This window comes from Apaloderma vittatum, unplaced genomic scaffold (genome assembly GCF_000703405.1).
Source record: "Apaloderma vittatum isolate BGI_N311 unplaced genomic scaffold, ASM70340v1 scaffold1612, whole genome shotgun sequence".
Lineage (NCBI taxonomy): Eukaryota > Metazoa > Chordata > Aves > Trogoniformes > Trogonidae > Apaloderma > Apaloderma vittatum.
Genome location: NW_009701672.1, coordinates 22,367 through 94,455, shown reverse-complemented (window position 1 = coordinate 94,455; position 72,089 = coordinate 22,367). Strand labels below are relative to the sequence as shown.

Here is a 72,089-nt window from a genome sequence, read left to right as displayed (position 1 = left end):
GTGAAACAAGAGTAGACATGGGCCTTACATAGGGAAAATAAGAAGTGCCTTTTTTAAGCAGGAAGGAAAAATTGCACATGTTCAATAAATACACACACACTCCCCAGTTCAAACTCTTGATGTAGAGATGTTATAGATTAAATTTAGAGCACTTTCAGCCAGCAGACCAATAAGGCAATGAAATATTTGGTCTTTTTTGTTTTTCTCTGCTCTTAGTGATATGAGTTCCAACCAAAAACACTTCCATCTAACTGCTGCTGTCTAACAGGAATTGCTGGAGAGGATCAATGAACTTTGCATTTGGAAAGCCAGCTCATTCTAGAGCTGGAATTAGCCAACACTTCATGGTTTCCTATTCACAGATATGACATATAGAAAACTGCAACTTCATGTACAAAATATATATTTATATATGTATATATTTGTTTATATATATAAAGGCCACAGACAAGCTATTGATAGATACAATGGATCTACAAAAATTACCCCGTGAAGCTGTGCATTAGCACAGGATGCAAAACTTTCTATGTGAATACATGGGTAGGTAACGAAACTTGACGCTGAACCTTTATTTACAAAATTCTGTTAGCTTTGCAAATTAAAATTGTTTCATAGAAAATTTACCTCAGAGAATTAACATTTATTCTCAAAAGCTAACATATCCTTAAAACAAGTGTTTCACACTTCACTACAATGGAACTATCAACTAACTGAAGTGAATTCCGTATTTTATTCATGGGGAGATGAGAGCAGAGTTTGCTTGGAGGGTTAATATAAACAGATAAGGAGTCTCTGTGGCTCTACTTGTTTGTGCAGCATTCCACACTTTCCTAAGAAAGGCAATGAATATTGCAAAAGGTGCATAACTTCTTCCTGAACTGATCCCTTCAGGGCTAAATAAAAATTAGCATTCAGACTGAGTGAATCAAGAAAGACATGTTTAATTATATTGCCAAGCAATATTAACTTCAAAATATATTAAAAGCCTACAGCCCATCAGTCTAAATGAAAACAATTTGAAAGTCTCAGTTGTCTTTTTCGCTTTGGACTTTACCAATTATGGCTAACTTATTTGCCAGAAATTGTATTTTTCACATGCAAGGAAACAAAGTGAGTCTTACATGTTTGAGCTGTATTGGGCATTACATATTCACCAGTATTGATTTGGCATCCTCAGGAATCTGAATTTCTCAACAGGAAAATTCTTAAGACTTTTGCAATAGTAAAAAAATGAGAAGAAAGATAAAAAAATGCAGTCAATCTTGTTTATTCCTGATGTGTTTTCCAGACACAATACAGAACACAAGATTTCAAACTATCACAGCTACAGTCAGTTTAAGTTACAGAATCACACAGAATCACAGAATATTAGGGACTGAAAGGGACCTCTGGAGATCACCTGGTCCAAGCCCCCTGCAGAGCAGATTTGCGTAGAGCAGGTTGCACAAGATGGCATCCAGGCAGGTTTTGAATGTCTCCAGAGAAGGAGACTCCACCGCTTCTCTGGGCAGCCTGTGCCAGTACTCTGTCATCCTCACAGTGAAAATATTCCTTCTCATGTTTAGATGGAACTTCCTATGTTCAGATTTGTGCCTGTTACCTCTTGTCCTGTCACTGGGCACCACTGAAAAAAGACTGGCCCCATCCTCCTGAGACCCACTCTTTCAGTATTTATAAGCATTGATAAGATTCCCCCTCAGTCTTCTCCAGACTAAGAAGACCCAAGCCCCTCAGCCTTTCCTCATAAGAGGAATTTTCTAGTCCTCTAATCATCTTCATAGCCCTTTTCTGTACTCTCTCCAGTAGTTCCCTGTCCTTCTTGAATTGGGGAGTCCAGAACTGGACACTCAAAATGAGGCCTCACTAGGGCAGAGTAGAGAGGCAGGAAGACCTCCCTTGACCTGCTTGACACACTCTTCTTGATGGACTCCAGGATGCCATTGGCCTTCTTGGCTAAAGAGGCACATTACTGTCTCATTGTCACCCTGTTGTCCACCAGGACTCCCAGGTCTTTTTCCTCAGAGCTGCTTTCCAGCAGGTCAGCCTCCAACCTGTACTGATACATGGGGTTATTCCTCCCTAGGTACAGGACCCTACACTTGCCCCTTTCGAATTTCATGAGGTTTGTCTCTGCCCAAGTCTTCAGCCTGTCCAGGTCATGCTGGATGGCAGTGCATCCTTCTGGTATGTCAGCCACTTCTCTCAGTTTTGTGTCATCAGCAAACTTGCTGAGGGTACCTTCTGTCGCTTCATTCAGGCTGTTGATGGATTAATTGAAAAGGGATCCAGTGCCAAACCCTGGAGAACACCACTTGTTATGATCTCCATCTAGACTCTGCGCCACAGCTTATGGGTAAAGAGACAACAGATACAATAGTTGAATTTATTTTTTTTTGGTCATTTACTGTTCAACAGTTTCACTCCAACTGGTATAATGCCAGGAAGCTAAGCTATTCTAATCACTAACCTGACTCTATTTCTGAAATTTCAGTAGACCATGCTCGAGTCTCTTCAGCAGGGAAAACATTAGCCATTCACAGCTGCACAGTAGGGAATTTTTTTAAGAGTTTGGGAGAGTGTTAACAGAAAAGGGCCTACTATTAAAAAACAGTTTAATATGAACAATCACTTTTTGATATTCTTAGATGAGACTAAGTAGGAGCAATGTCCAAGATGTGCTGTTTTGAGAATGCTAGTGTATTTAGTTCTGATTTGGTTCAAGAACTGTATAGTTGTAGGCACTGTTTCTACCCGTTCTCCTGTAGATGTAGTGTCTTCTGGTCCTGTTAAGGTGGCATCTGTCATGAACGGTATTCAATATTCTTGATTTAAGTCTGGCTGTTCATACTATGATGAGTAGAGTAATTTGACCCAACAAATACATAAATGTCCTTCAAAAATAAGCAGCAAAAGAACACGTAATAAGATAAACATTTGTTAATAGTGATTTGGCAATAATTAGATGCTGTTAAAAAAAAAAAAAGTGAAAAATTTGTTCATGTGGACCAAAATCAGAATATTGTTTTAGACACTGTTTTTCCTTTAGCAATTTTCAACATGCTTTCCAAATCAAAGGATTAAAATCTCTATTTCAGAGATTGGGAAAGCAAGGCACATAGAAGTACAGGAGAATCATAGAATCATAGAATCATAGAATTGTCGGGGTTGGAAGGGACCTTAAAGATCATCTAGTTCCAACTCCCCTGCCATGGGCAGGCATAGAATCATAGAATTGTAGAATCGTAGAATCATAGAATCATGGAATCATAGAATCACAGAATGTTAAGGGTTGGAAGGGACCTTGAAAGATCATCTAGTCCAGCCCTCCTGCCAGAGCAGGATCCCCTAGGGCAGCCACACAGGAACACATCCAGGCAGGTTTTGAAAGTCTCCAGAGAAGGAGACTCCACAACCTATCTGGGCAGCCTGTGCCAGTGCTCTGTCACCCTCACAGTAAAGAAATTTCTCCTCATGTTGAGGTGGAACTTCCTATGTTCTTGGTTATAAGGTGGAAACTGTCGCAAATAATAGAGTTAGGGAAGATGAATATCAACCATCACAAAATGGAGCACTGCTACCTCTAAGGCCAGATCCTGTCTGTTGCAAAGCTTTCATTTCAGTAACACTACAGAAGTTTTACCTCTGGAGGGCCTGAATTCTACTTTTTAAAGTTTGGGAGAGTGGTTTTGGAATACAGTAAACTAGTTTTGTTTCCATCAAGTCAGATCTAATGACTGAAAAAAACCCATCACTTTAACATACATTATACATATGTTTCAGCTGTGATATACGTTCTTCCAAAGTATAAGGACATTTTCTCAGGTAAATAATTCTACTGGAATGTGGGGTCATGAGGCTGGAACTGCCTTCATCTAAGACACACCTAAGATTTCAGTACATATGTGCAATACAGAAAGCCAGAACCTAGTCGAAATGAAGACCTGTGATACATCATGATCATTCAGATCTGAATTATATCTCCCCCTTATAGTGTCTTTGGTACTAAGTAATGCACAGAGGTCAGAATGAAGAATCAATTTCATTGCCTAAATAGGTGACTGTCTGCTACACTCATACTGAAGGCTGCTATGTACTATGGGCAAGCTTACAGCCATTTTTATGAGCTCTATGACAAGAAAGATGTTTTTGTTACAAGAGGCTCTGTATGGGATTTTCTATTATATATGTGGCATTTACTGTACCTTAGATGGGATTATAAATTCACATATATTATACTACTTGAATGGAGAAAAGCAGGTTTAGTTGTTTGCTTTTTCTAGTAAACAGTGAACATTTTCATGTCTAGCTTTTGGGCCAAAGAATGTACCTTTTGTGGGCAGTAAGTACCGTTTTCTTAATGCCTCAATAAAGTTTCACCATAGATTTAAATATATGTATATATATACATACCATTTTACAGTTTATTATGAGAACTTTTGAACAATCACCTTTTTTTTTGTTCCTGAATGTTAAAGTAGTACCCTTTCCTTGTAGGCTGTCTTATGACCAACTTTTGTATGATAGATAAATTCAGGCAGAATGGAGTAGCACCGAGGTTCAGATAGGGCTGAAAACATTCTTATAATTCCAGTAATTTCCACGGTAAATAGGTTTTCAATTTTGATGGGATGAAAACTACAGCAGAACTAGAAAAAAGTACTTAGTTCATTTATAGTTGGAACATAGAGAGAGGGCAACCTGTGCAGTCTCGGCTTGGATATCCTTGTGGTGAACCTTGCAGTGCTGCTTTTTTTATTGTAGAAAAGGTCTAAAGCAAGGTCTAAAGTCCCTCAAGTTTAAAGAACACAATCTCATGGAATAGACTACTTCTTTCTCTAGTTCACAAAACTTCATAGTCTGATCTCCCAGCTACAGGAGGAAGGAAAGAAGGGAGTGAGGGATGGAGGAGGGGGAGGAGAGAGAGAGGAAGGAGAGAGAGGGAGGAAGGAGAGGGAGGAAGGAAGGAGGGGGAGGAAAGAAGGAAGGAGAAGAAGGGATGAAAAGAAAAAAATATACTGCTGTGTTTTCAGTGGTTTGGAAATCAGCTTTACGATAGCAGAAAAAGGGGACGGAAGTGTTCTCCAAGATTGTCTTGGCTGGTGTGCAGGCTGGTTTAAAAGCACACACTGTACAGTAAGGAGCATTCAAACTCCACCAGTGAGAAGAAGAAGCCACTGTATTTAAACATTTGAAGTGTGTGTGGAGTATTCAGGTTCTTCACATAGGAGATGAAGAATAGCAAAGCAAATCTTTTATACTGAAAGCAACTTGTTTTAAGAGCATATCGTGACCACTAGCTGCAGAATGTGCCCACTTGCCTTGCTTGCGTATGCAATTTCAAGAAACGTTGACAGTGAAGAGTGACCATCTGCCCAAAGGAATGACTGTGAAGTGGCTGACAGCCTCAGCTGTAGCCATTTCCCATTTACTTAGCACTATAAACATATCAAAGGATTTCAACTATTTCCTGTGCTTCATGGTATGGCCTCCCACACCCGAACTACTTTACATCATCCTGCTAGAATGTCCTATGGGGAATATCCACTATTCAACGAGGAGCAGTTTTATTTAAGCACAACTGCACGGGGCTTTTTTAGGAAGTGTCTCTCTGCTACATTTTGCATTCAGATGTTCTTTAAAGCTGCTGTGCTTCATTTCTTCCCCATTTATAGTCTGATTTTCAAATGTATAGAAACACCTGAACCTCTTCTCCTAAGTAGCTTGGCTAGCCTAAAATTTCTGATAAGCAACTAATTAATTCACTGCTGTTTCATGGCTGTTTTAATCTCTTCCATTAGTTTGGTACATAGCGTTAAAGCACAATGTTGATTGCCTTGAAGATACAGTTTAATACAGGGCTGTATTTGTGGTGGTACAGAAGCCAACTAGGGAGTAGAAGGAAAGCCAGGCTGGGGTTTGAATGTGCCAGGTCCTATAGCACGTTAAGGTCTGTTTGGAGACTGATTTTAGAACAGCACAGTGCAGAACTTGCTACAGTGCTTATGTTCTGCCTCACAGACAGTCTGTCCCTAGTTAATCTGTAATCAAAAAACAGTTGCAGTCCCCATTCTCCAGCATTTTAGGGAAGTTGAGAAACAAGTCAGTCATGTAAAATGGTTAAAATATTTAGTAAAATAGATTCTCCATAAGTTAAAAAGTAGTTTAGTGCTCTCTTGGAATCAGAAAATATGGGCAACATGTGCCTTCAGAGTAGCGTTATCATGAACGCAGGAAGTAAAATCATCACATTTAAATAGATGTCATATTAAACCATGAGGTTAACAAAAGAAGCCGTAAGAAATCTAGAAGGGATTATAAAAAAATAATAAATGAGAAAAATCAGAGTGACTATAACCGAGATGAAACATCCATAGGTCCAAAATTTCTTTTATACACGCCTGGGTATTGCAACAATAGAATCAAAAAATCTGAGAGGAAATCCCAGGTGGGGCTATCAGGTTTCCACTGTTTTTGTTAACTCTTATATATGGAGTTTGTTTTTATTAGTTTTTAATAGTTCACAGACTAATTCAAAGAGAGTGACTAACATTTGTCATTGCTCTTCCAATCTGTATCCCTGATAGCATCGCTAATAAAAAAACCCATAAAATTATAGAAATGTATTTTGAATATTTATCTGGATGCTGGGTAGGACAGAGCTGGCAGACCCTCCCTCCTCCCGGGCCCTCCCTCTCTGCTCCTGGACCCTCCCCGCTGCTCCTGGGGACCACTCCCTTGCTCCCGGGACCCCCTCGCCCCCCGGCTCCCAGGGCGGGACGCAGCAGGAGTTGCCGCGCTCTCTGCCGACCGTGCGGTGCTCGGCAGGCGGGGGCCCCACGATAGTCTCCCCCGCCTTGCGAGGGCTTTCCTTGGTTTGCGCTGGAGCATTGCTAATCCTCAGGAAGCGAGGGTATTGCCGGCTTGCGGGGTGCGTGAGCGCAGAGGGCAATATCCTTGTACACTCCCTCTCTCGCACTGCGGTGTAGGCTGCGACCCAGCCCAAAGCAGTTCTATGTCTTTCCATTTTCCCATTCTTGATAGCACCATGCTATCAGAAATATTTTTTTTTGTTAGACAGAATCCACTCGGCCTCCACCATGGCCACAATAACTTCATTTGGTGTTAGGAGGGCGGGAGGGGGAGAGGAAAGGGTGAGAAAGAGAGAGAGGAGACCTACGTGCTTGATGTTGAAGAAAAGCCTGTTTGTGCTCAATACATTGGAGAAATTGTTCAAGAACAGTTCATCCATGTGAAAAACATAACCCCTACAAGGCTGCCAAATTCAGTAAGACCTAGTATGATCAGTTATGTAAGTGCCAATCCTAAAACTTGAAGCTGCCTGGAGGCAGTTGCAACATCTACACCCCATTTTTTCTTGGGCTATAGAATGTTTGAGAGTAATGTTACTTGCTTGTTCTGGTGAACTCTTTTCCTTTATTTTCTGGATATCTCAAACTTAAAAAACAAACAAAAAGAGAAATTAAAAAAGAGAAATTATTAAAATAATAAAAAAAAAAGGGGGAGAACATCTGTGCATCTGGCAAGTTCACAAAATCAACACCTAATTCAGGGAGCTGGGATATGGACATCGTAAAGGATCCTGACAGTACTGGAACAGTTACAGGAAAATCATGTGTTTTCATACATTTTATGACACCTTTAGTTACACATTAACCCACGTGTTTTCATACTGTACTAGGATTGGCTGATGACCATTTCTTGACACCATCAGCCACATTGAGGGAGGATGACTTCAAGGGAGCTGAAGTGTGCCAAAAGGTGGTGGAACATGCCCAAGGACTAGGGACCCCTCCTAAGAGACCTACCAATGGGCCCACAGTGCAGACCCTGTTGTGTGCAAGAAAGAGATTGATCTGGACCAAGAACCTTCTGCACCCAAGTTCAGCCCAGCATGTTGTCCACACAGGGCAACTGGGGCAGGCTCAGGGTTTTGCTCGGTTGCTCGGTGCTGCAAGACACAGGCAAAGCTGTCTGCAAAAGTGGAAAAACAGAGCAAAATCCCAGCTTCATAAGAACATGCATGTGGGAGCAGTAGGGAAAAGACCCAAAGGAGGTTCAAAAGAAGACCAAGTAAGCCAGAAGAACTGGCCAATGGGCCTATGAACTGAAAATTTGACTTCAAGGTTACTGTGACACAGAGGGGATGGGAAGTGGTGGAAAGCTCCCTTTCCCTGTGGTTGTGGGGTATCTTACAGCCACCTGGAACACCGTTTTGGGGTGCAGGCTGGTACTCCATGTTGCTGTGTATCCTTAGGCTGATGCTGCAATTAAGAGGTGGAGGACTGAGGGTGCCATCAAGACTGTCCTGTTAGAACATCCTGATAACAGCAGGACTCAGGCTTTGGGACACACTCTGCAGCCCCATGCTCTCAGAGAACATCAGCAGGATGCTGCTGCTAAGAGGGCAGGTGGTGGAGTGGTGACAGAGGCTGAAGAAATCAGGAGGATGGTCACACAGGTGCTAGCTGTGCTGACAGGGCTGTGGCTATAGTTTATAGGGCATCAAAGAAAAGCACAGTGTTACAAACAAGGCCATTAATTAGTACAGCTAAGCCACTTTTGGGGGGAGGAGCGGGGAGTGAGAATAAACAGTGGGGAATGCTTTAGCATTCACAGAGCATGATTATTAATTTTCAAGCACAGAGAAGTAGCAAGCAGTTTCTTGGTGATAAAAGGGATAGTGGAGCTGTTGGTTCTGGTGCCTTGGCTTACAGGCCAGCAAAACAGAAAAAAAATATCTTAGAACAAAGACTGCTAAGTAGGAAAGGCAAATGGATTTTGCATCACTGCGAGAGTCCTATCAGCAAGAGGGAACCGCCAGAGCCCTTAGATGCAAACGGCTTTTCTGGACATGTGGGCCAGTAAGCAAGTCTCTTGCTAAGGTAGAAGATGACTGCCCTGGGAGGGACTTAGAAGTTATTGCAGCAGATGGAGGAGGCACCAGTCTGCCCCATGGCTGTCAGGGAGCAAGGCCAATGCAGAGTTTCAGATCTGGTGGTATGTAGAAGAGCACAGCTTTGTTACTGTAGGCCCAGTATCACTTCTTGAAGTTTATGAAATGTTTTTTTAGGATGTAGAGCAAATTTCTGATCATTTATGTCAGCTCTTTGAACCTGGTGATTATGCTTAACTCCATCTCAAAGCTGTCAGCATGTATGACTGTTGATATTCTCCCACTATTCATTGAAATAGTGTGAATCTAACTGAATTTCTAGATTGGGACAGTACTCTCCTGCAGAGAGAACTGTGTTTTGATCCAACTTTCTGGCTGTTATTATTGTGAAAGACATAGGGGCAGGGTTTGCAGAACCTGCAACCTATCCCCTAATGCGAAATTACAGATGAAAAACAACTATTTAACTACTCTAAGTAACAGTGACAATATCCTGCTGTAAGACTTGCAGCACTCAGAACCAAGAGGGACATGACAGACGCATAACTGTCAAGCAGAGGAAAAGAGCTACATGCCCTTTCATGAGATTCTGCTACATGCTAATATATCTGTCATCTGAGGGATTAAATGGTTGGGAGATTTTTAAGAAAAACAAGAGTCTTGAATACCCCAAGATCTGTTTCCTTCTTGTACATGATGAACATTATCACAGTGTTAAGGGAGGCTGGTGAGATATTTGTGAGCTGTGTCATATGTTGTATAACCATGGCCATAGCCATTATTGCTGGCTCTGCTTGTCTCATGACCGTGCATTTATCCAGAAGAAAATATAGCTTGCCCCAGTGCAACCTGTTTTTCAGTTCTAGGGAATGCTTACAGAGGGGCACAAAGCAATGTTTATTAAAAACCCTAACTGATTGTTTTACTGATTTTTTTTGGTGAAATTTGTAGTGTCCGTGTAGATAAACGGCAAGAAAGTAAAAGCTGTAAGTGCTATACACAGTAACAGGAACGAGCACCAATGCTTCATACCTATGATCAAAAATAGAGAGGAAGGTCAAGGCTGTATTATCAATGATGTGTAATGTATGCAGGAGACCCTAACACATACTCCTAACTAGATTTTTGCCATGTTGTTATCAGTGGGTGCCTCTTGGGATGAAGAAGAAAGGGCAGTAAGGAAATCTGAAGGAGAATGAGAGTTTAAAAAGGCACATGTCTCATGGGCCTGAGTTGTTTATGGACACAAAATTTTGGGGCTACACTTTCTTAGCACATAATGCCAAAGGCTATAATGGCTTCTTGGTTATTAGTCAGCTTCAAAATGAAAAAATGTGCTTGCAATTAATTGCCTGAGGCGGTAGACTCATATGCATAGAAGTACCCAGCCTAAGTATTTAGTTGCAAGAAAAAGTATGTGAACCTTTTGGAATTTAATGGTGTTCTGCATTAATTTGTCATAAAATGTGATCTAACCATCATCCAAGTCAAAAGTGTTGGCAAATACAATGTGCCTAAAATAATAACACAAAACAAATTCTGATCCTCCATGTCTTTGCTGAACACACTCATTCAACATTCAAAATGCCAGAGGAAAAAAATAAGTGAACCCTTGGAATCAATAACTGGTTGGCCTCTCCTTGGCAGCAATAACCTCAACCAGGCTCTTCCTGTAGCTGTGGATCAGAGCTGCACATCATTCAGGAGGGATTTTGGTCCATTCTTCCTGGCAGAACTGCTTTAGCTCTGACATATTCTTTGGGAGTCTCATGTGTATGGCCCTCTTCAAGTCATTTCATGGCACCTCTGTTGGGTTGAGGTCTGGGCCCTGTCATGGCCACTCCAAAAGGTGGATTTTTTTTTTCTGAAGCCGTTCTGTTGTGGACTTGCTCTGATGTGCTGGGTCATTGTCCTGTTGCATCACCCAATATCTACAGAGTTTCAGCTGACATACAGGCATTCTCACATTATCCTGAAGAATTTTGTTATACGCTTGGGAATTCATCTTCCGCCAATGACTGCAAGCTGCCTAGGCACTGATGCAGCAAAACAGCCCCAAATCATGATGCTTCCTCCACAATACTTTATGGCTGGGATGATGTTTCCATGATGATATGCAGTGCCCTTTTTACAACAGATGGAGTGCTGTGTGTTCTTTCCAGATAGTTCAATCTTTGTTTCATTAGTCCACAAAACATTTTGCCAGTATCACTGTGGAGTGTCAGGGTGCTCTTCTGCAATTTCAGGCATGCAGCGATGTTCTTTGTAGTAAGCAGTGGCTTCCTTTGGGGTGTCCTGCCATAGACACTCTGCTTTTTCAATGTTTTATGTACTGTAGACTCATGAACACAGATGTCAGCCAATTCCAATCATGCCTTCAGCTCTTTGGTTGTCACTCGGGATTATTTCTCTACCTCATTGGTGAGTCTTTGTAGTGCTCTTGGGATCATTTTGACTGGGCTCCCACTTCTTGGTAGAGTAGCCACAGTCCCAAAGTATCTCCATTTGTAGATCATTTGCCTCACTGTAGAATGGTGAATTTCTAAGGTCTTTGAAATCACTTTGTAACCCTGTCCAGCTTTATATAAATCAACAATTTTTGATCATAGATCCTCTTTTTGACAAGGCATGGCTCACATAAGCATACATCTTGTGCAGAGCAAACTCAAAAAGTTTGAGTGTTTTTTATCAGTCAATGTAGCTCTAGTCCACACCTCCAAACTCCAGGTTAACCTGACTCTGATTAACTTTTCTGAGGTCAACTCAAGGGTTCACTTACTTTTTCCACTGGCATTTTGAATGTTGAATGAGTTGTGTTCAGTAAAAACATGGAGGATCAGAATTGGTTTTGTGTATTATTTTAGGCACATTCTATTTGTCAATAGTCTTGACTTAGATGTTATATCACATCTTACAACAAATTAATGCAGAACACCATGAAATTCCAAAAGGAATTCACATACTTTTTCTTGCAACTGTAGATGTCATAGACTATTTTTGAGGGTTAGGGCTGCCATTAAATGATGACAGATGCTATCTACCCACGTCTCCCCCTGGAGGCCTGCAGATCATAAAAGAATGAGATTATAGCAATGACCCATCACATATTCTGAGAAAAGGACACTGAAAAGGTGAAGGTTTGTTGTTGTATATATCCCTAGCATCACACTGGCCTCTATTTGCATGTCGATATTCCAGGTATATTTCTCCTTCCCGACGGCTATCATTAGAGTAAAAATAGATAGTCAACCCTTTCTATTCAATGGTTGATATATGTGGCCAAAAATTAAAATAGTCAAATCTGTCTTATGTTACCAGATGGTGAATATCAGGTAGGATCCTGCTTCTTCAATGGCCATGCAGTAATTGATAGCATGTCAAAAATTTTTATATTTAATGAGTGCTTTTTTCCATGGCTATATCAAATACTACCATGAAAAAGACTGGAACCTTCTGGCATGGGCCAGCTTTGGATATGTATATTACACAATACCACAAAAGAAGGACCACCTGAACAGAGAAGATTTCAACATCAGATCTAAATGAGAGCATGGGCAGGTCACTCTGACAAAGTCCAACATGGAGTCTGCAGACAAACTGCTTACACTGCTGGTCCCCAGAGATGTGCTTTTTGGTGGCAGGACAAATGTCATTTGTGAGTACTACAAACCATGACAGAAAAATACATTAGTATGATTTTGCTAGCCTTTATCCCTTCATCAGTAAAACAAACCTTACCCTCTTGAGCACCCTGGAGTTATTTTTGAGAGTTTTGACACCCTGACAGCCTACTTCGGGATGTTCAAAGTAAAGGTCCACCCACCTCATGGGCTCTTTCTCCCTCTGCTTCTCATGAAAGTAAATGCTAAGCTACTGTTTCCTTGTGCTGTGCTTGTGCAGAAGGTTGCCAGGCTCTCTGCTTCCACAGCAATGAAGGAAGAGTCCTAGTGGATACCTGGTATTCCTTAGAACTGAACAAGGCTTGGGAGAAGGGCTACAGGGCCTGTAAATTATGAGGCTTGACTTTTTGAACAGGGATAGGAGTCTTTTCTCAGATTTTACTAAACAGCACCTCTGCCAGAAACAGGACGCTTCAAGCTCTCCAGCCTAGTATACAGATGATGACAAAAAAGCTAATATGTTGAAGATTACAGACAGAAAAAATATGTAATTTTGTGGTCTGAACGTATTAAGAAAAACTCTGCCAAATGCCAAATTGCAAACCCATTTTTAAATTCCCAGTTGGGACAATTTAGACAGAGATCCAATATATCCAATACCACCGTTGTAAGAGAACCAGATGAGTTGTAAGGTTACCTCTTTTCTCTGGCTTATGATGTGTTGTCATTATGTTGTGATTGTATCAGTAGTGATGTGGCCACTGTCTCATGGAAGCATGCCAGAGTATGTAAGACTCTAGAGTGTCGTACTAACATTTTCATAGTGTGCTTCACCTCAGTATACATGGGCTTCAACCCTTACAAACTCATACATGCCCTGCAAGACCATCTTCTGTATCATGACACAGACTCTGTGACATTTGTGAATCATCCGAGGGACTGGATGACACTGCTCAGAAACTGTTTAGGTGAGTTGACATGCAATTTGCCACTTGACAAGCACGTTATGGAGTTTGTGTCATCAGGGCTCTGAATCCTATGGTTTCTTGCAGTCTGAAGGCAGGTGTTGTCTAAAGGTTAAAGGTATCACTCTAAAGGCAACAGAGAAAATACCAAATTTGAGGCATTGAAGGGTCTCATGGTGAGCTGTATTGTAAACTCAGCCAGTGATGACCTTAAGAAGAGTGTGATAGAGCAGTGCTCTCTTATCAGGAGAAAGGAGAAGTCAGCAAAGAAACCAGGACCCTCCAGAAGTTGCAGAAGGTAACCTATGACAAAGAGTACTGTCCAAAATTATAACAGCCTCCCCTACAGTTTTTGATCTTGGCATGTGCTGGAAGCACCCCTCTTCTGCTATTCTGGCACTGCGGGAAAGTTTATCTTGTAAAAAGTCTTTTGGAGAACGCCAACTGCTACCTCTCTGTTAAGCCTGAGAATAATGTGTGGTCTGATTGTTGTTGGCAGGAATTGCTCTGTAAATATTTTTTATCAAATATGTGGAGGACTCGTCTGAAAGTCTTAGTGATAACTACGTACCACCCCCAAATAAAGTAAATATGGTTGTGATCAATGATTTGATGAACTCTACTTGTGAGAGTAATGAAATAGAGAAATCTTTTGCTAAGTATGTGCATCACAGGAATCTCCATGCCCAGAAAGTTTTTTGCCAGAGTAAAAAGAGCTGCATAGTCACTCTGAACAGGATATATATGGTGTTACTTGAGAATTCAAGAGACAGCCCTAGCCAGGCAGATGTATCCTGCCAGACCCTGTTCTTTTTAGAGCATTTGAAGCAGTTACATAGGTACCACATGGGTATCTGGTTGCTGATTTAAATATTTCTACCTCAGAGAATTTTAAGCTAAGAACTGGTCTTTTCTAGCTGGAGTGTCTGGTTCTTTACACGTTGAATAAAATATTCTGGTGTTCAACAGTAAATAGAGAGGACCTAGGCTGACATTTGATGACCTGATAAAGACCATTTCTGAAATTGCCCAGAATACATTAAAGGGGAGTGCTACATTAACAGCCCAAGACATGCACATGCTGCAAAAGTTTGCAGATTCATTAGAAGCTTGAGTAGCAAAAGGGTATTTTTCAAACTTTTCTTCCCTGCATGGCTATCATAGGCATATCTCCATCCAAGTCCACACATCACAACAGTGCCTACTGGAGATAGAACACTGGATGAAGTGTTACCACCCTCATTCAAATTGGAGTAAAACCTAGTCTATCAAACCTCAAGCTGAAATCAGAAAGGAAGCTTTAGTAGGTGGGACAGGTTCTGGATATGTTGAATGTGTGCAAAGTGCTTTGTTACAAAGATTTCAACATTTCCATTTTGGCATAATTGAATCATTTTGACATATAAGGTAGATAGAAAGCACTATGGACTTAAAATTTGTCTTCCTCCTCCACACTCCCTAAAAGCAAAAGTTTTTTGTTAAACCTACTTGGGAGCCAGCAAAACGATTATTCCTGTAATAAATAATTATTAATTTATTAGTCATGTTGAAGTGGCATAGGCATACAATTAGTCATTCAGGGTAAGGATCAGACCAGGTCAACTGGGGTGCTATCTCTGCAGGGCACTTCTGCCTACTTCTGCTGGTGTCAGTGGCAAGATTTCATTTCTTAGATGCAGTGATCCCACCCAGACTGAAAGGAGACAGACAGTCAAGCACATTCAGATTCCAAACCTAGAGTTAAACATATTCTAATACACTTGTAAAAACTGTGTGTCTCCTCGGCCTGCATAATGCAATGAATAACACTTAGCATTTTCCCTTTGGGATTTCAAGTAATGTTTGCCTGGGCCTACTCAACCAAATTCCTGTGGGTGTTGTGTATAGATGGGGGTCACAGTACAACAGGTTTATGCTGGCTTAATTTTTATTTTTAACTAAATCTCATCAGATTTTGTCTACTTGATGACAGCAACTTTCATTTCTGGCTGAAACATTCTCCACTGAATTTGTTAGTAAGTTGTGATAATTCCCTCAAGCCTTGCAAAGGAGCTAGCAAGAAAAACAAATAAATTGTGAATTGCTGTTAGGCATGTGAAACTTGGAGGTCTGAAACTGTGAGGTTAGAGGATCTCCCAGGATACATCTTAAGACCACATTTGAGCCTATTATTTATTGGAATGAAGTTGGTGGAAGCAGACAGAAGAGAGATTTAGCTGTTTAAACTAAGTATAAGTACTAAGGAAGAAGCACCGCAAGAAAAACCCAAAGGGAGTTTAGTAACTTGCATGCAGTTAGAATGCTGGTTCCTTGTTTTTATGCCCTTAGCTGTATTAAGCATACTCATTAAAAAAATTAAAGATTTAGTTCAGTGCAATTCTCTTTGACAGTACCTGATTTGAAAAAAATCACACAGCCTTATGAAACACAGCTAGGAGAAAGACTGCTAGGAGGGTCAGCAAACACCACACATTAGGAGTTAAAGAAAGCATGCCACAGTTTGCTTTTTCTCATTCAGGCTTTTCTCATAATGGGGGGGAAAAAAAAGAAGAAGAAAAAAGGAAGAAAAAAAAAACAAGGTAAAAAAAAAGAAGAAACCCTCCTGGAAAGCCAAGCACTCACACAGGCCTCTGCTTCATAGGGATTAATGATCCCCATTCAAAACTGTTCTACATTCAGAGTAGCAGGGAAGACTATATCCTTTGTTGGCATGAAAGGGTGGGTCTCTTTTGACTTCAGCAGAGTTTGGCTTATTTATGCTAGCAGGGAATCTGGCCCTGGAATTATTAGTTGCATTATAAGTACCTTCCTCTGCCAGAGCAGGATTATTCCCTCATTCAATGCATTTTGCAGTCTAACATTAAACATGAAATGTTAAGCATTCCATATGACAGGGTTTTCCCTATGCCTCTTGGGATGCCAACTCATTAGGAACATTTTCTGATTGCACAGCCTATGCTGATTTCTCTTTATCACCACCTGACTCCAGCACTCCCAGCTCCACTCCATGGTACCACCCAAAGCAATGCTCCATCCTTTCTTTGTGTGCAACTATATCATGTTTCAGGAAGAAGAAGGTCCCTCTTTTGATAGCACTAACTTATGCACATCTGATTGTGTTGCAAAATGTTTAACATTTTTCATTACAAGAGTTAGAAGTTAATTTAAGAAAAAAGGAAAATGTCCCCTTTGATCTTGCTTATGTGCTAAAAGGAGTACAAAACCTCTTATTGAGCAGGTTGCCAAGAAAAAAATACGTGAAGAAGTACAACATGCTTCTGCCCCTACATATAGGTGAATGGAAATTGCCAGATGCACTAGAGGCACTCTTGAAAGGGGAACCATAAAGAAAGCAAATGAGGAGCCTCCTACTCCTCCTCTGGTGCTGGAAGTACACTCTGTACACTCCCTGACAGTGTTGCTAAATGCCAGAGACCAAGCCCTGCTTGTTGAGATGGATTAGATGAGCAGACCTCTAAAAAAAGGCCAGCAATTCCTTGGCCCACGGTAAGGCCTCTTGCTTTGGATTCCCCAAGACTCTAAAGGTAGCTCTGCTTCATGATCTAATTTTGCTTTTCTTATGTATTTTAAATTATTATTTATTCTTATGGGAATTTATCGTCCAAGTATTACCTCAGACATCAGTAAGGTTACGTATGAAATAAAATTCCATTACGTATAAAATTCCATTACGTATAAAATAAAATTCCATTACCAGTAAAGATGGCACACATGGTAGCCCCCGAGCTCTTCTTTTAAAATTCTTGTTATTAAACAGCTCAGTACAAGTTTAGCCAGTATAGATACCCTCAGACTATCCTGAGTTGCAGAATCTGCTCAGGTCCCAATACAGTAATTTTGTCATTGCTTGTCAAACAAAAATACACTGTCTTTGTATATGAATATTTACACCTTTGCAGTGCACTGCAAGTAGTTCCTCCTAATAGACCGTGAAGTAAGTTGAACTTAGCAGAGATAGATGCCTAATACAAAACTGGTCTCTATAAAGTGAGAAGTCTGAGCATTGTGATTTTGGCTGCAGAGCCTCACTGGACTTGAGCAGCTGAACTGCTGGAGCCCAAGTGTCATTCTGATGCCAAACATTTGTCTGCACAGTGTTCCTGTGCAGCTCAGGCTCAGCTTTGTCAACATCCCTGTGACTTAGAAGGCACTGCTCCTCGTTGCCTCACATGTGGAAACTGTCCCCTGTTAATGAAGTCATACTGACTGAATGTAGCCTGGTCCAAGTGAACACAGCTCCTAGGGCAGGGGAGACACAAAAAGAATGGCCCTGCCCTCCCCGTCCCAACAAGCACCATTTTACAGCCCACGGCTTTCGAGCCAGGGGGAAATGCGGAAATGTCACATCTTCTAGCTCTCTGCTGAGAGCTGCTCCCAGCTTTGCCTCCAGATGGTCACCTCCAGTACACTTCTGCAGAATAGAAGTGTGTTTGTAAGGCAGGGAGTGCACTTTCTCTTTTTGTCTAGATGCCACAAGACAAATCATTTTCAAGTACAGCACCTCCTAAATGAAGGTTTTGTTTGCACACTGCACTGCCTACAATACAGAATCAGTAGAATTTTTGCAATTTTTACTGAAGGGTACTTACCATGACAGTGTACTAAGTTGACCTAGAAGTCCATCCCTGTGACTTTGGCCTCTGGGTTTGATTTCATCTGCTAATGTTAAGATACCTACTTCAGTGATATCATTAACTTAAATCACAAAGAATTACCCTTCCAGGTTCAATTCCATGAACATTTCAGGGAAGGTATGGTCATTCAAGAACAATGGCACTTTTCAACTCATTGGAATGATAATCATGTGAAAAGGAAGCAACAAATCAGTAACAAATGGGGAGTGGAGCTGACATGTTGAAGTTAAGCAATTCCAAAAGGAAGAACAAAAACTTGTTAACAATAAATTAAAATGCTAGATCCACCACTGCATTACAAACTGTGTGGTCTTCATTATCTATACAGTTCTGGTTTTGAAAACAATTTATCTTGGATTTTTTAATCCAAATAACAGCTTTTAAACGGATTATAAGCATGACACAATTGTGTTAGTGAGATAAACCTTTTAACTGAAAACTCACATTTGAAAAGTATTTCTGCTTTATTTTTCAAATTTGCAATGGTTATCTTAAATAGTCTTAAAAAGGCAGTAGCAATGTCTTGAAGATTTCCAGCCCCTGAACTGGTACATTGAAATGCTCCAAAACTGAACTCAAGATAATAGCCAATAGAAGGATCCCACAATAAATTAATGTGTAATATTCCCTATACAGTATCATCATGGGTTTGTATTTCATTAAAAAAAAAAACAAAAAACCAACAAGATTAAAGGAATTTCATTGTTTCAGCATAAAGCTTACTGTCTCGAATTATGTATGTCAGATATAAAATGAAAATAAAAATGTAGGAATATTTTTTAAAAAAGACAAAAAGCAGATAGAATGGCCCAAGCAAGCAACACTCCCCATCAAACATCTGGACACTGCAAATTCCGAGGAAGTTGCTGCGTCAGAATCCAGATTTTGCAGCGGTCTTGTAACAAGTTGAACCAAAACCTTGGATAGGATCATATCTGATTTTTAAAGATGTTTGGATTTGGACCTTAGTTTGTAGATCTGGCCCAGTTACAATATATGCATTTTAGACATTTCTGAGCCACTGAAATGATTGATATTTGTAAAAAACAAAACATTTTAAGATATAGGTTAAGAGACACTTTATCATGTTAGGAAACTAGATTAATTAATTTTAAATTTTCTTATTTGAAACTTATTCATGTATTCATTTAGGTAAAATTTTACTCTTCAAGCCTTACAAAATGTACATGCATTATCTATCCATAAGTTCCACTTTTCACGTCACAAAGAAGTGCTGGATATTCAAGAGGCAACTAAATGCTATTTATTGGCTTTGTTTGCATACAGTGTTACTTTGCTTGGTAAGCATAAAGCACCGTCTATTGAACTGCTCACTTCTTTCTTACATATCAGTCAGAATTCTTAACATTTTTCATAGGTCATTTAGAAATCTTGAAGATCTTTGGTATTCACCAGCATATTTTCTCTTGCAAGATAAGAAGTGCTTTTTTTTTGTTTGTTTGAATAGAAATATGAGTAAATAACACTTCCTATTTCCTTGTTTGTTATCACACAGATTAATTTATTTTGTACCAAAAAGATAAATTCTCTCCTTGAAATGCTATTGCTTTTAAAGATAATTATTTTAGGTATTTCACATGAGAGAGAGAAAGACAAAAAGCACCTGACAGCAGTGTTTCAGAGAATAACTGTTGTGAGCTAGAGATATGCAAAGTCTAAGCCGCACTATAATAAATGTGGTACTTGTAGATTCACACAGTTAAAAGAGTTGAGCTAAATACCTGGCCAGGAAAATGACTGTTTGAAATGGTTAAGCTCTTACCTCAAAACAAGAGTTCAGCATCTACAGATAATAGTAGCCACTGTTTTTCTCCCTCTTTCTTTCTCTGTTTCACTCCCTCCCTGCCTGGAGAAATCTGCTTGACTTACCACTCCCTCCTTCAGTCTCTCTGTAAAGAAAAAAGAATATCTGTCAAAACTCAGAGATCTGCCAGGTACTTCTGGTATCTGGAAGATGCTTGATATTCCCCTAGACTGCAGGGGCCCTGTCTCCTGTTCTTATGTACCACTCACACTGTACGAACGCCTCACTTCAGCCAGAAGCTGGGTTTCGGAAGCAGTGTGCCTGAAAGCCTAGAAGAAACAGAAGTGAAACTGTGCCTTTATCTACTCCTCTGCAGGGGCTGAATTACACCTTCACTGAGGGAAGTGATTGCAAAGACTAGTCAGCTGCAGTTAAAAGCCCAGAGCACCTGCAGAGTTCCTCACCCAGAAGGCTAATACAGGGTAACAAAATCACCTTTGAAATACAAAATCCTTCCCTCAGTGGAGAATTTGGGCAAGTAGAATTTCCTTTTCCTTCAGGACATATTTTTGTCTTTTAACACCGTGAAGACTAAAGTCACCAAGAACCAAAAAGATTCTTAAAAATCATTAGGTTCAAGTTGTAAATGCCCTTTTTAGGTGTTCCCACTTTTTCTGGGCCTCTCAAAAACCTTTGGAAATCTTATAAGTATTTTTAACTTCTGTGAGAGCAAGAAACACACCTGAAAGGTTTCTCATGTATCCCTTCATGCCTACATGTTACAGCTTTTTAAATAAAACTGGAGATACCACAAGAAACAGGTATAATTACCTTTGCTTTTTGACTGTGCTGGTCAAGAGACAAAACAATGTTGTGTAATGAGCTATGAATATAATCTAAGTCTTGTTTTCATTCCTCTGTGTCTGCTATCAGAGTATTACACAGAGATCAAGTCTTGACCAGCAATTCAAAACTGGATGCTAAACACTCTACTGCCTTTTCCACCTTTATATATCTTTCTTCACCCACTTGTGAGTTCTATTTAAAAACAGCACTAAGGAGTTCTGATCTGAAAAGAGATCTCTTATATAGACTGAAGTTTAGGTGTGAGCCAAGGTGAGTAAATAAACTCACAGTCCTGGGACTTAGAAAAAGCAATGAACCAGCTGTTTAGCATCCAAGGATTTTCAATCAGTCAGCACAAAGAGACTAGATGATACCCACACTGAAATGGAAATGGGACATAACTTGTGCTTGTTGCTCTGAAGCTTTAGTTAGACAAGTGAAATCCAGATCATCAATAATCATGATCAAATTAAGAGGACAGCATGCTTCTACTCTGGCAGGAATTACCTCTCATTTGCCCTCTGAAGCAGTAGACAAAACAGATAGTTACTATGCTATTTAATTTACAAGAGGAATAAATGCTATTAAAATAAATCACAGGAAACCTGTATGAAAATGGAAGGATAAATTTTTCAATTTATGTCCAATGAAGGACTCAAATCTCACAGGCCTGATAGTAAGATGCAGTGCCTTCTATAGCTAAACAAAAGTGCTGTTACAAGGCTTTTATAACAATTAAAATTAATCAACACTTTTACTGGAGAGAAGATGAGTAGCTGAGGATTTGATGACTTTCACCTTGCCTTTGCACCAAGCCTGCCTGGCTTGGCCAGGTCTGACAGCTCAGCAAAGTCAGCATCATCCTGCTGCAAGGATTGTCTTTTACAGCAGCGCCCAAATTAAATTCTAGCTGGGCTTTGGCCTGTCTAATTTCCTCCCTGCAGAGCCTCACAACATCCTTTCAGTTCTCCTGAGTTACCTGCCCCTTCCTCCAAAGGTCATAAACTCTCTTTTTCCTGAGCTCCAGCCATAGATTTCTGTTCAGCCAGGCCACACTTCTTCCGCACCAGCTCATCTTTCCGCACACGGGAATGGCCTGTTCCTGTGCCTTTAATATTTCCTCCTTGAGGAACATCCACTTTTCCTGGAATCCTTTGCCCTTTAGGACTGCCTGCCAAGAGACTCTGTCAACCAGTCTCCTGAACAGGCCAACGTCTGCCCTCCAAGTGTCTAAGGCAGCAGTTCTTCTGACCACCCTCCTTACTCTTCCAGGAATTGAAAACTCAATCATTTCATGATCGCTATACAGCCTCCAACCATCATTCAACTCACCAGTCCTTCTCTGTTCACAAACAAGAGATGATCCATTCCCCTCATCATCTTTGTGGCTGTTCAGTGGACTTTCTCCAGTACATCCAGTGCAGGACAGTGCACTTCTCATTGTTGAACTTCATGAAGTTCCTGTAACCCCATTTCTCCAGCTGGTTGAGATCCACTTGGATGGCAACATGACCTTCTGATGTATATATTACTCTTCCTAGTTTTGTGTATCCTTGCTGATGGCACAGTTTGCTCCATCATCGAGGTCATTAAGGAAGACATTAAAAAGTACTGAACTCAGCATTGATGCCTGGGGTACACCGCTAGTTACTGTCCTTCAAATAAACTCTACACGTGGAGGACAGGGAGGTGATTTGATACAGCCGGTATGGTTTCACCAAGTGCAAGTCTTGCCTAACCAGCCTGTGGCTTTCTTTGACTACATCAGTGGACAAGGAGAAGAGGTACATGTCATCCATCTGGACTTCTGTAAGGCCTTAGACATGGTCCCATATTCTACCTCTCTAAATTGGAGAGGTACGGATTTGATGGAGGGACTATTTGGTGGATAAGAATTTGGATGGATGGTTGCATCTAGAGAGTAGTGATCAACAGTCCAGATGGAGATTAGTGAAGAGTGATGTCTCTCAGGAGCTTGTACTGGGACCAGTTCTGTTTAATATTTTCATCAATCACATGGCTGGATTGAGCACACCCTCAACAAGTTTGCAGATGACACCAAGCTGAGTTGTATAACTGACATACCTGAGGTACAGGGTGCCATCAAGAGGGACCTGGACAAGCCTGAGAATTGGGCCCCTGTGGACCTCATGAGGTTCAAAAAGGCCAAACACAAGGTCCTGCATATGGGTTAGGGCAAGACCTGATTTTAGTAGAGGCCGAGGGATGAAGGGATTGAGAGCAGCCCTGCAGAGGACTTGTGAGTATTGGTGGTTGAAAAACTGGACATAACCCAACAGTGTGTGTTCACAGCCCAAAGGCCAACTGTATCCTGGGCTGCATCAGAAGAAGTGTGACCACGATGTTAAGGGAGGAGATTCTGCCCCTTTACTCTGCTTTGGTGAGAGCCCACATGCAGTACTGTGTCCAGCTCTGGAGCCCACAACATAAGATGGATATGAACCTGTTGGAAGGGGTCAAGAGGAAGTCTACAAAGATGATCCATCTTTGTATGGTGCTGGAGCACCTCCCACCAGAGGACAGGCTGAGAGAGTTGGATTTTTTCAGCCTGGACAAGGATCCAGTCTTTCACTACTTAAGAAGGGCTTGAAAGAAAGGTAGGGAGAGACTTTTTAGTAGGGTTCTTGGAGTTGAGGGATCCAGAAATTCTACCACATTTGGGCACTTATGGTCTGGTAGGAGGGGAGATATGCACCTGAAAGAGCGTGGGACTCCTACAGAGATAGCATGACTGTACATCTGTTAGAAGAGTGAAAGAAACCCAAAGCAAAAAATCTGAAATAGCCGGACCGAGAGAGTGTTAGAGTTGGAAATATTTATATTTTACTAGACTTGAAGGAAGAGCATAGGAACCAAAACATAGAAGGACAGAATAAAACATTTAATTTGCAGGGCATTTGAAGAGAAAATACAAATAGAGCTTATTAGGGAATGAACTTTGCGTCTTTACAATGAATAAGTGGCTGTATTGGGTTTGCCTGGCCAGATTTCGGTAGTGGGGGGCTCTAGGGGTGGCTTCTACAAAAGGTTGCTAGAAACTTCCCTTGGATCTGATAGAGCCAACGCCAGCCGGCTCTGAAGATGGATCCGCTGCTGGCCAAGGCTGAGTCTGTCAGTGATGATAGGAGAGGAATTCTTCTGTGAAAACATATTTAAGAAGCGGGGGAAAAAGAACTGCAGCACACAACAGCTGGCAGAGAGAGAGAGGAGTGAGAATATGTGAAGACATCAAGGTCAGTTAAGAAGCAGAGCGGGGAGGATGTGTTCCACGTGCTGGAGCAGAGAGTCCCCTGTGTCATGGTGAGGACCACAGCGAGGCAGGCTGTCCCACTGCAGCCCAGGAAGGTGATGGAGGTGTAGATGTTCACCTGTGGCCGATGGAGGACCCCACGCCAGAGCGAATGAATGCCTGAAGAGGGCTGTGACCCCATGGGAAGCCCACGCTGGAGCAGGCTCCTGCCAGAACCTGTAGCCCATGGTAAGAGAGAGAAGCCTCCGCCAGAGGTTTGCTGACAGGACTTCGCAACCCTGTGGGGAACCTGTGCTGAAGCAGTTTCTCCCTGAAGGACTGCACTCCATGGAAGGAGACTCACATTGGGGTAGTTTGTCAAGAGCTGCCTCTTGTGAGAGGACTCACATTAGAGAAAGGGTGTGAAGAATGTCTCCTGTGAGAGAGACTTCACAGTGTCCCAGGGGAAGAGTGAGGAGCAGTGGAGACATCAGATAAACTGACTGCAACACTTGTTCCCTGTCCCCCTGTGCCATTTGGGGGAAGGAGATGGATAAATTGGGACTGATGTTAAGCCCAGGAAGAAGGGAAGCAGAGGGAGGAGGTATAATTTTTTTTAATATTTGCTTTTATTTCTCGTTGCTCTTCTCTGATTTAATTGTTGATATATTTAATTCATTTCCCGAAATTGAGTCTGTTTTGCCCAGGTAGCTGCAGGTGATCTCCCCATCCTTACCTCAAACCTTGGGCCCTTCGTTATATTTTCTCCACCTGCCTGGCTGAGAAGGGGGAGTGATAGAGTGGCTGCAGTGGGCACCTGGCCACCAGACAGAGTCAAACCACTACAGTGACATATTATTTAATAATAATTCCATTCAAATTTGCTAGAAAATCTGCAACATAGAGCGTTTTCAGCGTTACTATAAGCAACACAGAGTTTTCTAAAAATAAAATAAAAGCTGTTTATCTTTTGCTTGTAGTCCTACTGAATAGAACGAATTGAGGAGATCCATTCATTGAACCGAATGTTAAGATCTATATCCCATTGGTAAAAAAATGTCTGGTAAAAATGCACCAAATTTCTTAAAGAAAGTTGTACCCTATCATGTACTCTGCAGTCCAGAATCACTTCTGAAGTAATTACAGCATGATGAAGTATTTTTCCAACTGTTACTAGCCAGGACTAGTGGAAGGGGTTTACATCTAGGAATATATCAGGGGCACTTCCTGTTTGCCAAAATACGTGTTAATTACAACTGCACCAACACTTACTTGGTGATGATGTGATATTACATGTCAGCTAAAAGGATCTGAAACACTGCATTAACATTAGCTAAGTGTGCAAAGTCATACCAAGAAAAAATCAGCTATATCCTAAGGACTTGGCGAAAAACAAATTCACCAGACCTATTTACACATGCACATTCAAAGCATGGGAAGTACCTATACAAGCGTGAGATCTGCCTTAAACATTTTGCAAGGCGCTGTATCACTAGATGAAATACTCTTCACCCCATTGATTTCAGGAGCTTTTTTGAAAGTATTTAGAATCAACTTACTTTTTTTTTTCTTCTTTTTTTTCCCCCCCAGAGCAAGCAACATAACAGAGCACTGAGACCATTAGTATCAGTGCAGTTTGCGTTAGCTTTCCTGCATTTACCTTGCTGCTTCTCACTCGGGGAAATCCTTGCAAATTAAGTTTTTTTTCTCAGGGCAATAAGGGCAATTTTTCTCAGGGCAATAGTAGAGTTCCTGTCTAGCTTTTTTCAAACTGTCTTATACACCCCACAACCCTCCAAAAATCGTGATTTTTCAAGTGATGTTTCGTTAATATTTGTGGATACATGAGAAACACAAAAGGGGGTTATTTGTAAGCAAACTCACTCACTAGGCATAGTGTACACTGATTTTTGCCTAGGAACGAGCACATTTGCCAAGTCTGGTGAGGTGGCACTTCCTATCCTTACATCTCAAAGCATTTTATATGTAAATGGTTTTATTAATTATCTTATGCTAAAGCTAAAAAGAAGTGATCTATGCATAGGTACATCCCAAACTAAAGGAAAAGGTAGGAAAAATAAAAGACTCTCAACCCATGTGTTTATGTACTATAATACAACTTTGCTGAAAGGAAGTTTGAAATTATAAAAAGGGGAAAAAATAAGGAAAAAATACTGATCCCTTCATATGAAGAGGACTGCAAGAACCCAGGATTTCAGTCTGCACTGTTTCAAGGCATTTTCACATAGCAAATGAAAATCTGATCAGATACATTTCTAGTCTGTAATTCTGACATTAGTTAAAAATGGCTGGTTTTGCCCCTGCCTCTATGTTCGGTGCATGTGCTCCTCCAAACTTTTTAACCTGACATATGCTAGGACAAATTTACCAAAAATGAAGATAAGAGTATCTGCAAGCTAAACTATTTGCAGAGGCTTGCAAAATCTTAGGCTGAAGATGAGAAGCAGAAATAGCTATCAAAAGAACTTCATAAGCTATCATCTACTGAAATACAACAACTGGGAAGAATTTTTCTATCAAGTTAGAACAGAAACACAGAAAGCAAAAAGCTTTGCCCTTGTTGCACTGGCTGAAGCATGTAGCATTTTACTTCACATATTTGTGCTTGCGCCTAACAGGATGACAGTCTATAAACAGATTAAAGAGAGTTTTGACTGTCAAAATCTGGAAGATTATTTTTCAGGTGCTTTAAGTGTGTTTCAAGTGCTTCACTATCAGTATGTATTTCTTCCTACTAAAGTTCTAGAGATGGAAGAAGTCGTCAATCTGGACACTGCAGGATTTCAGTCCTGATACAAAGCCTGTTGAAACAACTGTAACACCACATTAGGTTTCAGTTTAGGTGATGCCAGTGCAAATTTTATATATATATACATATATATATATTTGCATATGTTTGACTTAAATAGTGCACATTCACTGTTCATTATTCAGATGAATAAATTGGTGCACACTATAACAGATTCTGCGGCTTTGCAGCTGCTGAAAATTATTTTATTCACAGCACAGCAGACTGGTATGTGGAGCACTGTCAATAAACACAGTGGTAACTATCACACAGACAGCAGTTTTCTACCAGGTTGGGTAATATTAATGGTATTTAATTAACAAGTGTTATTCAGGTATGCATAATGTACACATTTTGCTCAGGTGTACAGAATGAATCACATAAAATCTGAGTACAAATCAGAAATCTTCTACCTCATAAGCTACCAAATAATTGGGCCAAATCATAGAACCACAGAATGGCCTAGGCTGGAAGAGACCTTAGAGATCATCTAATCCAACCTCCCTGTCATGGGCAAGGACGCCTCTCAACTAGATCAGGCTACTCAAGGCTCCGTCCAACCTGGCCTTGAACACCTCCAAAGAGGGGGCAGCCACAATCTCTCTGGGCAATTTATTCCAAGGTCTTGCCACCCTTGTACTGAAGAATTTCTTCCTAAGATCTAATCTAAATCTATTCTCCTTCAACTTAAACCCATTTCCCCTTGTCCTATCAGTGGACACTCTTGTAAAAAGTCCCTCCTCAGCCTTCCTGTAGGTTCCCTTCAGGTATTGGAAGGCAGCTATTAGGTCCTTTCGAAGTCTTCTCTTTTCAAGACTGGACAATCCCAGCTCCTGCAGCCTGTCCTCGTAGCAGAGGTGCTCCAGCCCCTGGATCATCTTTGTCACCCTCCTCTGAACACGCTCCAACAGATCTATGTCCCTATTATGCTGGGGACACCAGAACTGGACACAGTAGAAAGGTTTTGTTCAGTACTTTGCAAGCAGTGAACTGTGCTAGAATCATTAAGACAAAAAGACATTGATTTTGCTTTAAAAGAAACTTGAAGCATAAAAATACCATGAAATAGGGATTTTTAATGTTTACTATCCATGCAGTTAAATAATAATTCTATTTTTAAAATGCATTAGAATACATGGGAAAAAATCTTTCGAAGAGATAGGCAGTGAAGATCGTTTGAATAGTTAGATACCAGATACTGTAATGTAGGCTCTAGTGGTGAGTTTTGTTCCGGCCATTAAATCAGAAAAAAGATTCTGGACGTTATGTTCCTCCTCAAGTCTATGAGTAGCTCTTTACCTCCAAACTTTATGGCTCAAATTTACCCTTTCATGAGACACTTTTGAGACACTTGGTCGAGAAGCACTGAGTTCAATGTATTAATGATCAAGTAGAAAAACCTCCATAATAGGTGCTTTCTGAGAACAAACAAAAAAATGAAGCCACCTATTGAACACTTCCAAATGCTAACAGTGTTTTGCTCTTCATCACCAAGATTATTCTCATTTTGCCTGGATGGTATGCAACCCTTTCTTACTGCATTAAAGGTACTTGTAGCTATCCATTTCTTTCTGTCCTGGCCTGGCGCCAATTGCTCACAGTTGTTGAAGAGCTCAAAATAGGACAAAGCCTTCCTAGTTTTGCATGAAACAGAGCTCACAGATCATTTGTTAAGAATCGTTCTTGTAATCTCTCAGCTTGTCTTGCATATCTCTAGCTAAAAGCCTGTATGAGCCTTATACTTTACCCACTTATGCTATCTGAAAAAGTTGTTTGACATATTTCGAAGATTACACAATTATTACTATATTTTTGCTGTACAAGGAATCGGTGGGGTTTTTTTTGTAGTTACATCAAAAAAGAAGTAGGATAATGCAGTTTCTTTAGTAAAACAAAAATATGCAGAGAATCCAAAGGTGTGTTAATAATGCTTGACGTTAGGAATATTTTCCATAACAGAAAATAGAAAAGAAAAGGCACTTGTATGCCAGATAGGCAGAGATTTAAAATGTGATAACATTTCTATTGCACTGTGCAGTTCTAGCATGCAGTTACAAGTACCCAAATACAGTAGAAGAAAATTGTTCAGGTCTAGCTGGGGCTAAGGCATCCATTAAAAACTTAAAAATCACCTATCGTGAATACAAATTTCCTTGCTTTTCATCTACTACAGAAACATACCTATACTGTTAAACTAAAATAGATAGAGTCAGCTAAATTTTCAGCACAGGGATTGTGGGGGTGAAATGCTGAAAGATTTGGCTCTATTAATGCTAAATGAAATTATTTACATAGCTGCCCATATTAGGAAGATCCTTGTGTTATACTCTCTTTTTAAAATAGACAGGTGGGAATCTTCAGTGTAGGAGAACAATAGAAAAGGCCAAGTATGTGTGAGGAGGAACTTGTTGTAAATTTCGAAAGAAAAATAATGCCTAAATACAAATATTTCTGACTTATCTTGTGTGAAAGTTAGCTATTTTAAAAAATTTATTAATCACAGCAAAATGCCCTAAGATCATGAATGTTGCATAACTAACGTGAACCACGGATATAAGAAAATGTAGTTTAAATATCAGTAATATCTCAGCCATTCTCCAAAGCTCTTCCCTTGTTTGGAGCACTTGAGTAAAAGCTAGTCATTGGCAATTGTGTCATACTAAATCATACTTAGAAACTATGTTGTTAAAACTCTCACTATAGACCTATTTTTTCTGGCACTTTCTTAAAGACACAGAATTGCAATTTACAGTAGCACATTAAATTTTGCCACATTTTTGTAAGTTCCATGGTGCATTATTTCCATATACCATATTTTCTCTGGAGCTCATCACCATTAAAGAGTAGTTACCATGGTGAAAAATTATGATATTTAGCTGCTTTTTGACAACATACCAGAGAGATAAAATATGAGGTTTTCAGATCCTATTAACCCATTCAACTGAGGCTACACTTGTGGTCTGATTGTCATCTCTCGGGAATTGTGACCCACTTGGGATTTTTTTAAGAAAAGAGGAAGGAATTTAGAGAGGAGGCCTTGAATAATGTATCTCTTAAAACGCTCTTCACATATTCCAAACAAAACTTATTTTTAATAAACGATTAGTGCTGTTAATTTAATCAAGGGGAAGTCATTGCTGTGATATTGCTCTTTGTATCTAGCTTTTCTCTGATGGCATGTTCATTTCCTCCTTCACCCTCTTAATTCCCTTGGTTTCTTCATTGTCAACCTCTTGGCTTTCAGACAGTGGGGGCTGTTACACACATAGACAAATACATTCAAGCCACAGAATTTAATTCAATTTCCAATTAGTGACTACATCTATAAACTGTACTTATTATGCTCTGCATCTTGGAAGGGTCCCAGTCACTAACAGACTGTGGATCTATTTCTTCATATTTTGGACAACACTTTAGCAGATAGAGTATGTTCTCTATTTTATTCCATTTATACTAATAAATACAATTTTACCTGTTTCTTATTAAGCCAAACAAGGATCGGTAAGGTGTTTCCTTACCCTTCAAATAGTTAGCATCTATTTTCTCACATTTCAATTTTTGAATTATTTGTATTGATGTTAGAGCTGTATATGGTGTTCCATCATCAGTTTCAAAAAAATAGTTTCCCTACGTCTACTTATTACTGCGCTATTTACATATTTCAGGAAGTTAGTGTCATTGTTGTTAAGATGGTAGTGTAGTATTTATAGGTATTGTTTATAGGTAGAAAACTCGTAGGAAATATGTGAACAATATGACTGCTACTAGAAGCTAGCATTTACAGCCCAGGCTTTGTTTGAACACTTCTCCCCAGTGATGCTTAATGAGGATATTGTACCATTGTCTTGTATAAGTTTGTGACCTTTGTTTTTATGCACATATCTCAGTACTGATACCCATCACCTGACACTGATTTTTATGATCTCTGTTTATCGGCCTCTAACAGCAGCCCAAAATGATAGCCAGTTTTGAATGCAGCAAACTCCTCAGCTCTGTTCATGCACCAGCAGATTGTAGAGGTGATGAAAGCGCATAGATATTAAAATATGGGGGAAGGAAAACCTCAGAATGTTCAGACCTTTCTGATAGCCCGAGCAAGTACAAGGAATGGAATTTTGATCACTGCTTAAAGAACAACCATAGTTTCTCAGTATTAATTCCTCTAAATGTGAGATCACCTGCACAGAATTACTAGGAAAGATTTCTGGATTTTTGCAGCTGTTGCATAAGAGAAGCTGGTTGGAAAATGTAACCATTCTTTATTAAAGTTTTACAAAGTAAAACCATCCGTGATAACTTATCAGTGTGGTTATCTATGCTTTAGTCATTTTCAAGATGTCAGAAACTATGTTAAGCATAGTTACATAGAAGCTTACTCAAAATATTTTGATGGGTAAATCAACACTTTGGAAATATATTTATTGCTTTTAACCCTTAATAGTAAAAGCAGAAACTGATATCCCCATACAACAAAATATCTTCAGACCTAATGGGAAGAGAAGAATGTATCTCAATGCTTGTCCTCTTACTACTCTGAGAGAAGAGCATTCAGTCAAAAGTTTCTTGCTTCTTGTATTCCCTTTGTGCCAAGCTGAGCAGGGACCTTGGATGGCATCTTGATTGGTACCAACCACCCAGGAATTTCTACTTACCCTTTCCTATCACCAGAGTTATGCACCAGACCCCTAGCCTTCAGCATTCCTTTCTATCTGCCTCTGTGCACAGACACCACCAGTAGCTGCTTCCAGTCTGCAGGAGTGCTAACCCCAAGGGCACCCACTGCACAGGGTTACCTGTTCCTGAAAGTTGCTAATGCAAGACATTTTGCCTGTTACTTACTTTCTCTATAATTGCCCTTGAGCAACAGCATCTGAAGGTTCTCCTTAAGGTCTAGTTTGTTATTACAGTTTCATACTGGAGATCTTTAAAAGCACGTCTAAATAATATACTATTATAGAACATACACAGAAACACTACTTAGGCCAAGATTAAGATATACTGGGTATATAGCTGTGTCTATAGCTGCTAACGATTGATATACAAAATTACTGTAGAACTTGCACTATGCCAGGCATAGCGTTAAAAAGAGAAAAATAACATGGAGAATTTTATCCTCTTTCCATTCCAAGTACTGTAGAAATGGGGTCAAGTAACTAATTACCTAGGCACAGGACCAAAATAGTTGAAAGACAGGAGAGAGGCACACAGCCTGTGACAGCGCACCGCTACAGGCAGGCAGGAATCACAAATTTACTAGATTTTAAAAAGTGCTTTTCAGATCCCTGTTGTCTGAGCATCCAACGCAAAACTAAAAAAAAAACTCCACAAAGTTTTACAGAATGTTAGGTAGGTGAGGACAAAAGCCAAATGCAAAAGAGTTTGTAGAGGCTTCTCTGATACATAACCAGCAGAGGTGAAAAGGAGTAAGTCTTTTCAGTCTCTGCTGGCACATGAGTTGTCCAGTGATTTTGCATATAAAAGCACATGTAGATACCATCTTATATAATATTCGGTATATCCTAGTTTTGGCCCAAAAAGTTTTCTTGTAGCTAGGTGACATCTCTGAATTACAGAGATACTGAAAATCTGACTGAAAATTTTTTGCCAAAGATTATTTTTGTCAGAAAAAAATGTTACAACATTTTAATTACAAATTGTTTCCAGTGACATTTTTCTTAGAATACCAACTCAGACTAGAATACCTGAAGACTCTAGACGTTTAAAATATTTTTTCAAAGCTAGAAATGTTCCCATATTTTTACTTTTTTTGTTTCACATGCTCTGATTTTAAGTGAAACCTGTGTAAAACTTAGCATATAAAATGTATGAGAGAGAATGGCAATCATTTTAATTCAAAGTGTATCACTTAAAAACCAAAAGCAGAACATCAAAGATTTTTACTCTCCCTATTGGGTCAAAAGCAAGAGCTTATCAAAAAGATAAAATTCTCCAATGCTGAGACCCTTCAGAAAAATTTTAAAAATAAGAGAAAGTTGTAGTCCCTCATAAAAAGAGAGAAAATTTTTTAAGCAAGATAACTTCTATTCTTTGATAACAGGTAAAAGGAACTCCAGATAATGTCACATGGTTGAGCTGACTTTATTAAGTGGAGCAACAAGTGGGATAGGCTCTGTTAGGTAAAGGATTGTGCACACACGCACACATGCACACACATGCATGTGCACACGCAGAGTTAATGTACGCAGTTATGTATGTGGTTCCCCCACTGTTGCCACACCAGAAAGCTGAAGCATCGAAATAAGCAACACTCTCCAGCCACTGTGTGGTGGGCTCTGCCTGAGGCCTTGGCAGGGAATGTTTTAACACTTGTATCTGGAGTCCACTGCTTCTACATGGTGCCAGATGTCCACGTACCAACTTTCCCAAACTCTGTTGCTGGAGGGTTTTATGGCCAGATGCTGTCTCAGATCAATACACGATGATATCATCACACTATGCCTTTACAGTAGTTTCCTAGCGCTTCCTGATCCATGGTCCTTACCATGGCTCATTCCCTCAGTTCTCGCTTGCTTGCTTGTCTGTCAGCTGTGGCTAATTATGTTTAGTTACTTACTTATAATCAGCACAAAGGTTTTGATACTCCTGCAGCAGATAAAAAAAGATTTTGGAGACAAATGTATCAAGTTAAATATTTGGAAAGGAATTAAAGTTTAAACATCCTATGAAAAGGATTTGCCTTCAGCCATCACAAGATATTTTGGAAATCTTTCACAAGATAGAATATCCAAATAATTTGGAGTTAGGACTGCCTAGTCCTTGGAAACCCTATTTTGTAATCCTGGTGGGTTTATCTGTAAGGAATTCCCTTAGGGCTTTAGTAACAAAGTACTAGTTGGAGCAAGTGCTGTAGCTAATGATGCTTTGAAATGACCCAGGAATAATGACAGCAAAGATTGGTTGCTAGAAGAGATTTTCCACAGCTCAACAACAAAACACTTCTACTTTGCACATTCAAGATACTTGCAAGCAATGTGCTGACGCTGTTGTGCCTGCAGCACAGCTTGTAGGTCTTTCCTACAGAAATGGTGGCAGGTGGAAGCAGAGCCTGTATCCACGGTGTTCTACCCCAGTATCCCTACGGCTCATGGTCTTTACTCATTTTTCGTTTCCAGTGAGTTCAAACAAGACATAATTTCTTTTTGTCAGACTTTTGCTTCCTCTTAAACGCATTCTAAAGGATCAAAATGATAGCTAGGGATGGTAAAAGTCTCAGGAGAAGGTGTCTCTGTGTACCAATGGGCAAAACCACACTTTACAAAGCAGTGCTGATGACATCATGAAGCTTTCACATGAAGAGTACTTGTTTCAGCAATTTTAACAGGCACTTTGAGCTTAGCTGTTTACCATATAAGTAGCTTTTGCAATGTCTTTGGAGAACCCATATTTACACCTGAAAACACTTTTTTATTTTTATTATCATACTTATCTTTTACAGTCAAACTAAAGATTAATTAAATTCTTAGTATTAGTTCCTACACCTCCTCTTACTCCTAATACATTTTTAGAGGAACAAAACAAAATACGTGTGAAATTGCCCTAATCTTACATTGAAGGGCATCCAGACACTGAGACAACTAGTTCAAGGCACAGTTTGAAAGAAATCACTTAGGCCACAAGGGTCCCTGCTTGAACTTGGTATAATAAAAATAACATATATATAAATATAGAAAATATATAATTTTTCTGCAAGAAAGAATCTCAATTAATATACATTAAGTATCTGGAGAACTTCAGATGAAAGATGCTATTAACTGTCAAAACATTCATATTCTAATACATTAATTGAGACTATTTTACCCAAAGTAAGCATAACTCTCCTTCCAGCTAAAGGCTGATGGATGTATTCATGATGAATGGTTTATGTTTGAATGAACAATTTTAGAAGGCATTCTGATTATTTTATTTTATGTTTTCTGAAGGTGAGCATCTCAAATTCTATTATTAAATGGGGAGGAGGGAGGGAAAGCTACGTATAAGCAGGTGTGTGCCTGACTGAAGTTATAAAGCTTTGCTCTGTAAGGATCTGTAGCTAGGAGGCAGCTAAAAAAAACTTTATTCTGGACAGATGGGAGATATGAGTGTATGGGTGATATTCAACTATTTTACTGAACTTCTCAACAGTTAGGTGTGTTCTGTTAAATCATTCTGAAGATTTACACACACACAAAAAGTTTGTCTACATTATGAAAATATGGTAGATGAAAGTGGATAGGGTGAGGTTTAACAATTTCCACAGCTTGGGTGGTTTAAGGATTCTTTAATTTTAATGTTTACATTTGGCTGATATAGAAGGAACAGGTTTCCACAATTAGCTTTGCACAATGGACATTATCTGTGGGAATATCTATGTTTGTTAATAGTATCCTTTAAAACCCTAAATTCCAGAAATCTTTAAGATTAAAATTAAATATCAGGGGGCCCTCTACTGGCTCACACTGTTAACACCAAACAGTAACAAACACTTGTAACCTGGCACGAACTGTGGTCCGAAATCTAAGAGAAGATCGCCAGCTGCATTTAATTTTAAACATGCTGGACTTGTTAAAAACAGATTTAGATCCCTCCCACGTCTTGAAAAGGTTGTGGCAGCATACACTGTATATGTGGCTTGAAGAAATTGACTGGCTTCTCAGGTGGCTGCTGACTGCATGGTGGAGCAAACCACATTCACACTGCAGCACTCAGGCTGCAATGCTACGCATCTTCAATTGAAAAAACGCTTGTCAGGGTATGAGAACAGAAACAAAGCATGCCCTGCTACATTTTCTACAGCTCATTAGAGCCTACAAGTTCAGCACAGATTATGGAATTCTTGCTGTTGCCGAGTCCTGTCCTTGCCTGCTCTAATTCTGATAGGCCCTCTGACGTGTCTAGAGTTAACTTCACAGCCCAGTGAAGTGCTGAAGTTGTGACCTCCAGACGTCTGCCTAAGAAATGCAGCACATTAATACCTCTAGTTGCCAAACATCATCCCAGTGTTCAGTGGAAGTTACCTTCAGCTTGATTCCATTTTCATACTTTTAACTGAAGGTTACATTATTAAAGCTTAGCAAATATTCTTAATTCATCAAAAGTAAAACTTTTGGACTCGGGTGAAAAAGTTTTTATTTGGCTTCATTAATAACATAGCATTCCTCAAGTCTACAGCATAAAGTCTGAGAGCTTTCTGCACATTAAGATATATTCTCAACAGCTCTGTGAAACATGGAATTATTACCAGCCCTATTGTACAGTTGGAGAATTAAAGCTAAATTTACTGCCCAGTTTCTGGTAAAAAATCTCTGACAGCATGGGAAGTCAAGTCTATGCTGAGTCCCATCCTATCACCTTAAACAGATCTGGAAACAAGTATGATGTGACCTTGGTGACCTCAGGAACCCCACGAGATCCTGCTAGACTTCCAGGCCAAAGCAAACAGTAACTTCATGATGCTCCAAAGTGAAAGCAAGGAGCAGTTTTGGGGAGAAGAAATGTTGAGGACATGGTGAAATGATCTATAATGCCCCATGCTTTTGGAAGCTGCCTCATTTTGAACAGCTATCTATCTCAGCTTTACACTCGGCTGAGCATAGCAGCGGCTGCTCTTTTGCGGTGGACATTGTGAGTCTAAGTTATTTTCATCTACCAAGCTTTTTATCCTGGTGCTCAGAAGTGTTAAAATGATGGCATAAACAGTCCAGCTGCTTCTACTTAATTTGTATCTTCATTTGTTTTTGCTCTCTGAAGAGCAAACTTTAAAGCACCTGCTTACAGGACTTGCAGGAGCTGATCAGCTGCCTTAGCATTACCCAGGAGAGCTGGGTACAACATGTGAGCAGAGCATCGTTATAGGATTGATGAAGTTGATGCACCTGCAGCTTCTCTGGACACCACCACTGACATGTGCTGATGTCTATCATCACAGTGTATCTTTTCCTGGTGGTTCAAGTTTGCGTTACAGAAACTGAGCTGCTAACAATCTACTTTGGCCTACTGCAGAAGGACTGTCAGAGTCCGCCTCCTCTCATGCTGAAGAAGTAAAGTATGCTTGCACGGCTAAGTGGCAACTCCAGGGGCACTTTGGGAATACAAACCTTAGATAAAGGCACTCGGAATGCATGTTAAATCTTTGCAACCTAGCCAGGGTATTTGTGGAATTCTCCTTATGCAAATAACTCAGTATAATTATGCATGCTCTGTATTGTCACTTCCACCATTAGACGTCCTGGTGCTCTTCATGTACTGTCAACCATTATAGTGAAAATGGTTACACAGAGTCACCTCACTACGTATAACATACAAGGTTTTATTTAAATGGAGAATGGTTCAGGGAACTGTTGGAGGTTTTTTGTTATATTTTTCACAAGGTTTCACTTTGCAGTAAATGAGAAAGTCTAATTAGTTAAAGCTTCATGAAAGCTTGGGGTTCACCAAAAAAACAAACAAACATCAAACCCAAAACATTTCACTGTATACGGCAGCTCATAGCTCAGCACTGGAAGACTTCCTAATTTCCTCTGTGAGAAGCAGCAGTTCTACAGCCAAGTTTGGTAATTAGGAACTCATGTCACATTTTTGAAATGTTTCTGAAAACATACACCTTAGGAAGCAGGATGACAGAAGTTGTAAATCTGCCAGTGAAAAAAGGATGTTGCCCCCATCGACAGCATGTCTTATGTGCCTCTAGAAGGGAATAGAGTCACAGGGCTCTAACTAAACTAAAACTAACTAAACTAAACTAACTAAAATATAAAAGCAAACAGCCTCCTGCTTTCTTCCAATCCCTGGGTCACACCCTTCATCCTAGCACTGAAGTGTTAGATGCAATCTTTTGTCAGCCCTGGTAATCTGTGTGTTGGCCAAGTCAGATTTTGATTTTACCACCTGAGGAATAAAGCATTCTTCAGGGATTACCTATATGAGACAGAAAACAGAGCAATACAGAACTGCCAAGAATTGTGTAACATATCAAGACTGGGCCTGTGTAATCAAATGATGTCTTTTAACAGATTTTTTAACTACTCTGTGCATTCCTTCTGGCCCCATCTGTTGAAAGACACAACATTTCCTTCCACATTAAAAAACCGGCTCCCTTAGCAGGGTGGGGCAGCACCGCACACAAAATAATCCTTTTGCTCTAAATCATGTAGAATTATCTCTAAGATATGTTTGCATGCCCAACATAAACACTACAAAATAATACTCTGGTAAACCAGGGGTGTGCCAGGACCAGATGTGTGTCTCCCAGATCCAGTGGCACTACTTGTGACTGCTAGGCCTCAATAATAAACACAGTTAATTAACTGTAGCACAGTTCTTGACTGTAGTACATCACTATTAATGCATTTGTTATAAGTTTCAGTGTCATCAGGTTTGAAACAGGTTGCTTCCAGACATGGAAAGAAACTCACTTAGAGGCCAGTCCTAGGATTTAGGCCAGAACCATAATAAAAGGTAAACATATATATATTAAAATATATATAGGTAAATATATAGGAAAAAAAATACATATATATAAATACTTCAGGGCAGAAGGGACCTTTAAAGGTCATCTAGGCCAATGCCTTGCAGTGAGCAGGGACATCTCCTAGTAGATCAGGGTGCTCAGAAACCTGTCTAACTCAGCCTTGAACTGGGCCTTGAATGAGGCTCCATCTCTGTAAGACTCTGTCTTGTTCTACTCTGTCAGAGCCTCCATCAGCTGGGGTAGGGACATCCCTTAGATAGGCCTATGGGGTGATGAGACAAGGCAATGGCGGGGGGGGGGGAGGGGGGCATTTTTTGTGGGGGGAGGGTGGACATGGCATGGCTGGGACGCTCTGGCAAGGTGGTGACACCTCTGGGAAAGTGTGCTTAAGAAAGGGCAAAAAGCACTGGGCAGAGAGAGGTGGAAGGGAAAAATAAAAGAGTGAGAGATACCAGAGGGAAAACCACCACGGTCAAAGAAGGGGAAAACCGTGCGGAGGGAGGTGTGGCAAGAGAGGAGCTATTATGGCCTGACTATAAACCTTCCATTCCGCATCCCTCTGCACTGCTGGTGGGGAGAAGTCAGCAGTGCAGGAATGAATCTGAGCCTCAGAAATGGGACAAGAAAGGTGCTGTTTTAAGGTTTGTCTTTTCGTTTCTCACTGCACAAAGTTGCTTGAATTGGTAATTGATTAGTTTTCTGTAAGTCAAGTCTGATTTGCATGTGACAGTGACCAGTAGGCAATCTTTCTGTCTTTATCTCAACCCACGAGCTTTCTTATCATCCCACTGAGAAGGAACAGAGAGTGAGCAGCTAAGTGGGTGTTTGGCTTTTTGACAAGGCTAACCCACCACAATATGTGTACAACAAAGAACATAAAATTAAATAAAATCCTGTGTTATATGAAAGAAAAAATAAATTATAAGTTACCATGTCTTTAAGGTTTAAAGGAGGGTTTGTGAACACCAGCATTCTTTAACAAGAAACAACTTGTATCCTCAAGATTGCATGCTGGTCATAATCACATTAATTTAATGTGCTCAGTGTTGTAGGGCCATGACATATATGAGTTTTAATTGACCACAGAAGTATGATAATGACCAAAGAAAAGTATTTTTCACATTTGCATGAAATGAGGAATATGCTTTCTGAAATAAAATTATGTGAAATTAGGACAACAGATTTCAAAACACCAAAGTAATAATCCACTACATTATTCTAGTTATTCTCTCAGTATTTATTTGAAATATCAATACTTTCCATGATATAGTTTATATATTAAGCAGTAGGGAACTGTATTCATTTCACATCATCCAGTACTGAAGTGGCACATTCGAAGCAGCACATTAAACCTCTGAAAGAGTCTGTACAATTTAGATAAATAGAACTCTGGATAACTAAACTAACATAACTTCTGCAACTGTTACCAAAAGAATGCCAAGAAGCTAGGCACAGCACTGTACACACAAAGTGCAGGAAAGAGGAACACAAGAGAACCAACTAAACATATGGGAAATGTTTTTGCATATACAGCCACGTCTTAACTGCTTAACACAAAAAGATAACGAGTTTTATTTAGTCCTCATTGAGGGCAGAATATGCACAAATGATGTTTGAAGAACACATGGTAGACAGAAATAAGTGGAGTGAGGGTCATGTTTGGTTGGTTATTGTATTCCTCAGTGAGTGAGTTTACAAAGGATATCTGGTGCTTAAGCAGCATGGTTTTGTGCCAAGACTTGACAAAAAACACTTAACAAATGCCAGTTTTATTCCCCATCTTGCCCTCTTACTGGCATTTTGGTGAGCATGCTCAAAGTTCCTGAAGGGCAAATTCAGGTGCTTTGTGGTCTACGGTTTTTCACTACAGGAATCCCCATTTTATGGTTTACAGTTTACCTCTGGATGGAAATAGGCCTTTTAAAAATAATTAAGAATATAAAAATGAGCAGAGAGCAGCAGGACACACAATACAGTGGATCACTTTCTGAGAAACCAGACGGTGGACATCTACACTGTCTCTCTGAAAACAGCAAGCCATTTTAGTTGGAAGATATGATTCTGGTTAGTCAATGTTAGACCTGTGTGAACTGTATCATTAGGAAAGGAAGGATGGAATGGCAAGAACTTTTCCCTCTTTTTATAGAGAACTAAGATTGAAAAGTAATACAGTGGTGATAGGCACTATCTTCCCAATATTACCTTCACTTCCTGCTAATTTACTCTGAGTTACCTGCTTTGCTTGCCATCAAGTTCCCAGCTTCATCTCAGTAATGGCTCTGGTTACCACCAGGCCAGCATGGTCAATAAACTAACCCACGCTACACTGGCTCAGAAGATACTACGCATCACCACCACATAGTATGACAACACGTAAACCAAAGATGCTTAGTGGGAACTGATGACTCTAACCACTGCAGTTTGCACTTGTAAGGTGTAAGAAGCAGCATTTTTAAAGCAGTGGTACTGACACAACTATCTGGATCAGAGGTGGTGGATCAGCCATCCTAATTGGGTAATGGAACTAGAATCTCAACATAATTGATGGGGAAGAAACCTGACTGGCCATGAAGCATCCCCTCATACCAGTTTTCATCAATCTGGTTAGTGAGGGTGATGATATCACCCTCCTTAAATCCCAGCTCCCCTTCATTTTCTGGTTCAAAGTCATACAGAGCTCGGCAGCATGGCTGATCCATGTGAACACCTGTGGAGAAGAAACACAAAGAATGTTTTTAAAAAATCTCAACAGTTACAATATTCTTTTAATCATGTACCTACTACTTATATTGCTACTTTCTGGTATCATTCATTTGCTAATGACAGTTCTAGGATAATATCTAAATTTGGACGGCTAAATTTCATTACAAGACAGCTATCAATATTTGACAGCCTTCAGTTTTCATATGTGACTGCTAGCATACATCTCAGACTCCTAAAAGAATTAAGCTATGGTCAAGCCCACACCTAAAAGCATGACTGTGTTCACTCTGGAATCTAATTTCTATCTGTTTACAGAATACAAAAGATGAAGTAAAATCCCTAACGTATTTCCAGCTTTACTGGCACAGAGATGCTTTGTCTATTTACTTCAGGTAAGTGGTATAAGGGGTAATTTAAAACAAGAGCGAAGATGTAACTGTGTCTTTGTCCATTATTTGAAAACTTCACTGGTACAGCTATACTATAAACCACTGTATCCGCCCCTAATCTTCCACATTCTAATTTCTGAAGTTTCCAAAGTTCTTTTCTCCCCACTCCCACAGAATACTTGATTGAAGGGCCACCAGGACAGTTTTAGAACTGGTTTGAAATAGAAAGCTTTCTAATATGTTAGTTCAAGAACATTTGACCACAAACCCTTTGGGATGGCTAATAGATACTATGATAATTAATTAGTTTGATTAGATATTTATACATTAGGTGAAATTAATAAATATTCCTCCTATTCCCTGCATTATTCCCACATCTCCTCAAAGTCTTTATAGCTTCTAGTATAACCCAAAGCAAAACGGTAACTGGTAAAAATACTTATGCTTCTGCAGCGCTAAACTGGAAGGAAAATTATATCCCTACCTCACTTTCTATAGTAAAAGTTCATGGACTTCCAGTGGTCAGAATGAACTGACACATGCTATTCCACCATAATGGCACTTTTAAGAATGTATCAGTTTCTTCATGCATACTGATTTCAGGATGAATAAGTTTCAGATTCAAATATTTTGCATATTGTGAGGTGCTGAAGCATGCATGTCCAAAGAACAGAAACTAAACTAGTGAAGGATCTCAAGCACAAGTCTTGTGAGGAGTAGCTGTGGGAACTGGGCTTGTTTAGCCTGGAGAAAAGGAGGTTGAGGGTAGACTTTTATTGCTCCCTACAGCTGCCTAACAGGAGGTTGTTGTGAAGTGGGCGTCAGTCTCTTCTTCCAAGTAACATGTGATAGGAGAAGAGGAAATGGCCTCAAGTTGCACTAAAGAAGGTTTAGATTGGATGTTATGAAAAATTTCTTCATCACAAGGGCTGTCAAGCACAGGAACAAACTGCCCAGGAAAGTGGCTCAGTCACCACTCCTGGAGGTATTTAAAAGACATGTAGACGTGGTGCTTAGGGACATGGCTTACTGGTAGACTTGGCATTGCAAGATTGAACTAGGTGATCTTAAAGGTATTTTCCAACTAAGAAAGTGTTTCTCTGAAACTGAAGAACACCTCCAAAAAAAGACCCCATCTTGAAGAAAATGCTAAATACTGCTCTCTGAAGAGGAAAATATGAATACTGAAGAGATACAGAAAGATCAGTCTGCACTGCCTTATCACAGACAAGTGTTCATGACAATACAAAAAGGAAAAGAAGGAAGTTACCAGTGGCAGGAGAAGAGCATTGGCATAGAATCGTAGAATGTGTCGGGCTGGAAGGGACCTGTAAAGGTCATCTAGTCCAAGCCCCCTGCAGTGAGCAGGGACATCTTTAACTACTTGAGCTTGCTCAGAGCCCCATCAAACCTGACCTTGAATGCCTCCAGGGATGGAGCCTCCACCACCTTTGTGTGCAACCTGTTCTAGTATTTCACCACCCTCAGAGTAAAGAACTTCTTCCTAATATCCAATCTAAATCTAACTGGCTCTGTGCAAGACTCAAGGCACGCTCAGGCACAAAAAATTTCCATTGTATCCACCTCCTCGCTAGCATGCGAACATTACTAGAAGTTTGCACTTGTGCAGACAATTTCCAGGTACCAGATGGAGATACTGTTGCTGCCTGTATCAGAGGGAACATCAAACATTCACATCAGGATGTGATGGCAAGGAAGGAAATCCTGATTAAAGACTTAGTGAAAAAAAATCAATCTTGCAAGGTGGAGTGTGCTAGCAATTGTCATTGAAGGCCAACCAGTCATCAAGTCCAACCATCAAGCCAACACCACCATGACCACTAAACCATGTTCCAACATGCCATGTCTACACATTTTTTGAATGGGTGATGGTGACTCCAGGGACTGTGACTCCACCACTTTCATGGGCAGCCTGTTCCAGTGCTTCACCACTCTCTCATTAATTTTTCCTAATATCCAATCCAAACACCTCCTGATGCAACTTGAGCCACTTCTTTAAGATAATAATTATGAGGAGTCATATAATGGCTTAATCGTGCTTGTGCCACTCTCAGCTGAACAAATAAAATAACTTAGATGGCTTTGTTTTCTTTTTAGTGATTTTTGCATTCAGCCTCTTTGTGTTGTAACATCTGGTTTTAAAAAGCAGGTTAGTGCTATGGAGGCCTGGCTGGGGTTCAAGGTTCTGTACTTTCATGTAAAACTTCCAGTTTTCCTTTGATTTTCTAAATGCCCTCTATGAAAAGATATATATTTCAAGGTGAATTTAGTATAGCGGCATCTATCTGAGCCTCTAGGACTAAGGATGTGGCCTCTAGGACAAAGCAGTGGATGATCTATCAAAGTTCTGCCTGGGGATGTGAATACTTCACAAAGAAACAACGGTTCAAACACCTATACTATCCTTATTCTCATTTTCTCTTGCTATGGAAGAACTAAACTCTAGAAAAAAGCATGGAACTTCTGCATTGTAAGAAAACTTCAGCCAGAGTTGGCTTTTCTTCTCCCATTGCTATTGCCATTACCTGACGGTTTGGGTGTGGTGGCATGGGATATTCCTCCATTGTGCTGAGTATTGTCACCAGTTGTGAAGTCCAGGCTCATACGGGGTTTGGGCTGGTATTCTCTCCGGGGCTGAGATGATGCCTCTTTTATTCTACCAAAACATGAAGTCAAGAGTTAATTTCTTGTTAAGACATCTTTATATCTACAACTGAAGTTCCCATCCACAAATCATCCAGATTAAACAAGTTTTGGCATTTGGAGCTATTGTTTACAACTTTGGTTTAAATTGCCAAAAAACATCTGATGTGACTATGTCATGAGGTTGTTAATTTTAATCTCCCTCTAGGAAGAGGGAAGTCTGTCTTGCTTTTGTCTAACAATAACAAAGAGCATCTAATAGAGAAGAACTTGTTACATGATTAGCAATACTTAGAGAAGGGCTGTACAAGCATTTCTTCCCCCATTTTTGGCATGACTTTTGCTTCTATTCCTGGCAAGCCTTAACTATTCAGTTGGTTGATGCCAAGTCTTGTCATTTTGTGAGGAGTCTGTGTGGGAATGTACTGACTTCACTTGCACACTTAGTTCAGTTGTAATTATTTCAAAAAGGCACACAACTCCAGTTTTTCTGACTGTCAAAATAAAAATATTAAGCATAATTAATTTCAATTTATTTTTCTAATTGGGAAATCAGGAGTTTATAGAAAAGGGTGCATTTTCAGATTCCAGGGTAAAATCCAGGGAAAGAATGATGACAGAATCAGGGTGGCTTATGCAGAACAACTGCCACCTGTATTTCTAATACTGCATATGGAAGAATATTTGAGTAGAGTATTTAAAGCACAAGTTGGTTTCTCTAACCTTCTCTAGACGTCTCAGTCCCAGACTTGCTGTTGGTAGCACATTTTGATTTATCTGTTGAAAAAATCTGCTTCTAATTTATCAGTTTTGGTCCTGATAACAAGGGTTTCCTCACTTTCCAAAGTATTACCAATATTAGTCAGTCCCCAGAGACTGGGTTTTTTCTTCATAAACAAAAACGTACGCATATTAAAACATAAATTAATGAAGCTGTTAAAATAAACTTAAATAAAAAGGCTTTGCTATATTTAACTCATTAACAGAAGTTACCTTCTCAAAACAGTCAAGTTTTGAAGAAAGAAGTGCTTGAACAAGTTCTACTACACTTAATACTTCTGTGAAACAAACACCATTTTTTACAGATTATGATTTAGAAGGGAACAGTTCTAGTGACTTGCTAAAAATGAACCAAAAGCTCAGCATGAGCCATGTTTCTTAAGAAAAGAGACATCTCCAGGGAAACCAGTCCTGCTTCCCAGTGGCTCTGTCATAATACTCGGTCTTGAAAAACCTCCTTTTGCTTGATGAAAAAGAGTGTTGAAAAGAAAACGCCTTTGCTGACCTTCCAGATTTTACTAATTTTATTTCAAGTCTCCCAATATTTGCCAAGTATCTGAAGTCTCAGTTCCTGAAATCGCGGTATTTTAAGGAAGTTCATGCCTTCTCTTAACATGTAGAAGAAAAATTAAAATTTTTGCACTTACAGTTCCTGAAGAAAGGTTTGAAGCCTAATCTAAAGGGTCCAGAAAGAAGACTTCAATGCATTTTTAAATTTTTAACGTTTTTTTTTGCAGTCTAACTCATATTTTTTAAAAATTATTTGGGCACTACTTTAAACAGGACAGTCATAACAGTATTGTCCATGCCAAGCAACAGCACGAACAAGTTCCAACCACATTTTTTAAAAAGCATCTTGAAATTGAGCTGTGTGTCCTGTACACATTACTGAGGTTGAACAGTTACAAATCTGCTCAGCTTAGAAGTGAAGTATTATTTATTTTCTGGTCCATATGGTCAAAAACCCACAATCCCCAGGCCCCACGGCCTTGCATTCTTTCTTGCCTGCATATCACCAGCAGGAAAAGTCAAGTAGTTCAAATAAACAGTAATGGCTCTACATTCCAGCTTAAACCCTAGCACGAGCGTATCACAGTGTTCTAATGTGTGTCCAGTGGTGTGGACATTGGAGTATTTAGCCAGCAGACTCTTTACAGTTAGGGAGGTACAGTAAGTTTATGAAAAAGATTTACTTCAACTGATCAATAGTAGTAGTCTGATGCAATATTCTTGAAAAGCTAAAATCGTTCAGAGCTGAAACTTAAAGAAAAGATACTGACTGTTTAGCAGAAGTTTCAAAAGAGCAAATGATTATCTGCATTGATACAGGAAGAGAAATCCATTGCAGAAATTGCAGAAAGAGGTATGTTCACTTTATGGTGTAACTTATGGTCTACAGAACAAACTCACCTGCTCCCAGGGACTTTTTAATGCTTCTGTGAAGTGAATTACAGTATTCATTTGGATAAAAAATGAAAACCATTCTGTTAGCAGTTCAGACAGTACTGCAAATAGTATCCATGAACAGCCTGCTGGGCAGCCTACATACCAAAACGAGTGCTGCTCCTAACTGCAAAGAACTTTTAAGACTTAGAACTTGATGAGGCTTCTAGACTGTGTGCTCTTAAAATACTGACAGACCTGTTGCTGCAAGGGTGGCAGAATTATTTTTACTCCCTTAAGAGTGGTAAATCAGTCTTTCAAAGAATACTTCTTCAAGGATAGGAAAAGGTGATGAGGAAATTTTAGCAGAAATGGTTAGCGGAAAGGATAATAAGATAGTGTGCACCTGGAAGGAGCAAGTAGACCATTTTTCAGAAGGTTTTAACTAGCCGTTCATCCTTGGGGATGAACGGCTAGTTGTTCCTTTTGTGAAATCAGAGCTAAGCGGGACTTTTCTAGTCAAAACCTTCGTTATGGAGATTAGACGGTATCAGAACATAAAAAATTGTTTAAGAAATTCTGAAAGGGAGCCAAAATGAAATGTGGCAGTGGGAGATGGTGACCACCACCTCAGCTCAGAGCACCAAAAGCTCACCCCGCCACACTCACAAGGAGCATGTGTGCTAATTTACCTGAGAGGTGAAGCTAATTTTAGTATACTGATCCAATGATGAATGTAACCATTATCACTAACCAGTAATTGTAGAATTAGTGGCAAGTTAGGCGTGTTGATACGAAAAAGTTACAAAATAAATATGTTGCAGTTTTTTTGAGGCAGTATGCTAGTTTCATCTAGCATCCAAACTTGGCCAACTTTGCTAATAAATCAATATCAGCTTTCTAAACGATCATTTGGTTTAGAGAGTTCTTCCTTTGAAGTTACTGCTTTCAGCAACAGACCCAGTAGTACCAGAAAGTAGATCTGCACTAAGGGTATCAGAAAATAGCAAAGGATCATGCATCATTAAAGCCTTCCTTCACACAGTATGTGAACGTTATCTGCTCTTGGGAATTACATCTAGATTTTATGAAGAGTCTCCCAGAACCATGTGAACTAAGGAAATCTATCTTGTAAGTGAAGTTATTTTAAAGAAGGAAATGTATCTGGGAAGCTGATAATTTTTTACAGATATTATTTACCTCATTTCCAGGCAGTACAATCTGCTTTGTGTTGATAGAAACAACAATTGTCAACTAAAATTTCTAAATTTCTATTATAAAGATACTGTGTCAATTTTGAGATAGCATTCACATTATAGATATAAGGATGGAAGAGATAAATTCAGTCAAGCCTCGTATCAGGTTTGATCTGATAACAGAACTGGAAAAAAGGGATATTTACTAAGGTGGCAAATGATGGGAGTCTCACTATCTGGCTCAGAAAGATTCTATTTTTCAACAGCAATCACTAATGCATTCTCTCAGAAAGATTATTTTGTGAATATATTCTGGAATGGTAAGGAATCCAAAGTCGTAAGTCCCATTGACTTGTAATATTTATAAATGCTTGCTTTCTGTTAAATCACATTTAACAGCTTTACTCAGCTGAGATGCTTTCTTGAACTCAGTCCTCCTTCAGTCATACTCAGAAGTACATGTATCTCCAAAGCGTATAAGCCTTATATTGCAATTGCCTAATGAAATGGCTCTTGCTTTCATAAATGTACAATTATGAAGTTGCAAAAGATAACAGCATGGCATTCTATTCATAGGTGTTCTGTCTCTGTAAAGCAAAAAAAACTTCAACAAACTTACAAAAAGTGCATTACCTATCTTCCAGCTTAGAAGTAACTCGCTGTAGGATCTGAGTGGCCTGCTTGTGGTACTCCAGCTGGGCTTGTACAAGAGCAGAAAGCTGGCTCACTTGTTCAATCTGAGGATTGACATTAAAATCTTAGGTGAGTGCTAAAAAAAAAGACCCCTGTCACACTGTAAATGCAGTTATACTTATCTCTCTAAAAACTGTATAGCTCATAAATAGTTACATATCAGTCTTTATTCATTACCATTCTGGTTACGACCTGATCTGGAACAGTAACTGCAACTCTGCTGATCATCTCGATGGCTGACTTTCATGAACAGCAGCCTACAGACCTACCTCATTCAGCAAACACTATGAAAGTAAAAATGAGACTGTAGTGAGAACATAATACATCTTCTCCCTCCCTGCACAAAATCATAGGGACTATGGAAAACAGGAAGATACTACACACTTTCGTATGCTGCATATTTGTAGTGAAGGCAGACAGTGTTCTACTTCATGAGGGAAAATACATACAAAACTCATGTGTGAGCAATGCAATCGCTGGCAGCTTCCATAATACTCAATGCTGCAATGATGTAATGTATACCAGCACTACCTGGCCACATGGTGTTGGCTGTTACTGTAAGCATTAAAACTAAAAACTTGTTATACTTCTTTCATTCAACATAGCTATATTTGATTTCTAACATTTAAATATTTTCTGGTTTGTTATGGCCCCTCTATATCAATCTGTTTAACAAAATGAATAATAAATTAAATGTACATTTAAACTTTAAATGAATCAAATCATTTACTTCACCAGAATTATTTATAATTAGTTTCCTCTAACCACATATGCTGTAAGACTGGCCTCATCTGAAATGTTTTCTTCCTCCAAAAGAGGTAATATTAATTATAAATAGAAGATAAAAAAGAAGATTTTCAATCCTAAACCAATCTGTAAGTAAAAAATATGCGGCAGTGTCAGATTTGAGCAGTTACATTAACTTTGGCTTTTTTATTCACTATTACATCTTAATACAGTAGAGACCGGGGGTCAGCAATCCTCTCAGCAGCCCACACATCTGAGCAAAAGCCTCAGTTCAAACCCTAAAACCACAGCTAAATAAAAGCCATGACTTACATTTACATAATTCTAACAAGGAAGATATTTTGATTTTGTAAGTAACATTGCAGTTAGGAAGCACAGCAATGTTACAGAGGATTTGTGTTCCTTAGCTCAGTAACCTAAAAAATGCCTACAAAATTAGTCCTACAGGTGCATGCTGTACATGCAGGGAGAGTCTCCATCCCCGACTAGACCCAGGAGGAATTATTGTAACCAAAGACAAGGACAAGGCTGAGGTGCTAAATGCCTTCTTTGCCTCAGTCTTTAGTAATAGAAACACTTTTACTGAGGAAAGCCAGCCCTCCCAAACCAAGAGACACGGGCCAGGAACAGTTCAGGCGGAGATGGTCAAGGACCTGCTACTCCACATCAATGCGCACAAATCTATGGGGCTGGATGGGGTTCATCCTAGACTGCTGAGAGAACTGGCAGGGGTGCTCACCAAGGCAATGTCCATCATTTATCAGCAGCCCTGGCTGACTGGGGAGGTCCCAGCTGATTGGAAGTCAGTCAGTATAACACCCACCTAGAAAAAGGGATGGAAGGATGATCCGGGAGGTTACAGGCCTGTCAGTTTGACTTCAGTGCCAGGGAAGCTGATGGAGCAGATCATCCTGAGTTCCATTATGCAGCACATGCAGGACAACCAGGTGATCAGGCCCAGTCAGCATGAGCTTATGAAGGGCAGGTCCTGCTTAACAAACCTAATACCCTTCTGTGACAGGGTAACTCTCCTGGATGAAGGTAAGGTTGTGGATGTTGTCTACCCTGACTTTAGTAAGGCATTTGACGCTGTTGCCCACAGCATTCTCCTAGAGAAACGGACTGCTCTCAGCTTAGATGGGCATAAGCTTTGCTGGGTAAGAAACTGGTTAGATGGCCAAGTCCAGAGAGCTGTGTCAATGGAGATAAATCCACTTGGCAACCGGTCATGAGTGGTGCCCCCAGGGCTCAGTACTTGGCCCAGTCCTGTTTAACATTTTCATTAATGATTTGGATAAGCAAATAGAGTGCACCCTTAGTAAGTTTGCAGATGTCACCAAGCTGGGTGGAAGTGTCGATCTGCTTGAGGTTAGGGAGGCTCTCCAGAGGGATCTGGATAGGCTAGATCTCTGGGCCAAGGCCAATTGCATGAATTTCAGTAAGGCCAAATGCCGGGTCCTGCACTTTGGCCACAATAACCCCCAGCAGCGCTACAGGCTTGGGGAGGAGTGGCTGGAGAGCTGCCAGGCAGAGAGGGAGCTGGGGGTGTTGATGGACAGCCGGCTGAACATGAGCCAGCAGTGTGCCCAGGTAGCCAAGAGGGCCAGCGGCATCCTAGCCTGTATCAGGAATGGTGCTGTCAGCAGGAGCAGGGAGGTGATCATGCCCCTGTACTTGGCTGTGGTAAGGCTGCACCTTGAGTACTGTGCCCAGTTTTGGGCCCCTCACTACAAGTGGGACATTGAAGTGATGGAGACGGTACAGAAGTGAGCTACCAAGGTAGTAAAGGATTTGGAGCATGTGTCGTATGAGGGATGGCCAAGGGATCGGGGGCTGCTCAGCCTGGAGGAGAGTTGAGGGGAGACAGGGGTTGGTCTGTTCTCCCTAGTGGCGACTGCCATCCCTGGAGGTGTGTTAGAGACAGGTAGATGTTGTTCTGAGGGACATGGTTTAGTGGTGTTGATAGGGCTAGGAAAAAGGTTGGACTCAATGATCTTGAAGGTCTCTTCCAATCAAAACTGTTCTATGATTCTATGATTCCATGATCCAGTGCATGCACTATCGCTTCTAAGCCTCTGAGTCCAGCAAGGACCCAAGTGCTTCCCCATTGTACAGTGATGGGAATCTGTGGCATCATGTATTGACAAGGCTTCTAAGTCTTAGACTGCTTTCGAGTGCCTTCACTGCTGAATCATTATCTTCCAGTTTTTAAGAATCAGCTCAGTGATAAACAAGGGATATCTCACATCCATCTCCAGAAGGTTGAACATGCTTGACTCAGCAATTTCTTTTGATTCATCAAATTTCTCCAGAGCTTGGCGAAGTTCTTCATCAGGAAGCTTGCCCTGTCTTTTCTTTTTGTAATCAAAATCCAGGCGTCGACCCTCCATTTTCTTCAGGTGATGCTATAATACAAGAATGCAAACACAAGCACAGAATAAAGGGTGTTCCCCAGCTCTCCCCTTACTGCATTGTAATAAGGTAATGCATGTACACTTGCAAGCCTGTGCTGTTTGCTGTATATCAGTTCTTCCTCAGAGGGGAGAAATTTAGAATCAGCAAGTAGGTGGTTTTATGTGTCATTTAAGAAATGATCATGTGCCACTGTCTAAATGACAGACCTTCAACATTAAAAAAAAAGGCCACACAGAGTGGATAACTGCAATTGCCATCTGTATAAAAGATATTCAAGTTTCTAGCTTTTTAACTCTGATGCAAAATTACCTGAAGTCTATGGTTTTTCCCCACATGTTTAAGAGAAAACTCTACTAAAAGTACTAGTTAGTGCATTTTTGCCCGTGTAATAGTTCTCATAAACAAACCAACATGGAAAATTACCATTTCCATCAGACCACCAAAGGATCTTAAGAATATCTGTCATTAAAGATTTTCTAGTTTGCTAACTGATGTAACATTCATGTCAATCTGTTTAGCAGTTGTCACATCAAGCTGGCCAAAAGTTAATGTTACCAGCATAAGCATGAATATTTAGGTATTTTCCTTCCCTCAGAAGAATCAATTTGTCATCTATTATGATATTTATAACTTTATCAACTTTGTAAATTATATCAAATTGCCTAAATGTCTTTTCTCCACACTTATTTAACAATATGAACGCCTTACAGAGCTCAGAAGAACAGTTGTTTACACAGATAAGCTGAATTCGCTGAATTGGGAGGAACTTTTACTTCCACAATTATAAAATCTGGTCATGCCCACAGAAGTATGTGTGCAAACAGATTTTTCTCCATAAATGCTGGCTGGCTCTTGGATTACTAATTACAAAATTGATGCAAGCAAACAGTGTTCATGTTCAAAATTCCTGGGAATGTTTTGGACACAATTTTCTCTTCAGATAAAAGAGTAGTGCCAGTCTAGAGGCAACTATAGAAATGCCCTCGCACATCATTTCCTAGAAAATTGAAAGTAAACACCTGCTCATGTATTCAGTGAAATGAGCTTTCAGGTGGTAGGATTAGAGTACTGTGTTCATGTCTGCATAAGCTTGACAATGCTCCATCAAAAAATGTTAGAATTTTGCTCTTTCTCTTTCTAAACCATCAATAAGAGAGACAGAACTGAAAAATAAAACTCAAGCCACAATACAGTAAAATCAGGTAATCTGCAAATCTGAAAGCCCATTTTAAACTACACAACTAAGAAATTTTTAATATATCCACAGTCAGCACATTTGGTGTTATAAAATGCCACATTGAGGGCAACACCTGTATTTCTCTCAGATCTTTGTCATGGAGATTCTGAAGTGGGTCAATGAAGTTTTGTTTCACTTCCATGTCTAAAGAGTCCTTGACCTCAGAAAGCTCCTTCATAGCTTCTCCCACATCGGCAAGTGCTGGTCCTGAAAGAAAAGATACCCAGTTTATCTCAGAATAACTTAATTCCAAAACACTGCAGAATGAAACTGAGTCATGGAAATTTCAGTTAACATTTCATTCTAAGACTCAAGTTTAGGAAGGAAACAAAGTATGAGGAACTATATGAAAGGGCAACATGGATTTTATACTTCTGCAGCCCTCAGTGAGACTGGTGACTACCAAAAGTAAAAATTCTTTACAATTAAACAGATTATTTTTTTAATGAAAGACTTTTTTGATGAAACTATCGACTTCATAGTTTGAGTATTTTTAAGAAAAAGTACAATTTGTATTAATTATCAGGGGAAACCATAAATATATTACAATGGATTTGCAGTAACTGACCAACTCAAGTTCATAAACTTCAGTAAGAATTAGCTGCCTTCTGAAATGTCCTGCAAGATTAACTTGTGAGGCACAAAAATTACCACTCTGGTTTACCTCCTCTGCATGCAAACAAGAAAGCTCAAAAAAAATACCCTCCTGGTTTGAGGTGCTGGTTGGTGGAAAAAAATCCACTTTCAAAGAATACAGAGGGCCTGAAAATGTGAAAGTTAAGAAATCAGAGGTAGCTTTGTCTCCCAAGCAAGAGATGCCAGCAATGTACTACAAAACTAGAGAGTGTGCCAGACACGGATGAAGAGTGACAAACAGCTATATTCACAGAATCATAATAGCTGCTATTAGTTAAGAATGTGAAAATAATTGCCATGTTTATTCTGCTGCATGCTACTGCAATCATCAGGGAATATACAGCAATTTGCAGAAACTAAATTCTATTAGGTTTTAATTTTCCCTTAAAAATGCGTTTGAAAGTTAGCAAATGAGAGGCAACCAATTAAAAAAAAACAATTCACAAGTCTTTAGCACAAACCAACTTATATCTGCCAAGATAACTAATAAATTATATAAAACAAACAAGGAACTTTTACCATTGCAGAAATCTTTATGTCAGGAAGAAAAATTTATGAAGATTCAAATAGGAAATATAATTTGCACAGTCCTATTTGAAGGTCTTGTGTGTTGCCATATAAAAATGGCCACAGAGAAGCCCACACAAATAGAACAGAAAGCCAAAGGATCCTTTTGTGAATGTCATCTCTTTCAGTCGACTTATACTGTTGAAGAACACAATGTGATGTCTCAGATTAACATTTCTAACTCAGGCAGCTGTAAATACTTTTGGGGCTTGGAGAGAGAAGCAGATGACAGATAAGACAGGAATATTCACTAGTGCCTTAAAATGTGGAATTTGGTAGGAAAAAATGGTCAAAGTCTATTAAAAAGCTTTTATTCCTTTTTATGCAAGCCTTTATTCCTTGCTTGTAACGAAGACAATAACATTTATTATAAGGATTCTGAGAACAAAAGTGTTTTATTGTATACATGCATAGAGAATAATATATTTTCTGAACATGTACATCCTTCTTCCCAACACATTCCCAGTGAGAGAGACAACACATCCACAGAGAGCCTAAAGCCTATATGGATACGGGTCCAAGTGGAAACAACTTGACTTTCAATCACAAGAAAAAAAGCTCTTATCCAAAATATACTCAATAAGCCTACATTAACCTTGAAGAAGTCTGATGAAGGAGAACTCTGATGCTTCGTTCAAAAGTTATTCCTTCATAAGAGCACTACACTAATAATGGAAGTTATATTAAATTTTACTACTACTTTTATTGCTTTATAATAGAAAGAAAAGTAAGCAAGTTACCAAAATTGCATTCTTCTCCAAGTTCTCGGCCAAATTTCAGCATCGCATCTGCCAGCAAGGCTTCAGCCTGAGGGTAACCTGGTCCCTTATCCTGGCCTCGAATTTTTGACATAGTGTTGATCATGCTGAGTTTAGCTCTGGAAGCTGAAACAGGCAAGTGACAGAGGTTACAAACATGCAATGGTTTGACTGCACATAAAGGAAGGCACTCTTTAAATTTATCTGAGGTACTTACAATATATTTGAAGGACATTATCTAATTCAATGACTAAGCCCTATTCTTCACCAATTATTTTTAGAGTAAAGGAATGAAATGTTGTTGACGACTGACTTTTTTCTTTTGCCTATAGGACAGAGATAAGTCCCTGTCCTGAACTTTAAATCAAAGCTTCCCTTGTGACTTGGACAGAAGAAAGCCCAGGAACACTCCCAAAATAGCATGTTTGACATGTGCTACAACTCCAGTAGAAAAATCTTTGTTATCCCCAAATTCTTAATCTTAAAATCCTTGGGTACCAAATGGATAGTAGATTTAGCCAGCCTTATGCTCAAGGAAAAATCTAGACTAGGTATACTCAAGATTAAACTGTGGTGCCCCACATTTTTTAAATATCTGAAAGTTTTTCTGTTGTAGAATGTTAAATGAAACCTGCATCCTCAAAGACGATGTCCAACAACCTCTGAAACACTTTTTGCTTTTTATTGGGATTTGGGGTTTCAGCTGCATTTTAGCTGTATTTTATTTCAGATAAACAACTGCTGATTAGAAGAAAGCACATGATTATTCCATGATTATCATAATTGATGAAAACAAAGACAGCAAACATGAAAGAACTAATTTGTTTGATGATGTGTTTTAGTGAATTTTTGCAGCTACAGAATGAAAATGGCCTGCAGAGAGTGAACTAATTAATGGCACTTCAAATTTTGCCAGCTAAATCCCATTGCCAGCAAAGCTGTCTCAGTGCTTGTTTCTACCTACATTATTGTATGTGCTACAGGAGCGCAGCTAGGAATGCCTCTAACTCCCTCCTTGCAAAAGCCTGACTTTGCTAGTTGTTCTTGTGATTTAATGTTTCTGTTTACAAAACATTAATAGCTCACACTGTTGTGTGCTGATTTCATTGGTCAAAACTCAAGCTTGCACACCTTTCTGCAACAAAACATTAGCAGACTGGAGTCAACAACTGTTCTGCTCTTTTATTGCTGAAACTGCTTACAAAGAGATGGTTCTTATTGCTGAATATGTTTAATTTTGTGGCATACAAATATATGAACAGATATAAGATGCAAAAACAGACACAGGACACTCAGGAAAGTGTCATACTACTTGTTTTGCCTGAGAAGCATCTATGAAAAGATTAACATTAACATATTTTTAACATATAGTAATTTTGGTTTTGTAAGCTTTCTCACTACCCTTGAACGCTACCAGATCATGCTTTTCTGCATCTGAATTCCTTGATGCCTTCTGTTTCTACCACTATAAAATAGTCAGCAGACTGGCTGATTGTTCAATATAAGTAACTGAATTTTAATGAAGTGTCTGGCCTTTAAAAATGGCATCAGAATGATGGAGGTAATGGGAAAATAGAGAAGCACAAAACAAATAAGGCAAAAATCATTCAAGGGAATTGAGGAAGCAAGCTGAAATAAAACAGGAGTAAATGGGAGTATTTTCAGAAATAAAAGAAAAAGATCTAAGAGCCAATATAGAAAAAAAAATGAAATGGCTATATTCTGGACAGTCAGATAAGAGTAGAAAGTAAGAGATATAGGAAAGAATGAAAAAGATGAAAGGAGAGTAAAGAAAAGGTAAGAAATAAATAATAAAGTGAAGAAAGGTAAGCATAAAAAAATCATGCCTCAATGATTCATCTAACCATTTAATAATGATTATATTAGAATCCTGATTTAGTAGGCTATCTTAGAATACATTCACCAGTGGTCTTACTACATTTATCTTCCTTCAAAGTTGACTCAAGTAACTCCCACAGGAGCAGAGGTACATTTCTGTTCAGTCGATCTCAAAATTCCATTCTGAGCCCTTTAATTTTTATTGCTTTATTGTGTTAGTGCCATGTGCTTTCTTTTCCATGTAATATTTCAGCCTAAGTGAGGATAGGCAGAGATGTACAAAATGGAAGTGATCTGATTGTTTTCTCAGTTGCACTGAGAAAATTCTGGCCATGTACATCTGCATGGAAAAGTCTTTGAGCCTTCATTATATTTGATTTTAGTTATCTTCAGTTATCGTTCATTTTTTTTCATTATTGGGAAGTCTAAAAAGCTATCTTTTTCATTCACACTAACCTCAGACCAACATCTCTTTCAATAAATTCACTATGGTCTTCAATATCTTTTTCCCTTCCCTTCTTTTCCCCTTCCCTTTTCCTTTTTCCTTGAGACATTACTTAACTGTTTAGTGAATTGAGACAACGCTGTATACTTCATTTATTGATCCTTCAAAATGCCATGATGCCAATTAGATAGCACTGCAGTAGTGTTATCCAAGTATATCGATGTTTCCAGGGCACATCATGCTCATCGAGGAACATGTGCTACATGCCAAACCCTCTTCTACTCTACATGCCCCATGTAAACTTTTAAAGAAAATCTTCTGTTAAACATCGCTTTTAAAGATTTTTTCTCACCAAATTTCCCCCTCTTCCCAATGTAATGTTTCTATTTTTTATGAAAATGAAAAAGCAAAAAGGAAACAGTGGAAAACAGCATTTTTGGTGCCCCAGGTAAAGAGTAATATAGTTGTAGAGAGAATTCTAAAGAGGATTTTTTAATTGAAAAAATAAGTATTTTTCTACACAATTCTTCACACTACAGGGAGTCCTTTTCCAACTGGCATAAGATCAGGTGAGAACTGAAAAGGAATCAATCCTCCTTTCCTCTTACTCCATCTACTATCATTGCCCGGCTGTAGAATAAATAACATGTTCTCATTTGATACACAAGAAAGTAAATTTTTCTGTCTGTTACAATTTTAATTTTCTGATCCTACTTGTACATGACACAAGCAGATGAAGGGATGTGTGAGTATGGAAACTGTTCTTTCCTGCAGCACTGCAAACTTACATCAGCCTGAGGTGCCTGAAATCACACTCTTAGCTACTTCAAGAAATTCTGATCTCTGCCATTCCTGTGAGCCTCTCTCATGTTTCACAACAATCATAATCACTCAGATGTGTCAGGAAGGCAGCTAGAAAAGCACTAAGCAGCCAAAGCTTATTACTCAGTCTGTATGATGTTGCACCACAGCAGCTTGACAGTAGCTAACAATTTTATCACTAGCCCTGGAATGTTTGTCAATCCTACTGCTTTTCCTGCAGAGTGCTTGTTGATGATGGCAATGAAGCTGTGGACTCGAGTCATAAACAGTACTCCATCTGTTGACATATAAACCGTTTTAGTCATCATTATTTTCTCTCTAGCAGTTCTTGAACTTGTAAATATTATTCCTCCTTCTTTCAATCCACTGGCAGCATCATCAAATTACCCTCCTTTCCTCCATGGTCTAACATAAAAATATCACCAATTAATTTACACTAGCAACAGTCTTTCATCCTACCACACTGGAGTTAAAATACTTCACACTGGTTCCATTTTTCTTCCAGCTATTAGGAAGCAAATTCCTCACAGTGAATGGATGAACTTGTAGAGGGCCTTGTTTTACCTTAACACTAATTTTGCACAAACATAACTCCATTGACGCCATTGGTGTAGATGGCATTGACTAATGCTAGTATTACAACCCTTACATTCCTATATCACTATATAAATCTTGAAGTTCTTGAATGTAATGGTTTACTTTACTGTAATAGCTACAAATCACCCCTTTCTTGAGGATGCTTTGGCAAGAGAGAAGCACATGGCTCTCCATCAGTCCAGTCTTTCCTCTCCCCATGGAAATACTTTTTTTCTATTTTGAAGGATTAATTTGGTCATTTGTGATTACAGTCATTTATTGGCCCTGTTAATCTGTTTGGCATCTAAAGCTCTTTTGCATCCCTCCCTTTTCTAGTAACTCCAATAAGGATGTGAAATTGCTAGAGGACCAGGTGAAAGGTGATACATTTCTTCATGTGACCTGGAGGAAGTTGCTTCAGAAATTTGTCTTTCCTCCCGTGGTCTGCAAGGACTGCCTTGTCCTTTTCCATCACACAGGTTGAATGATCGGGACTGTAGAATCATAGAATCACAGAACGTTAGGGGTTAGAATGGAGCTTGAAAGATCATCTAGTCCAAGCCCCCTGCCAGAGCAGGATCACCCACAGTAGGTCACACAGGAACGTGTCCAGGCGGATTTTGAAAGTCTCCAGAGAAGGAGCCTCCACAACCACTCTGGGCAGCCTGTGCCAGTGCTCTGTCACCCTCACAGTAAAGAAATTTTTCCTCACGTTGAGGTGGAACTTCTTATGTCCTAACTTAAACTCATTATTCCTTGTTCTATTGCTGGGCAGAAGAAAGAGATGTCTAATGTGGGCATCCTCACTCTGTCTGATTCTGACCTGGGCTGACTCCCTGGCCTCAGGCCAGTCCCTGTTCCCAGGGAGGTGCTCGATGCCCAGGGCTGCTGCTGATGCCCCAGCGTCCCCTGGCTGCTCTGCTCCTAGCTGGAGCAGTGGGATGGTCCCTGCCTCCCCTGGAGAGGCTGCAACCACCTCCAGGCAGCATCCTATGCTCACAGTGCTGACATTCAGATGCCTGCAAGTAAATACATCCAGCACATGCTGCTGGCTTACCTAAACTAGGAACACACAAAAGGAAAACAGGCCTCCCAAAGCCAGTCTCCATTCTCCCCGACAGCCTAACACAGAAGCCTGTACTCATCTCTGTCTTTTACTTCACAGCAACTTGAGCAATTTTGTGTTAATCTTAACCACATCAGTGAGCATAAGAGTATTTTCAAAAAGTGTTGCAAGTACTTTGAGACTGAGAAATTACATTACCTGGATTGGGCTGAAGATACTCTATTGTCTTTGCCATTATTTCCATAACTGCCCTGCTGGTAACATCCACTTTCTAAAGGACAGAGTTAAACAGAAATAAACATGAGAGAAATATGTTAGACAAAAGGAAGCTGTTTTCACTCTTATCTTTTTACAAATTCTTCTAACTCTTATAATTTTATTTTTTGTGCCTCTGAGAACAGCCCTTGTACCAGAATAATCATAATGCCTGAAAAACTACCAAAGCATTTCAGTTATAGCAGACTCATTCTCAAGTGAGGCCATTAGTACAGAGTACCTCACAACGTGGTAGGAATTTGATATGACTCATTGTACCATGCTGATACTTTACATCACCCTGGGAAGCTTCCACAGTAATGAAAACTTTTTGGTGGATGAAAACTGTTTTAAAATTTAGTTATCTTTGATGCCATATTAGCTTGCAAAATGACTGGGAAGCAGATGTCAATCAAAACCAACCACCAATGATAAAATGGGCTGCCTACCTCTTTCAGAATGAATCAGAGAATCATAACATTACTGAGGCTGGAACAGACCTCTGAGATCATCAAGTCCAGCCCATGACCCAACACCACCACATCGGCTAGACCATGGCACTAAGTTCCACACCCAGCCCCTCATTAAACACCTCCAGGGACAGTGACTCCACCATTCCAATGCCTGATCACCCTCTCCCTGCGGAAGTGCTTCCTGAGATCCAAAGTGCTTCCTGATATCCAGATCTGGTAAAATTCTGGTAAGGAAAGCTAGGTATCAATAAGTTTCCAATTTCAAGAAACCTGTAGCATTGATGCATTGACAATTTATTTCCCCTGGTTGAGTCCACGAAGAATCATTTTGCATTTAAAAATTTAAAATACTTAGAACTGAATACCATTAGCCTCTACTGTAATAGAAATTTTTGCTTTCTTAAGAAATACTCCACATCAGTGTCCTAAGCTGCATACAGCGAAGTATACAACTACCCTCCCTCTCAGAATCAGGCCTCAAAGGAAAGTGATGTTTTGGCAAACTGGGGGATTGCCATAACCTGTCCTGTACTCTGCATTTAAGAAGACACATTACATTTCTCTACAGGGTAGCTTGCGTCCCACAGAGTGAACTCCTTTACAATAATGGCAAGTTCCTATTTTAAAAAAGAACACCTGAGATAGGCTGGCTGGAGCACGCTGTGACTGACGTCTTTCCTGTTTCCTGTTGCCACTGCCATCTGCCAGGTCTTGCTCTGTGCTTTACAGAAAGGAGAAGAAGTCTGCCAACCAGAGTGAATAAGTAGCTGAACTGCCTAGTAGGGAGCCCAGAAATGGCTAGGAGGCTAAAGATGAGTGGGAACAGAAAGCTGGAGACAGGCAGAAGGAGCATGTCCACTGCCTGCAGAGAAGCTGGGAAGTGACACAGGGCCAAGCAGAGCGTGTGGAGGCAACTGATGAATTTACTCCATTCTCTTCTCCACTCTCAGTGCTCTTATCTCCTGGGCTGCCAACCCATGCCACCCACAAGCCCTACATGGGACTCACCCCTGGCTGTTGCAGTATCCTATTTTGCATTCTAAACTTCACATCAGTTTTCTGAATCTTGGTTAATACCTTCTAGCTTTGACAGCAGTGCCTATACTTGTAGCACATTCAGAGGAAAGCTGGACAGAAGGGAAGAAAACAACTCTGCAGTACAAACAATATGCCCTTCTCCTTTATTCTTCATCCAAGGTTTTTTCCCCATCATGCTATACCAACGTACAGACAAATAGCTCCTGTTTCTCTTGATCAGAGTTACATATCATATACATATCATACAAATCACCTAGCAGCAGCCTGTGTACAAGATTTCATAGTACCTCTCAAAGTTGAAGCCAGAAAAAAAGCCTGCTCATACTGATCTTTCCAACTGAAATATTGCCACCACCACACACAGCTGTGGCTTCCCCTTCCCCCAGAAACACTCAGTGCTACCACTGCCAGCCTCTCCAAGCAGTCTGTTGGGGGTTAGGCCCATCTACCCAAGGCTTTTTGTCAGTGGAGGCTGCCTAACAGGTCCTCTGAACCTACGACTGAATATCCCAGTGACACTGTCAACCTCCTGTGGCAGACAGCTCTTGCTTCTCCTGACTGATGCTCAAGGAGGGGAGAATTACAGGCACTCTTTGCCATTGAAATGACCATCTTGTAGACAGAGTCTCCTGTTTTCAGAGATCCTATGTAATGGTTTAACTGAACCCAATTTGTAGCTGACATCAGCCTCAATCTCTAAATGAGATACCAGCATTATAAAGTGTCATATGTTATGCATGTGTTGGATAGAAAACAAAGAGAAATAAGAAACTGAAAGCTCAGTACTGCTGAATAATCTTACATCTTTCAAAATTATTCAAGTGATTCAGGGACAAAAGCTTTGAAATTCCAGCCCTAGAAAGGAAAAATGAATGATAATAAGGAATACACACATCTGTATTTAGACTTACCCTTTCCATTTCTTTGAAGTCATCATCTAACTTGGTTCCTTCTGCACCTCCTACTTTTTCACTCACTTTCTGCAGTTAAAAAAAGAACACAAACAGATTCAGCAATAACTGAAGATCTAGTCACCATGTTTTCCTGGGGCAATGTTTGATTTTTCGTTCTTTTTTTTTTCCCTATAAGTTGGTACAACACTCAGACATACTATTCTTTCTGAAAAAACTTATTTCAAATACACTTATGCTAAAAAATCAGATAATATACCACTGCTTAAGTCTCAGAGACAAAACCCTCCAGTGGTGGCAGAAGTACATAATTATCATATCTTTGCAAGATCACACCTCTATTTCTCTGTACCTTGGAACTTACCAAGCAATTAATCGACAATGACAGATCTGTATTCAGCAGACAGAAATATCCATGGTCATGTGTGCTGAACAAGGAGGTGACCTGACAGAATGAACTGGGGAAGGGATCATGGCACTAAAAATTTCTCATCAGAGCTGAAAAATGGCCCCAGCTGTTTTGTCCAGTGTGCATCAAGGTAGCACCCATGGGAATAATCATGCCTAACCACAGAGCAAGAGCAAGAAGTAGCTCCCAAGACCTGACTCTAGCTGCACAGAAGGCATCCACAACTGAGAATTCTCAGAAACACGTTGACTCAAGTCACAACCAGACCTTCACCATTAAAAATCAAGTTTAAAAATAAGAGGATAGATGATAGATAGATAGATAGATAGATTAGATAGAAAGAAAAAACATACACTCACACTATGCAAAAGCTTGTGGTTCTCATGAGTGATATATATATAATACCTGGCTGACATATCTATTAGGAAGAGTAAAGGGAACGTTGGTGGCATGTCTTTAGCAAATACACAATTTTTTAATAAAATATTCAGTTTGAAAACTAAATGGAAAATTATTTTGTGCTACTGTTTCATTTGAGTGTAAGACATTGAACTAAGTTTCCCTTTACTGTCAGTAGAAGTAGCACTAACAAATTTGAATGGGAATTGCTATGCAACACCATTCGAAGTGGATTTTAGCAATTGCATTGTCAATCCCAAAGTGTTTCAGTGGTGTAATTCCACAACTAAGCCTGCATTGCATTAAAGGGCAAAGCAGTTTGGCAGAAAATAAACCCTGTTGTGTTCCATCTTGTCCTCAGGTATCAGAGGGGTTGATGTCAGCTAGGCTTAGATTCTCAGTGATGCCCAATTCAATGTCAATAGCCCAGATTAATAATGCGATACACTTCCAGTCTAGTGGTGTTCCCTGAACTCACACAGCCACACTTGAGGAGCTTGGCAGCATTCAGAGAGAACTCTCACAACTAGACTCATGCAGTCTAGTGGAGTTCCATTAAGAACTCCCATGGCTAGACTGAAGAATAGTATAGTTTATTAAAGCAACAGATACACACATTCTTTAGATTGTTGGTGATAGGGAATGTCACCAAAGCATGTGCAGGAATAATACAGCCTGGCTACGAATATGTTAAGTTATAAAAAAACTCTACAGAGATTTCTAGGTTTCCTGGGGAAGCACTCAGTACAGCCCACGGTTCTAATCTCACCCCAAGGTGTCCCTATGAGGAGAAGAGATGCTCAGCCTGTTGACTGATGTCAGAAGTCTGAGGTGTTCTGTGATGATATCTCCTTTGACAGAGTGTGGCAGTTGCATACTCCCAGACAACAGGCCCTGCAAAAGATCTGGTAACAGGCCTGCTCCAAGGGCCTGGCGAGGACAGCCATTGAGGCCTGATGACTTTGTTTACCATGTCTTTTGTGCACTGTCTCTTGAGCTAATTGGAAACTGATCACAGCCAGACTGACTCAGGTATAAACGAGGCCCTGCCGGAGAGCCCATTTGAGTTGGTCCTCCTCAGAGCGGCAGGTCTGCAGTTGGATCGGGACATTGTCCAAGGAAACTATGTGAGATTGAGAGTGCCCATTGCCCCTGCTGGTGAGTGAGACTTCTGGATGTCCTTGAGAGAGCCCTTTCCTCCCCGTGTGTAAGTCATTTGCTGGGTACCCTTAAGGGAGAGGTTTCTACCCATTTTATTGAGTGAGTATGTGCACATTTTAGGTCACATTTCTAGAGGAATAGTAGCAAATTCCTAAATCCAGTTGTGTGAGTGATAATTCCCAACTTGCATCCGAATCTGTAATATACTTTGTCTGTCAGAGTGGGTGGTGGTTTTCAGGTTAGAATAAATTTTAGTATTTTTATAGCTGCCCTGTCTGTTTTTGTGGGTGCCAACATAACACAGAGGTGGTCTGCGATGGTATTTTCCCTGACTGTAATGGTATCTTCCCTAACATCCCTCCTCTCTTAGGCCATTTTTATACTATTCTTTACCTTTCAAGTGGAGCTTGAGTGACTCTAGTCATATATATTTTTGTTATGATTGGTGTAAATTTTACATGCTTCACTTTTAAGGATATAGACTAGAAGAAATTCAGAGTGCAAGCTCAGTGAGGAGTAGTTGCACCTCGAAGGCGGGTAGCTTTTGGGATGGATGTATGTTTTGGTATTATAATGAGATTACAGTAAGCATAGTTCACCCAAAGGACAGTATTTTCTCAGAAAATGACTGACTGTTAGCCCAGGGTAGCAACTATGCAGCTTATCAGTTCCACAGCCACTTCTACTTCCATCCATATACACAGAGCCTGACCACAGCGTCTTCACTCTGCTCCACCGTCCCTATAGTTTCTCTTAGAGTCAGTACATCAAGCTCCCCTGATGTCACCAACAACTCAGATTGCCTAGGGAACTTCTGTGGAAGGTATTCCTTGCATACCAACTGCACTCCACCCAGGAAGCTTTCTCAACGTTGTACCTTTCTTAATGTATGAACAATGCTGTATCTTTAACGTAAGTTCTAGTTTTCAAGTCACCTTCAGCAATTATTCCACAGTCAGATGTTTATGACCCAGTGAATGTAGTAATCTTTCACTAGACTTGTATTTGTAATAAGAAATTCATCAGACATACGACTGTCTGTTTTCGATTCTTCTTTTAGCTCTTTATACCGAACACCATTTAATTTACAGACTTTCTTATGTAGCCTTGAATCATCTTTAGACTGTTTTAACTAAGTGCAACTACAGATTTCAGTGAAGTGATTCCTCCACTAAATGGGGAAAAATGAAAGAAAGTTTTCACTTTTCCCTTCTTGTTTACAACTACTATGTTAACTCTTCTATAGCTTTCTCTTAGTATAAAGAGAAGGAAGACTCACAGTCAATCATTCATGTGTCATTAATAAAATCAACTCATTTGATTAGAATAGAATCATAGAATCATAGAACAATTCAGGTTGGAAAAGACCCTTGGGATCATCGAGTCCAACCATTAACCCTACACTACAAGTTCACCCCTAAACCATATCACCCAACACCACATCTAAACAACACTTGAACATACCCAGGGATGGCGACTCAACCACCTCTCTAGGCAGTCTATTCCAGTGTCTGACCACTGTTTCCATGAAGAATTTCCTCCTAATGTCCAGCCTAAACTTGCCCTGTTGCAACTTGCAACCACTCCCCCTGGTTCTGTCCCTAATTACCTGTGAGAAGAGACCAGCACCAACCTCTCTACAGTGTCCTTTCAAGTAATTGTAGAGCATGATGAGATCCCCCCTCGGCCTTCTCTTCGTCAAACTGAATAGACCCAGCTCCCTCAATTGCTCCTCATAAGGTCTATTCTCCGATTAATTCCATGCTGGAAGTGCAGCACGGCCAAGCACTTACTAATGCAGGCTATAACTATCTGTGCAATAGAAAATGGCTATCAACTCTGTTTTCTGCCAGCTCCTTGCAAATTACTATCCAAAATATCGCATTAATGCAACATTAATACTACGAAAATCCTGGAAAAACAGAAGAACTTTACTTATCTTTCCTATACAGAAGAGATGTGCAAATCCATGCAGACACTCTCTTGTCATTAATCTGAATGCAGATGAATTTTTGTGGTCCATATTACTGAAAGTCGTGTTACAGAAATTAATGACGTGACAGAAAAAATCATGGATTTCAAATTCAGTTCTGTTATGAAAAGTTCTGCAGTGGACAATGGATAGATTCAGTGTCCTAAAAGGCGCCATTCATTTGATTTTCTGTGAAGAACAGGAGCAAAGCAAACATAAAAGACCAGAAGCTTTCTTCATCAATGCAGGAATGAATCTTCTGCAAATGTTATCTCCTATTACAGATGATATCGCAAAATCTGCACAGGAGCTTCCCTGAGCACCACAAAGACATTACGTCTCTAAAAAGTACAGTATGCAAACAGGCTAGACTTAAATATTCAAAACAGATTTTGAATAACTGAAGTTCAACTCTAAGGATACAAATTGTTCCCTGGTCTAGTCGAGAGGTGGCATCCCTGCCTATAACAGGGAGGTTGGACTAGATGATCTCTAAGGTCCCTTCCAGCCTAGGCCATTCTATGATTCTATGATAAAGTGCCCAAAAGTAATTGATGTTCCAGCTCTTTTTAGCTGTAGCTTTACTTTTTGTCACTTAGATGTTTTTCATAGTTGATGAGGATTTGCAAAGACATGGCTTTTCATGCCCAGGGATACCCTAAAGATCCTGATGTCTACAAATCAGAGCAATTACTCCTTCCTTTCATATTCATCATTACTCTAGCTGAGAAAGGTATGACACTCTTAATAGTCTAGCTCTGTAGCCTGCTGGAGTGGTCACTGTTAAGTCAAAAAGTCAGGTCATCCCTCTCTTCTAAAAATGCTTTCCATTTCTGGTCAATTTGTCAATAGTAGCCTTACAATCACCAACATGAGTCTGTCATTTAAGGTGACTAGCAAAACTATGTATCAAGCAGAAAATTCATTTGTAAAGCTCTGGGTCAAGTACTGTTGCAGACAACAGAGGTGAGTCAAAGGAGAGAAACAAGCTGCGAAGTCTGAAGTTCTTCCAGAGCTGGGTAACTCTCCTTTCAGAGTTGTAACATCGCAGGCCCCCAAGAAAGTTCCTTCACCTCCAAGATAAAAATCTGGTTTGGAAAAGCACTGACACAGGAAAAGAGCAGCTGAACAAAAATCCCACCTGAAATTTAAAATACTATTTTTTTCTTGAGGACCACAGCCACTCAGCAGTCAAAAATGAGAACTCAAATTATGGATTTGAATTTAAGAAAAAAAAAAATTAAAAATTAAACCATCAAAAGTTCATGTCCCTTAGGGCAGAAGGGGGAAATCTACTCAGAAGAGGACATTAAGCCCCCTTTGCCAGGCCATAATCTAAAGCAGTCAGGTGCGAGCACTGGGCCTGAGAAAGGCAGGCTAAGCATTTATAACAGAATACACATAAACGTCATCACTGTATTGACTAAATTTAGAGATATTTAGCCCGTTTATATCCATCCTCCAAATCTACTGTTAAAGCATTTCATTAAAGCTACCACTCCACCATTCTCTAAGACTGTCAGATTTGATTAAAATAGGTCAGGAAGCTATGCCAGCTTACATCAGATAAGGATCTGCTCTTGTGCTAAAGATTTGGAAGCAGTCAGAAACATCGCCAGCTAACAGTTACATCTAGCCAGAAAACAAAACTCTCCTTTGCCATTTCACTTGAGCTTTCAACATTTTAGTTCTTGTTTTATAACAGAATGAAAATTAAGCCCTTTACATCGTCTTTAAAAATGGTAGCACTGTATCTCTTCCTATTCCAGTCATATGGAAGAATCAAGACCTAATCTGATGCCACAGCCAACATTATTTAGTTGCTGTGCCTTCTCTTTCTAATGTTATCTATTCCATCTTGCCTCCATAAATCATTTACCATAGAATTATCATTAAAATATCAATGTATTTTCATGAAGAGTAACAGATTCAACATATAGACATTTTTCTGCGTAGGGAAAAAATGTCATGAAAACATATTTGTGCATCAAAAATATACAGACCTTTTCTGCACCTAACGATGTAATGCTTTGCAGTTGGGATCTCCATATTTTGTACGACTGAAAACAGTGTATGTGCCTTAGAGCAAACTCCAATGTTACAAAGATCCCATTTCTATTCAGGCATAATATTAACATCTGCTGTTAAGAATGGCTTCAGTAGGGACAACAGAAGTGGCATGAATCCTACATGCAGGGAGAAATATAAACTTGTTTTTTCCTTAGCAAACAATGTTAAAAAGGCAGTTTTTAAAGCAGATAGCATCTGGAATATAGGCCATAGTGAAAGGAGTGTGGTTTGCTAGATGGAGTTGATTTGAAACAACAAAACTTATTAGGTCTTAGTTATCCAGACATTTGTTCCATTTTTCAATTGCAATTAAGCTTTTTTTTTGTATTGTTGTGTCATGATGCAGCATATTGTGCCAGGCAAAAAAATGTTTGTGCAGTGACTACAAATAAGCTAAAAATTCCGGCTGACTTTTGTAGCATACATTATCACTTGTACACTAACCCACAGAGCAGTCCTCTAATGACACTATGAATATGAAACTGCCATCTCTCACTATTTGCCAAGACCTAATGTAAACCAAATATGCATTAGATAGCTATTGCCCGAGAATTACATTCTTCAGTACTTTGACACTGCATCATACTGGAGTGTCTGAACACTTCACAGTTGAAACAATTGCCACCAGAATGTTTTGCACAATGTGATATGCCAATACCCAAACTTGAAAATGCAGCAAGATCAACATTAAATTACAATAGAAGTCACCTTAGTCTGCAGCTCTATTGATTTCATTAAATACTAGTTTGGCAGCATGTATAGAAGGCAGCTTTGCTTCTATACAGGAGTAGAAAACCAGCTTTGAATAGATTATCACCACAATACACTGTCTTTGCTATGATGCAAATTGAATACCCTCTTTGCAACGCAGTCACACCACAGTAAGACTGAAAAACTAGCAGTCTCTTTATGGCATAGGCTCATAGCTCCAAATACAAAGCACAGCAACATTTTTACTCAAAGCTCACAGCAAACAATGATCTGCTTCTTTATAACGTTTATTTCTACTGCCATCCTAGCCTTGTTTTCCCATTGGGATATTTTGGAGATCATCCTTCCACAATGTTTCTTAAATACCACATGGTTCAGTGTTCATGGCATATCTTATCTATCCCTAAAAGGAAAGCTGTTGGCACTACAGTCTATGACATTGCCACATAGTGGAAGGGGTGGTAGCAACAAAAACCTCATTAACATAAAATCTGGAAACAATAATAAATGGAGCTTGCAAATGTATGATGAAGAAGAAGAATGCTGTCTGTGGTTCATGCTTGTTAAATGCAAATCGCCCCACTGATTTCTCATTCTTGATGGCTTAGTACCTGTTCTACAAGTTTCTGTAATTCTTCTATGCAGTTTTTGTCTTTTTGACTTTTCCCTGTCACTGTAAGGGTTCATGTTCTGGAAGCGCAGTGACAAAGGTATCTTCAGGTTTGTTAAAGATTTTTCAAACAGGCTCTAAAAGGCTGTGATGCTTTGTTAGCTCTGAAACACAAGGAAGACAGCTGACTTGCAAAAGCAAGTAGTGAGAAATACACATTGTAAAGGGAAGAAGCCTATGTACACATGGGGAAGGTTTGCCAACATGGTAGGTTTTCAGAAGGAGAAAACATTTGACAAAGAACATTTATAAAAATCCCAGTCTCTAATCAACAGAGTAAGAAAAAATGCCACTTGCAGGCTAATTTTTCTTTCTGTCTGTTTGATCCTGCACAGTTTGGTATCTATGCTATCAGAATTTGTTATCACAGAAAACATATGAGATCTGCAATTTAAATTTATGGTCATAGCCACAGTTCTTTGCAGATAATGAAGCATACTTCCTTGTGGCAAATCACACTTTCAGCAACAACAATAAGCAAGGGAGAAGACTTTCTGCTAATTTCAGTTAATTTAAAATGGGCTAAAAGAAAAAACCCACCTCAAAAGCATATGTAAATTAGCTGTATTTTAGACTTTTCTATCTCCAAATGATATCAGAATATAAAAGAGAGGAAGGACCTTTTCCAGATTAGTCTGGAGATTTTGTATTTTTAGAAACATTAAGAGGCTGGAGAAAATATCAGTGTTGGCTTATAGCACCTTATCTTGTACTAGAAAGGAATTTAACATCTGATTTCAGCTGAGGCAGAACCATAGAATCATAAAATATTAGAGGTTGGAAGGGATCTCTAGAGAGTACAGTGATCTTACTCAAGCTTTTCTAGAGGAGCCATTTAAACGAGTGAAATCTTGATTTACAAGCCAAATTATTCAATATCATTAGTCTTGGAAAGCTTCACAGAATTCAATGGATGTGATAAATCTCACCAGAAGCCAGAAGTGCCTGATCAGCCTTACATTTACATTGCACTCATTTGTTAGAGAAACTGAGCAGAACTAACACTTTCACTAAGCACAAAAGATTTCACTAGATAGGAAAGCTTTATTACCCTCTCCTTTGCATTTAAAATTATTTGAATTTTGTTGTGCTTTCTTTTAATTTGCAAACAGCTCGTTCAAAATAGGTACTCTCAATAGGACATGGCATGAGAAGGTAGAAGAAGCCACTTCGGTAGTCAAACAAAAATAGGATCTGAACTTAACAGATATTTAAGATACAGTAATGCCAATTTACATTTCTTTAGCAAATTTCTATTCTACTGCTGGGATGGCTACAAGGGCAATCCACAACAACATCTGGAGCTCATCAGCAAAAGGTATTTCCCATGCAGAACTGAGGAGCGCAGTGACCCCACTGCCACCACAGAAGCTCTAAGAGGTCATGAAGACAGTATGAAAGGCAAAAGGAAAAAAATGAGGTATCTAAGAATCTCCAGGAAATTTCCACTGTTTATCTTCTGTTTGCACGGAAATGTTGATTATGCTATTGAAGCTTTGCTTTCTCATTGGCAAAACGAAGAAACACACTTGCCTACCACATGGGAAAACTGTGAGCATTAATTTGCACCTGCTACTGCTTGCCATCTAACAGAAATATTTGTGATGTAGCTAAGGTAAGCATCTGCCAGACAAATCTGAGTTTATATTTTCTTTTTCCCTTACGTCACTTAAGAGCTGTATTATATCAGGACATAATATACTCTGCTGAGAGCAGTGGAATCACTTTCTCCCTCCTAGAAATCTTTACTTGCTGGCCTGTTCCACTGCAACATCGCACTAGCCACAGGCTGGCTAGGTTTAGTCTCCTTTAAAAGTTTCCTTGACTCTGTTGTTGGATGCAGAATGCCAGCAATAAAGTGCACTATTGAAAGACCAGGAAGTGAACTGAATTTTGGAAACTCAAGAACAAAAGGGAAGGCTATGACTGGACTCTAAAAGGCTTCCCTTCATCTTTGACAAAGCATCTTCTAAGTGCCCTTTATATATATATACAATAGTTTGGCCTTGCTATTTCTCGGAGCTGCTAGTAGTAGTGCCCATAACCCAGTTCAGAGCTCCACCAACAGTCCGAAGGCAGGTGAGAAAGCCAGGGAAATTGGCTATAGATGTCACATATATACAGGAACTGGCCATGCTAGAGAAAAGCCATTGCTAAAGCTTGTCAAGTCATGAAAGAAATTCTTCATGGGACAGAATCTTCAGTAAATGCCAGTGACAGTCTGGAGTAAAAGCAAAGTAGCTCCATAGAGTTTGTCCTCAAGAAGAATAAAAACAGATCTGGATTCCAACCTCCAGCATTGTTGCAGTATAAGGAATACACATTGTGAATGTGTTCTGCGTTCTTGCTTCCTTGTTTAGAATCATTTGCCTTTTTTTGTATAAAAAAAAAAGTTAAAAATATTTACTTTCAGCTAGTGCTGTCAAAGGGGAAGGGAGAGGATGTTGGAACCAACTCTTTCTTCAAACAATCTGATCTAGTATTTTGCTTTCTGACTACTAGCAAAGACCACACTGCAGAATTCCTGCAACTCCAGCATCACACAGGGAGTCATTCACATTCAGCACTAGCGCACAATATTAAAGCACGCCGCAAGCTCCTGCTGACAGGAGTTACTGCAGAGCCTCTGCTGCAATGCCACTGCATTACATTGGAGGCTGTCCACTAGTAAGAGAAATAAAGCAACGTGACTGCTGGAGAAGAACTGCTGATGAAGTGCTGGTGTAGTAGAGCCGTGTGACCTGTTTCTCTATGGAAAGTCCCTGCATGGAGGTACCCATGGCAGATGAGGCACGTACTACTCTTGGGTACCC

General features: G+C 39.7%; 1 protein-coding gene across 1 annotated transcript; it reads right to left on the bottom strand.

Annotated features, from left to right (window-relative positions):
- Positions 1 to 39,507: 39,507 nt before the first annotated feature.
- SH3GL2 (SH3-domain GRB2-like 2) lies at positions 39,508 to 61,950 on the bottom strand. Its single transcript, XM_009879215.1, has 8 exons — positions 61,885 to 61,950; positions 59,406 to 59,478; positions 54,442 to 54,585; positions 52,572 to 52,705; positions 51,093 to 51,251; positions 48,040 to 48,143; positions 43,930 to 44,060; positions 39,508 to 40,998 (listed from the first exon to the last, which is right to left on the bottom strand). Exons 1-8 carry the CDS (start codon positions 61,891 to 61,893, stop codon positions 40,799 to 40,801), a joined length of 954 nt encoding a protein of 317 aa, XP_009877517.1. The 5' UTR covers positions 61,894 to 61,950; the 3' UTR covers positions 39,508 to 40,798.
- Positions 61,951 to 72,089: the final 10,139 nt, after the last annotated feature.

Bases quoted from the DNA above. Each gene is read 5' to 3' on its own strand.
- SH3GL2 (XM_009879215.1), bottom strand. The intron at 44,061-48,039 runs GTAATGCACTTT...ATGTTTTGGTAG, and splicing joins ACTTCTAAGCTGGAAGATAG to AATAAAAGAGGCATCATCTC. The intron at 40,999-43,929 runs GTAATGGCAATA...TCTTCTCCACAG, and splicing joins CACCACACCCAAACCGTCAG to GTGTTCACATGGATCAGCCA.